The sequence below is a fragment of the Amphiprion ocellaris genome, chromosome 24, assembly GCF_022539595.1.
Source record: "Amphiprion ocellaris isolate individual 3 ecotype Okinawa chromosome 24, ASM2253959v1, whole genome shotgun sequence".
NCBI classification, from domain to species: domain Eukaryota; kingdom Metazoa; phylum Chordata; class Actinopteri; family Pomacentridae; genus Amphiprion; species Amphiprion ocellaris.
Genome location: NC_072789.1, coordinates 15,997,094 through 16,068,461, shown reverse-complemented (window position 1 = coordinate 16,068,461; position 71,368 = coordinate 15,997,094). Strand labels below are relative to the sequence as shown.

Below are 71,368 nucleotides of genomic sequence, written 5' to 3'. Positions count from 1 at the left end.
TTGCAGTGTAGATGTACTCTGTGTGTAATAGGATACATGTACTCTGTGTGTAATAGGATACATGTACTCTGTGTGTAATAGGATACATGTACTCTGTGTGTAATAGGATTCATGTACTCTGTGTGTAATAGGATACATGTACTCTGTGTGTAATAGGATTCATGTACTCTGAACAATATCTGCCACCAGAATGTCTTTCTTCAGGTTAATGATTTTCTATCTGGTCCAGGATCAGAGCCTCATATCAGGGTTTTATACTTTTATACTGGGTCTGTTCAGAGTCCAGACCAAACACTGACTGCTACTAAACAGCTCATTACTGTAAGAAATGTCTCTCATGGACTCCACATACATTTCATTCTTCAACTTTTCAACGAAACATAAACTTCTGTGAGGATTCTTCTCACAACATTTCTCCTGACAGTAATAAAAGCTGTTCTCTTGGATTTCTTTCTGCTCTATTTGACTATTTATCACTGTTTTCAGTCTGTTTCTGTCCTTTTAGACGGACTCTTGTGATCAGCTGATTTCTACACAGCAGCAGCAGCAAACTGATGCTGATTTCCATGAGACTTGATGTCAAATGGAGGCTGAAGCATGAAAACAGCTCTGAGGTCTGGACTACCAAGCAGGATCTGAGCTCATGGAGGGAACTTCAGCTTTACTGTCGTGTCCTTTTGTTTCCTCAACAAGAATTTCCTTCAGCTTGAATGATTTTGCGTCTGAATCAAAGAGAATGAAAGTTCCACTTACTCAGCTTCTTCCCTCTGCAGCTCTCTGCTGTCTGGACCAGGTCTGAGAGAAAATCCTCCTCTGTGTCTGCAGGCTGCCGTCACTCTGAGACACAAAGAGCAAAGATCAGCTGCTGCACCTTTAGATGACGTTAATATGAGACATGATGAAGCTGCAGCAGCTTCCTGGAAACAGCTGAGGACTAATACAGCTCCTCCTCTCTGACCACAGCCTCACTGTGTCCTTTATTTCTACACTCATCCTGCACACATTCACATGTTGATGAAGGAGCTGATCAGCTCATCATCTCAAGGAGTTTTTATTGGGAATAAAAGTCAATAACTTCACTCTGATGCACTGACAGATACAGACACATGAAATGAAAGAAAATACTCATTAAATCAATACTGAGTGTGTAATGTTGAATGAACTGATCCGTCATCTAGTATTTTATCTGAATAAGAATTCACAATAATATAAAATACAACTGTATTCATTAAATCCAGACATTTAAAATGGAAATAAACACATTTTTAATCAATTAAACCTTTAATTCATATTTTAAAAAAATGTTGCTCATTTTAAGGGAAGACATTAAAGGATGGTTTTCTTAGTTAAGAAAACCATCCTTTAATGTCTTCCCTTAAAATGAGCAACATTTTTTAAAAATATAGCTGCAAAGTAAAGGTTTCACACTAAAGATGAATCACTGATGAACATTTAATGGCATTAACTCAATTATAATGAGGAAACAGAAATCCATTTCTAATATCTCTATCAAATATGTTTATGTCTATAAAATATTACTGAACATGAATAAAAATGTCTGCATAGTGAAATATATGAAGTCCATCTGCATTTATACATCATATTGATGTTTAAATAACAGGAACTGCAGCCCACATTCAGTCAAGTTAGTGGAATTACGGATAAACAATGTTTCCAGGAATCTCTTACAAAATAAAAGCTGTGATTTGTTTAACGGAAAAACTACGTGATTTCAAACATATGATTTTGAAAATGTAAACATACTGTAATAAGCGTTAGTCAATCATTTAAATATTAGACACATTTATTGCTTTGCCCTCATGCTTAATCTTATTGTCAAGAAATCACTTTCTCAAACAACCGATCTGGAAAACATGCGCAGTCGGACCTGCAAAATAGTAGCACACTTCAAGATCCAAAGCCAAAGAAAAGTTGTGTGCTATTCAAGGTAATATGAGCATGAAACAAAAGAAGCTGATCCAAGAGGTGGATACCAGATGGAACAGCACCTTTGCCATGTTTCAAAGGCTTTCTGAGCAGAGAGAAGCATTAGGGGCAGCCCTGGCATCTCTAACCACTGACATAGAGCCTTTCACTGCCCATGAATATGAGGCCATCAACAAGTGGCTGACAGTTTAAAACCATTCTATCAGGCAACTGTTGAGCTCTCTGAGGAGAGGAGAGTGTCAGAGTCTAAGGAGATTCCTATCAGCAACATGCTCAGACATGTTATTTCTACTGAATGGGCCCAAATGGCTCCTTGTATTGATGCCACACTTGCCAATCACTTGAGACATAACATAAATGAAGAATTCAGTGGCCTGGAAAAGGTGAACTCCTTGTCTGTGGCACCATCCTGGATCCACGGTTCAAAGAGGTTGGCTTTAGCAATCCAAGCAATGCTCAGGCTGCTGTTGAAAGGCTGACATGGGAGTGTGCCAGCCTTATTGAAGAGTCAACAGAAGATGTTCCTCTGGAGAATTCAGCAACATCTACCAGTGAAGAGAACTACAACTTGTGGGCTTTGCTGGACAGCCATAGAGTCTCAGCAGCACAGCAGCAGTGCATCTGCCAGCACTGTAGTGGAGATCCAGAGGTATGTATATGGAGTACTGCTGAAATATCAGTTGTTTCATGCAGTCATTCATTGCCTTTCTGTCTGTCTCAGGGATTTAAAAGAGCAACATCTGGCAAGAACAGATAATCCCCTGACATACTGGGCAGCACATAAGACATAGTATCCTCCACTGTGGAAACTGGCTGTAAGTATCTGTGCATCCCAGCGTCATCCAATCCCTGTGAAAGGATATTTTCTAAAGCTGGGGAGCTGGTGAGTCAGAAGAGGAGCAGACTGAAGCCTGCCACAGTAGAAAAAATAGTATTTCTGAATGAAAACCTGTGAAGAAAAAAACTTTGTCACCTTGCATCTGTGAATAAACATTCCTGATGGATCATAAAAGTCCCCAAATGACAGATAAACCATTAGCTTTAAAGGTTTTCTTTAAAAACTCTGGAGGAAAACACTAAACAAAAAAACAAGATGTTTCTGACTTCACTCAAACACCAAGATCAGCTGCAAAGCAGGAAGGATCTCTGATCCTGCTACAGACTTTTAGTCCAGTTTTAAATAAAGCTTAAAGCTCTAAATGAACCTGAACCAACATTTAACGCTTCATATTCTGTCATTTAGATTTATTCTTTCTTTAATCTGGAATGTATTTTAGAGTTTGGGTGAGTGTGTCTGCAGATTAGTTTTTGTTCGTTTCTTTGTTTTTTCAAAATAAAAAACTAATGTTTTACTCCTTTTAACAAAGAACTTAGTTGTACTTCTAAGTGTCCAACAAGTATAATTTATTTTATTGTGTAATGATGATATAATCATTGTTTAGTATAAATGAACAAAACACATGAATGACCACACAGTCTTTTCTGAACTTTTATTGCTGACATGGGATTGAAACAGTGTCAGTGCTTCAGTCGTGCTCTTGCGAGGTTGCTATGGCTACAGTTGTCCACCAGATGTCACTGAAGCCTTGAAGCTTTGAATCTTTTTCAGCACATTGTATGGAAAGCCTCAATGCTTCATGAGGTTCACCTGCCATCACTACTGAATGTAAAAACACCAGGAGCTGAACTGAACCAGGAGCAGAACTAACTGTTGCTTTGTTCACAGTCCAGCATGGAGTGAAGACTGAGGTCTGCTTTTATGGTCTGAGGAGTGGATTGTTTGAACCACTGCCACCTGCTGCCTCCTGCCCCATCTGCACCTGCTGATTCATGTCAGGAAGGGAGGGGGAGAGTACTGCCCCTATCTGGAGCCTGTTACCCCGGACAGGGCAAAAGGAGACAAAGAATGGTAAATAAAAAGAGACAAATTAAGACATGAAGACGTGCAGAGCTGAGACAGAGAAATCAGAGACTATCTCTGGTCCTCATGGGATGAATATTACTTTAGTACATTCATATCATGTGCCATTAATGTGGTAAAAAATTAATTACCTTTTATAAAAAAATACAGATTTTTGACCTGAATGGGTTTTACAGTCTTGACCTGTTTTTTTATTTATTCATTTTTTGACAGTTAATGTGTAAATTAATACTTTTTTCCTTTGATTTTGCTGTAATTGATCAAAACAGTGAAAATCTACGAAGGAACAGTAAACTGGTTAAAATCTGACAGTTAATTATTCATTATTTACAGTATTTATTGTGTGAAACGACAATAAAACATCAAGTTAACCTTTGAGCTTTTCATGAGTGATGGGACCACAAACAGAGACGGACACATATCAGCTGTTCTGATCACTGACTGGGTTCTTTCATGGAACCGTCTCCTGGAACCTCTGACACAAAGAAACACAAAGAAACTGTTAACACCACAGATGACTCAAAATAACCCACATCTAAAATTTTCCCTCCGATATCGATGCATTTGGTCCTCATCTCTGCTCAGAAAGACGTTTTAAAAGATGCGTCTCACTCTCTGAACAAATCTACCACAATCCTCACTGGCTTTGACTAAAAGAAGAACACAGAACAGAGAAACAAAGACCAGTTCTACTGTATGTTTTAAAGAACAGAAAGAACATTTCATCACTTCTTTTACTGCATGTGGCTCTGGAAACACTGGTGAAGATACTACCACGAATATGTATAAGATGACCAAAATATGAGAAAATCACCACAAAAATGAATAAAATGATGCAAATATGATTGGTTGATGGGCTGCACAGTGGCGTAGTGGTTAGCACTTTCGCCTTGCAGCGAGAAGATCCGTGGTTCGCGTCCCGGCTTTCCCGGCATCTTTCTGCATGGAGTTTGCATGTTCTCCCTGTGCATGTGTGGGTTTTCTCCGGGTACTCCGGCTTCCTCCCACAGTCCAAAAATACGCTGAGGTTAATTGATCATTCTAAATTGCCTGTAGGTGTGAATGTGAGAGTGATTGTTTGTCTTTGTATGTAGCCCTGTGACAGTCTCTCTCTCTCTCTCTCTCTCTCTCTCTCTCTCTCTCTCTCTCTCTCTCTCTCTCTCTCTCTCTCTCTCTCTCTCTCTCTCTCTCTCTCTCTCTCTCTCTCTCTCTCTCTCTCTCTCTCTCTCTCTCTCTCTCTCTCTCTCTCTCTCTCTCTCTCTCTCTCTCTCTCTCTCTCTCTCTCTCTCTCTCTCTCTCTCTCTCTCTCTCTCTCTCTCTCTCTCTCTCTCTCTCTCTCTCTCTCTCTCTCTCTCTCTCTCTCTCTCTCTCTCTCTCTCTCTCTCTCTCTCTCTCTCTCTCTCTCTCTCTCTCTCTCTCTCTCTCTCTTCTCTCTCTCTCTCTCTCTCTCTCTCTCTCTCTCTCTCTCTCTCTCTCTCTCTCTCTCTCTCTCTCTCTCTCTCTCTCTCTCAACGTGTTTATGCATACAAACACACACTATGTCCGCATCTAACATTGTGCACGGATTATGCAAGATTATAATCACAAGTAGTTAATAAATCACAATAAAGAGCCTCAGCCTACCACCACTTGTAAGTAATCACAGTCAACATACATGTAAACCTTATTACACTCCACAAACCACACACACAAACTGCAGTGTCTAATGTCATGATTAACATATATCAGCTGTCACGGGGGTTCAGTGTGAGCTCAGGCGCAGGAAATGAACAGTCAGTGTTAGAATGTAACTCAGGTTTATTAATAATGTCCTCAGGGACAACAACAGAAGTCTAGATATACACTGAATAAAAGTAGAGCGCACAAGCTATGAATCCTGAGCGGCACCTAAGGGCCGGGCGGAACTATAACTGGAACAAAACGGTATCTCTACTCGCGGTAGGTAACACCCAGGCGAGAAAAGGACAAATCTAACAAATACTCTAAACTAAACTTAAGGCTATCTTCAGAAGGATAGCGAGAGGTAACTACAAACGAAATCTTTATCACACAGTGTTTCTAATAACTAAGATGGGACAACAAACTCACAAAGTACTCTGGGGATGCTCCGAACTCGCTCACAACGATGGCAGCCAAGGTTTGGAGCAGCAACAGGTGAGTGGGGAAAGATGCCAAAAAGGGGGGAATCGGCTCGGGTGAGTGTCTCCTCGCTCGGAGGGTCCAGGGTCCAGTGCTGGCGGCACAATCGGCAGGAACGGGTGGGTCCAGCAGCAATACGTCGTTCCTTCCTCTTCTTTCTCTTTTGTCTCCTTATTCCATTTTCATTTTACGCTCCCACACCGAGAGCTGGGTCGTGTCTGGTTTTATAGTGAGCTGGAGGAGGCTCATCCGTTTCACCCACTGAGCTGCTGATTGTGGCTGATGGGGAACACCTGTTCCCTCCTCTCTGCTGCTGGGCTGCCCTAACCGGCAGGAGGAAGGAGAGGGGAGGGCACTAACTCGGCCTGGCAGCAGCCAGCCTGACAGCAGGTGTGATTTTGGAATGTGGAAATCCTGTTAATTTGTTGTCTTCAAGACAGGACCCACATATGGGAGAAGAATACCTCACCATGAAAGGAGTGCATGCTGCAGAGTGACGAACAGATCAGTGCTCAGAACTATGCATCAGCCTTACCATGAAGCAAGACGTCAGGCATGTTACTGTCTCAGCCTTCATATTTTACATCATCAGACTTGTGTAATTTATGTCTATGAGCTTGTGCGCGTTTTGATGCTTGTTTAGCTGCAGTTATGTAGCACAAGATTTTAAAAAATTAATGGTTTTATAGTATAACCAGATCAAGGGCCCTAATTTATTTTTAATTTTCATTTTGATAGAGATAATACAAATAGACATGGTTACATTTATAAAACTTTTAACTGATGCAGTATATGATTAATGGGATTTTTGTATACTGTGAAGTAGTTACATTTTTCTCTCTTTAGGGTGCCTGCAATCTCAACCCCGTAACATATCACGCTGAATACATGGGACACAAGATTCATATGGACCAAAATGAAAAACTGGCTATGTTTGGAGTCACCCATGTTTAAGCTGTTGATGGCTTCAGCAAAAAGGTTGTTGCTCATTCTACTGTGCTGATAAAAAACAACCTTACCATCTATGAAGATGTTTTCAGGTAATAGTCTATGTATTGCTATGGACAGTAAATGGATATTCTGTCATTTTTTCAGTGTAGACATGAGTGTAGTCTCTTTCTGGTTTTAAAGGCTGCTTTACAGTAAAAGGATGCGTCTTTAGGAATTTATGGTGTGGTAGCTATTCTATTCTCTGCCTCTACCTGCTTGGTCATCATATCCACATTACTAGTGAGTCTTTATTAAAAATATCTTATGTGTAAATATCTTAGGAAAGCAACAGCAGTCAAAATATCAACATTGTGGTATTCAGTCAAAGATATTGTGATATTTGATTTTTTTCCCCCCCTATTGCCTACCCCTACGTCCCACTAGTGTTTTGTACTGGTCACTTGCAGACACTCTTCTATATTCTTAAACCCCTAAACCTCAACCCCACCTATCAGTTATGCCATTCAGATGTTGGAGTGAAAGGAGAGGCTGCAAATAACAAAAAAAACAACATATTGTTACTAAATAAATCAGACTGTCCCTTTTAAGCCATTGGAATAGTTGTACATATTGCACATACATGACTACCACATTCAATAAAAACTGTGACTAAATGATACCTGCTGAACATCATTGTTATAAACAATCTGATTTGGAATGGTAAAGTTTTAAAATTGACTTTTTCACCCATTAGGCCTGCAGTACATGCCTATGGTATCTGGGACCAGGTGCGAGTCGATCATGGCAAGGAGTTTTACTTGACGCTCTTCATCCAGAAGCTGCTGTCCTCTCATCGCCACAATCAGGAGAGAGGCCTTATTTACAGAGTTCATTCACAAAGATACGTTTTTATAGTTTGTGTGGTTGCTTCAGCAACACACTACTTGTTGTATGCCTGCCTTTATTATCATTACTATTATGGTGACTACTTCAGCAGCATACAGTTTTCTTGCATATATTTTATTATTACTATGCTTTCCAAATTTTAGAGTAAACATGATATTAAACATTAACATTTGCCAAGAAGGGTTTTTTTAAAATCCGGTTATTTTTTTTTACTTAAAAAAACTGCAGAAGGAAGCACACTGTAGTTATTCAAATGTTATATTCTAGTTATGTGATGAGCATTTTTTTTTTTTTTTTTAATCAAACTTTGGGAAAATTAAAAATGGTAAATTTACTAGCTCATCAGTCAATGCCCATAATACCCAGATAGGTAGTCAGCATGCAGATTTCCTGGTAAATGTGCATATTGACTGCTGAGTCAGTAAATTTACAGATTTACGGGAATTCTGCATAATGACCATTTTTCCTGAATGGACTGTGAAGCATTTTTTATTAACACACCAGAACAAATTGAATGATATCTAATCTTTCTTGCAAATTCAGAATCATATAGTTGAACGAATCTGGCCTGAGGTCAACAACCGTGTCAACTATCCACCAAAGACAGCCTTGCTGCAGTTGGAGGATCAAGAGGAACTCGACATGAACGATGGCCTTGTGAGATACTGTGTGTCCAACCTGACTGTCCAGTTGTGCCACATTGGTTTTTACAAGACTGGTGGAGTCATGGAATTCTCACCCCATTCCAGGTGAAATAAACCAGTGTTGCAAAGATTAGAATAATTACAGCAAGCATTTTTAAGTTTCAAGAACCGTACTAATTTCTTTATTTTGCAGGTAAAGGTGTAACAAACGACTTGGCTGGCAGTGGCTGTCCCAAAAAAATCCCACAGGAGCTGTTGCCTCATTCAGTTGAAGCAGCAGACCTTTACAGCCAACAGTTGGGATCCTCACTGACAACACATTCTACTTTTGGAATTGATCCATTTTCAAATGAACAGAACAAACTTACAGTTGAGAATCAGTTTGCAGAGAAATATTCAGACATTTCAGATTTGTTCTCGAGAGCAGTGAACGAGGACTTTGCCCCATACAAAGAAGCATTGCTCTATCTCATAACAACAACTCAACGCAATGTGTGAAAAGACATTTGCTGTATTTGAACTTAGTGGACCTTTACAGCCAAAAGCTGGGATCCTTACTGACAACATGTTCTACTTTTGTATTTTCAACTGAACAGGACAAACTTGAGAGTTGAAAATCAGTTTGCAGAGAAATATTCAAACATGTCAGAATTCTATAGAGCAGTGAATAACAACATGGCTCCATACAAAGACGCACTGGTCTCTCATAACCACAACTTTAAAGAATGTAAATTTGTAACTGGAACAATTAAGTGGTGGCAATGTATGTAAAGATAAATGTTAATCTCACTAAAACAGTGAACACTAATATGACGTAATCCAGCCCAAACATGTGAATGTATTCACATTAGTAGTACAAGAACTCTGACCCAAACATCTGAAACAATAAAACAAACAACACAACAAGCCTAGTATGAAAGTGCAAAATGTTACCCCTCTTCAAAAAGGGATCTCAGAACAGAAAACGCCTCTGACAGACCATTAACTTCAAATATGTTGCTGCCTTCAGTGTTCTCTCTACATTTTGCACAATGCCCAGAGGTCAACTGCCACTGTTCCACACAGTTATGCGAAGCAGGTCATTATTGGTTATTTATCAGCTGAAAAAAAATCCAGATTGTGCATCCCTAGTTTATATTCCTTCTTCTATCTTTAGGCAGACAAGCATGAAAATTTCATAATTTCGTCCCTGGCTCAGGATAAATCTACACACAAGGTTTCATACAAATCCACAAAGATCTTTTTGAGTTATTTTGCTGACAGACCCAGACATAGCAAAAACAGAAGTAGTGGAAGTAATGAAAATTATGTCAAAAATTTTAAAATGTGCATGCAAATCGTATGAACTATTAATACACAAAAACAACTAACTGCAAGGAAGGAGACAAAGAATGGCTGATATGATCATATCAAGCATTAAATGACTTGCAATAAAATCTAACTATTTTATTTCCCTTCCCTTAATTTGTAAATTTGAAATGATAAATCGTACCAGTGTCATTTAACAATGATTTAGGTTGAAGTTACCTATGGAAGGTTTCAGAGACGGTGGGTCGAGTGGGGGCTGAGGTAGTCCACCGTGGAGTTGAACTAGTAGTGATTGCAGGCGTGCACATAAATGAAAAACGTTGCTCTGTGCTCTTTGCAGGTCCTGAGGTGTCCTCATCCTCACCATGAACCTCATAGTGAGTTGCTGGATTGAGGTCCAATGAACTGAAAACACCAGGTGCCAGGAAACAATGCCACGTTTGCATCGTCAGTCATGTACAGACTACGAGTTGAGACCTGTCAAGAAATTCATAAGTTAAATTATGATACATTTTTATTTCCGACCCAATGAACATTTTTCAGTGACTACCGGGGAAACTTTTCCAAATACCAGCTTTCTACATGACGACATTATTGTATGTTATAGGGGGAGGATGAAATGAAAATGAATCACTTAATTCAGTTGTCTCTAATTAATTTATAATCCACAAGGTGATGTGAGGTGGTGGGAGAGCATCATACACTTCAATGGCTACGGTCAGACAAGAGCTTTTTCAGTGACATTTTAGCTCTTTACTACATATCTGTGGCTTGCTGCTGATAGCAGCAGTAACAAAAAGCATTTAAGGATTGAGAGGGAGCTCAGCTCCCCTCTGTGTGACAACTGTTGCAGTCACCACATTAACTGTCTGTTCAGTACAACAGCAAGGTAAGCTAGCTGAGTTAGCCAGTTAGCTTATTACTATCATTAGAGCTAGTAGCTGGCTATACCTTGATAAATGTTATTTTATGTTTTTGGTTTTTTTTTTACCTGAAATATGCGACATTTATTTTATGTGTTCTTTTTTCTTTCTTTTTTTTTTTTTTACCTTAAATATGCGACTGAGTTTATCAGCAGTCATGTCCTCTTCCCTAAGACACACTCGCTTGTTGCTGCGAAACAGGACGTACGGATGTACGATCCATATTGGTCGTTTGTACAGCTGCAGCACCGGACTCTGTTCGGCCCCACGCTTGCTGATGACCACTTCCGGTTTAGGTGATGTGTTTTGATGTTTAGTTCCATTTTGAGTGTTTGCTTGTGACTTCATGTCTGTTCTTAGAGCCTTGTATTCTGGATGTTTATCAGTGTTTCAATTAAAGTAAAAAATTTACCATATTTTCAAGTGTTTTTAATTCCTACCTATTCCATTGGCCTACAGTAAAATATTAATATGTTTTTATTTGCTTGCGTTTTGACTTTGCTATTTTAAAATGCATGAAGTTAGAGCGAGATGAGGGTTTTGGTAATAGTACCAGCAAGAATTTAAAACTACTGTCACCCCTGGTGTTACGGTATTAGTCCATGTATAATAATTCTTCATTAATACTTCCAGTAGCTCGGCTAACACTTCCGGTCATGCATTTGTACATTTGCTATAACGTGTTCATTTTCATTTGGATGTAAATAAAACAATAAAAAACACAATTAAAGCAAGTTGAGAAGCTAGCGGTCGTTAAATATGACTTAGTTTCCACCAGAGATCCTTCTGAGTCGACCATAATATCAGCACGAGCTTCTCAGCCTGTATCTCTCTGTTTTAGTTCTAATCCCGTGTTCCTGCTTGTTCTTTCTAAAAACTTATTTTACTTTCTGCTTCACTGAAACCCAGTCTAGAAACTACATTACCAGTGTCTAAACTAACAAGCAGCCGTTGTATTTATTCATTATTGCATGTATTTGTAGTCTAGTGTAAGATGCACATCCTACTAGTAGATCTAGAACTGCACAAGACAGAAAATACCCAAAAAGAGACAATAATAAATCAGCTCAAATGAAAGAAATGTAAAAATCCTACATTTGTGAAGAAGAAACAATATTTAACTGCAGACGTTTTACAATGTAAAACAGATTAAACAGCTTTAAACTTTGTGGTGTTTGTTTGTGTGTGTGTATATGTATAATCTGTGAGTCTTTTGGGCTGTTTGGTTGTTTTTGTTTTAACATTCTTAGCATTATTTCCTATATATATAGTATATTCTTTGAACAAGCCCTGCTTTAGCGTATTAATCACTAGGCATGTTGGTCCTGTCATTTCTGGGTCTGTTATCCAAATCTAATCTTTATTTTTGAATCTGTTTTCTAATATTTCTGATCACTTCAAGCTGTCGGATTTTGTGTTTTGTGGAGTTTTGGTGCCAGTAATAAAAATAATATTGTGCTTCCAGGGAAGGATGAGTTTCAGTGCTGCCACAGTGAACTTATAGAAACTAGACACCAATAAACAACCAAAAAAACCAACAAAACAAACCAAGCTGCTTTGTGTTTGTTGAGGTTTTGCTTTTTCACTTTGGCTTCTTTTCATCAGAGAGCCGTAGGACAAGACCCGTCCACTTGTGAAGGATCTGAAAGTTTTCTTTTCATCATCTTCAGCTCTCAAATAAAACAGGTGAGTCGTGTGAAAGTTCCTGCTCCAGTTGTTTACCTCCAACAAGACCATGCTTTTATTTTGTAGGAGCATTCTCTGATATGAGGGGTTTATTTTAAAATGTCCTCATCAGTGTAAAAACCAGGAAGTTTTGATTGTCGTAGAGGTTTTTAGAGGAGATGTCTCTATTTATCACATCATAAAGCAAAAATAGTGAGAATAGCTGGAGATCAAATCAATTCTCAGGCTGTCTTTAGGGAGAAAATGTTGCAGATATCAGGCTGTGAATGATTTCTGAACAACATTTTTGTAAAATCCTTCAGAATATAGGCAGGAATCAGAATGGACAGTCTGATGTATGGAAGTAGTGTGGAGAGAAGATATCTGTTTTTATTGGAAACCCCAGAAATGATGAGAATCAGAATGAAACTTCCCCAGCTGCTCGCTCACATCAGGACCATTATTTCTCATGTTTTCTTTAGTTTCACTTCAGAAACCTTCCAACAGACAAAGTGTTGGAACATCAAACACCTAAATGTTGATTAAAAAAGAGGATTCATTTTTACCAGTTTGAAAGAAAGGAAGCCGAACAGCCCAAAACCTCCAAAGCGACCAGCACACGACAAAATGATAAAAGTGAGACAAATTAAGACACAGAATGATAAAAATGAGACAAATTGAGACACAAAATGATAAAAATGAGACAAATGAAGACACAAAATGATTAAAAAAAATAGACAAGATGAAATAAAAAATGAGATGAATTAAGACACAAAATGATTGAAATTACACAAATTAAGACACAAAATGACAAAAATTACACAAATTGAGACACAAAATGATAGAAATGAGACAAGACAAAATCATAAAAAATTAAATTGACAAAATGACAAAATTAGACAAATTAAGACACAAAATGATAGAAATGAGACAAACTCAGGCCAAAACTACAGAAAACTGAAATGAAAATTACAGAAATGGAAAGAATTAGGACATAAAACCACACAAAGGAGAATTTATTTTTCTTCCTAAATTTCAGGTTGTTCATGTTTTGTCTAAAAGGCTCTGATTGATGAGGAGAGATTCTCTGAGCTTAGTATAATAGTTCAAAGTTGATTCAATGATCCAATCAGAGAGAGGAACCTTTTAGTCACATAGAGATGGGGATTTGTTTTTGGACTTTAAATGGATTTTTTACAACCCTGTTCCATGTTGAGTAGAATAAAGCAGATGAATAATAAACAGCTGATATAATGTATGTTTGTAATGAAGAACTCAGAGTCAGGATTTTTAGCCACAGCCCTTTATTCTTCTCCATCACACACAAGATGAAGGAACTTCTCATTTCATCACTAGAACAGGACTTAAACACTCAAATCAGGATCAAGTCTGGCTGCACAAAAACCTGATTTTCACTGGACAATAATGTGTGAAAGTCTGTCAGCAGTTTGTAGATTCACTGCTTCCTCTCTCATTTCACACTTTGTGCAGCTCAAATGCTTTTAGTTCAAGTGAGCATCAGAGGAACACCACATCCTGATTTTCACTCTCAACATTTGACTGGAAAAAGACGCAAACACCACATTTGGCTCCTGGAATAATCACAACTTCCATCTTTGAAGAGGAACAAGTTGACAAGGAATCATTTAGAAGGATTTCACAAAGAAACACATTTAATCCATGAATGTGAAAACATGTTTCTGAGGGACAGAGTCATGGAGAGACTCAACTATCTGTTCAACACTGTTTCTCTACCAGGAGGAGACTCTGGAGACTGAACTCAGCACAGAAACACTGAGGAACCAGAGAACAAGTAGAACCCACATCCAGGATAGAGAGGTTGAGTGAATGTGGTGTTGAAGGTGTGGAGGTGGATCAGAGAGTCAGAGGAGACTCTGTAGAAGGACAGAGTTCCAGCAGGAACGTCCACATAAACTGAAACTCTGTGAGAGACTGAGGAGGACCTGATGGATGTTTGACTGTTATTGTGTCTGACATAGTAACCACCATCATCAGAGCAGCTCAGACTCCAGGACTGATCATTACGTCCGAACACACAGTCATCACTATATCCTTTCCTTCTGATTCCTCTTTAACTCACTGATATATGAACATCTCCTCTCCACTCCACCTCCCAGTAACAGCGATCAGTCAGACCAGTTTCACACAGCAGCTGATGACAGTCAAACCTGTCTGGATGATCAGGATACGACTGATCCTCCTCCACATGTGTCACCTTCCTGTTGTTGTCAGACAGTTTGAGGTTTCTGTTTACTGTGTTTGTGTCGACTGTGAGTTGACAGGAATCTGATGGAGAGAACAAACAACACAGCTGCAGTTATTGATGGATCATGTGATCAGCATTAAACCTTTGATGATGACCTCAGAGATGTGACACTTTGAAGATGCTTGAATGTGCTGCTTTGTTTCCATAAATCCATTAAAACACACTTACACTTCCTCAGACCTGGTGTCAACCATCGGACTCCAGCAGGCGTCACCCTGAAAGGAGGAGGACGGTCAGAGCAGCAGCGACTCTTTCAGCAGCACACATGGACGTTACATGGCTCTCACACTGTTCCACTGATAAAGGACCAGTCCAACATGGAGACACAGACACCTGAATGCAGCATCTCTAAAGTCCTGTCCTGTGCTCGTCACGTTCCAGCTCAGTTTACACTCATTATTCAGCTTTACTCATTTATGCTTCCTCTTTTCATGGAGCTAGGCTAACAGTTTACCCTGCTTCCTGTCTTTGAGCTAAGCTAGGCTAACAGTTTACCCTGCTTCCTGTCTTTGAGCTAAGCTAGGCTAACTGTTTACCCTGCTTCCTGTCATTGAGCTAAGCTAGGCTAACAGTTTACCCCGCTTTATGTCTTGTGCTAAGCTAGGCGAATAGTTTCCCGTGCTTCCAGTCTTGTGCTAAGCTAGGCCCCTGCTTACAGTTTTTATGCTAAGCTAGGCTAACAGTTTCATCTGCTTCATGTCTTTCTGCTAAGCTAGACTAACAGTTTCCTCTGCTTCCAATCTTTCGGCTAAGCTAGTGTTAACGACCTGGTTTCGTTGGACAGCCTCGGGTAAACACGAGCTCACTTAGCTTAGTGTGGCTCGCTGTTGGTAACAAATTGTATTCAGAGTCCGAACCAACTCTACGGTGGAGAACGAGGAACTTCATTCAAGCTCTGCAGCACACTGTACACACACTCAGCTTCTCCAGAACACACTTGGATCTACTTCTCTGTTTGGACCATAACATGCGCTGTGACTGCAGCTGCACCGAACACATCACCCTTCTTCAGCTTCACTGTTCTTCTTCCTTCCTACCGCTGCAGCACTTCCTCTGACGTCTCACACATCCTGAAACCTACCGATGGAAAGGAGCAGGCTTGGACTGCAACACTAGGATGATAGTTTCCTGAGAGTGTCTGTCTGTCTGTACCTGAGAGTGTCTGTCTGTCTGTACATGAGAGTTTCCAGTCTACAGTCTGGATCCTCCACTTTAGCTCTCAGCATCTTCTCTCCTGAGTCTCCTGGATGGTTGTAGCTCAGGTCCAGCTCTCTCAGATTTGAGGTCTTGAAGCTCAGAGCTGAGGCCAGAGAAGCACAGCCTTCCTCTGTGACCAGACAGCCTGACAGCCTGCACACACAAAACAACACAAACCTGATGGACAACACTTGGATGGATGTTTCTCACTCTTTCTTTTCTTCTTTCAGCTACATTTTGCTGCACATTTCAAGCGTCTCAAGCAAATCAACAATCTCAGTAATGATTAGTGGGATTTAATCATGTAGAAAATAAACCCTGACAAAGTCCTGCACAAGTTCAGTAAAAGCTCATTTGATGAATCCCATCAGCAGAAATGATTCTACTCAGGTTAGCTGTTTATCCACTGACAGAAATCACATCAGTTTCAAAGTGTGAGTCCTGACCTGAGAGCTTCCAGTTTACAGTGTGGACTCTCCAGTCCAGCAGAAAGACTCTCCACTCCTGAATCCTGCAGGTTGTTGTTACTCAGGTCCAGCTCTGTCACACTCGAGGACTGGGAGCTGAGGACTGAGGACAGAGCTCCACAGCTTCTCTCTGACAGATTACAGTTATTAAGTCTGAAGAGACAAAGAGAAGAACAGAAGTAATACATTAAGTCCAGTATTTTTCTTTCCTGTTGAAAAGACAGCAGTGAATTTAACAACAAATACATCCCACTATGTCCAGAATACAGCAGCAGTGAGGACAGTCCTCTGCAATATTATTTAAATGTGAAAATAATCCAAAGTGTAGCACATTACAGTAATCAGATTACTTTGAAGCTGAGCAGTAAAGTATCTGATCTGATTAAGAAACAAACTGACAGTTTAGATTTACTAAATGAAGAATACAGGCCAAACAGCAAGAAATGAATCCAATAAAGGTCAGTACATCTTTCATTACTGTCACTAGAATGTTGGATTTTTTCACTACTTTCTATGTCCACCTTTATTTTTGATGACACATTTAATCCTCCTCAGCATGAAGAAACCACATTTCTGCAGAGATGTTCAACCATCTTCAGAGATTGTCTTCATCTGCTCTTTGTTGGAGGGGTTGTGTTGCTCTGCCTTTGTCTTTAAAATACCCCAATGTTGGTCTGTTGGATTCAAATCAGGACACACACTTGGACAAGTCACAGTTTGGACTTTTTCCTTCTTTACAATCTGAAAAATAGTCAACTTGATGCTGATGGCAGCGATTAAATAACTGTCAGACTCAGTTACATCTCTGATGTTGTTACAGAACAAATGTCTTCTGATCTCCAGTCCTTGTTCTTCAGGTTCCTTCACTTCTACTTGTGCTATTGAGACTCATGCTTTGGTTTTCACTGACACATGAATCCCACTGGAACCAAACTAAGGATCTCCAAACTCATGTGTTTAAACTGTTTATCTCCACTCTTGATGAAGTCTGGACTCCTCATAGCGTCAGTGAGCTGGACTCTTCATTCTCTCTCAGTCTCAGGAGACACTCTGCTGCCCAGTGATTGGCTCTCAGTCCCTACAGTCTGAAAGGAACCAACAACCTTTTAACAGCCTCACATCTGAAAAGGGTCACAGGGTCCCTATGAGGGTGTTGCTCCTCTTCAGGGAGAGCAAAGAGACCATGAACCTCACCACAGGTGGGATGGATGTTCTATCCTTCACCAACACTTCAGTTGATGGGACTCAGCCATCAGCAGCAGGAAGACTGGACTGACCTTACCCACAGACCAGAGGACATGAGGACACTGCTTATCAACAGTCATGATGACTGTCCTCACCTGCAGGGCTGCTGCTGCTTCACTCCATCATTTCTGACAGACCTGGAGTCCTGGAAGCTGCTGTTCCAGGAAGTCTTTCCAAAAATCTTCAGCCAGTATCTGAGTATGTTGTCATGTTCTTCAACCCAAAATCTCAGTTCCTCATAAACCACCTGAGGTAGGGACGTGTCCTGCTGCCCAGTGAAGACAGAGTTGGGAGTGATGGGATCAGGATCCACAACATCTGAGGAGGTGAACCCAAGAGGATCTGAACTGAGGATCTCTTTGATCTCAGTGAAGACAGAAGGCAACACTGCTTCAGTGGCTGTTTGGGCTCCAATGGTGAGAAGGAATTGGACCTGAACCTCAAATAAGAATGGAAACAACAGTCCAACCGTCCACCAGCTGAACTGCACTGAGTTCAGTCATTGAACAAACTGAACATTCTACAGTTTCATTTATCAGATGCTTTGATTCAAAGAGACGAACATCTGAGAGTAGAAACAACACAAGCAAGGATCTAGTCAGGAGAAAACAACCCGGAGAAGATCCATAGAAGAAGTTCAAGTGTGAACATGTAATGTTTGTTCTGGGGTTTCCTTTTTATCGACGTCTATCTGAAGCATTCTATTTTGTGAAACAGTGGGAACTAAAACAGAACCTGGAACCAAGACTTGGCAGGTTCTTACAGGTTCTGGTTCTGTGATGCAGGTTCCAGGTTGTTCAGTTCCTGTAGTGGAAGAGGCCTCATTAAGAGAAACTAGAGCTAAAGGTCAGTAACACAACTGATCTGAGTCATACAAATACAGAAAACCTCCCACCTCAGCTGTTCTGCTCATCATGAATAAAAAAGCATTTTAAATGGTCATCAGTTGAACAGGTTGATGAGTCCTGACCTGAGAGCTTCAAGTTTACAGTGTGGACTCTCCAGTCCAGCAGAAAGACTCTCCACTCCTGAATCCTGCAGGTTGTTGTTACTCAGGTCCAGCTCTGTCACACTGGAGGACTGGGAGCTGAGGACTGAGGACAGAGCTCCACAGCTTCTCTCTGACAGATTACAGCCACTCAGTCTGAAGAGACAAAAAGCAGATTATACTGATGAAACAGCAGCAAAATGAAAAAGGATCTTCAGTCTCCAACTACTTACACAACTTTCTTGGAGGCTTTGACCACTGGCAGCAGCCTCAGAAGAGCCTCCTCTGAAGCAGAGTATTTCTTCAGGTCAAACACATCCAGATGTTCTCCTGATGACAGTAAGATGAAGACCAGAGCTGACCACTGAGCAGGAGACAGTTTATCTGTGGACAGACGTCCTGATCTCAGGGACTGTTGGATCTCCTCCACTAGAGAAACATCCTTCAGTTCATTCAGACAGTGGAACAGATTGATGCTTCTCTCTACAGACACATTCTCACCAATCTTCTCCTTGATGTACTCCACTGTTTTCTGATTGGTCTGTGAGCTACTTCCTGTTTGTGTCAGCAGCCCTCGTAGGAGATTCTGATTGGTGGGCAGTGACAGACCCAGGAGGAAGCGCAGGAACAAGTCCAGGTGTCCGTTTGGACTCTGTAAGGCCTCGTCCACAGCTCTCTGGTAGAAAACTGTTGGATCAGGTTTGTTGGAGGTTGTTTGTTGTTGTTTTTCCAGCAGATTGATTCCAGAGTTGATGAAGGTCTGATGGACATGAAGAGCAGCCAGAAACTCCTGAACACTCAGATGGATGAAGCAGAAAACCTTGTCCTGGTACAGCCCTCTCTCCTCTTTAAAGATCTGTGTGAACACTCCTGAGTACACTGAGGCTGCTTCCACATCGATGCCACACTCTGTCAGGTCGGACTCATAGAAGATCAGGTTTCCTCTCTGCAGCTGATTAAAAGCCAGTTTTCCCAGAGACTCAATCATCCTCCTGCTGTCTGGACTCCAGTGTGGATCTGTCTCAGCTCCTCCATCATACTTGACCTTCTTGACTTTGGCCTGAACCACCAGGTGGTGGATGAACATCTCAGTCAGGGTTCTGGGCAGATCTCCTCCCTCTGTGGTTCTCAGCAGCTCCTCCAGAACTGTAGCAGTGATCCAGCAGAACACTGGGATGTGGCACATGATGTGGAGGCTTCGTGACTTCTTCATGTGGGAGATGATGCTGCTGACCTGTTTCTTATCTCTGAATCTTCTCCTGAAGTACTCCTCCTTCTGTGGGTCGGTGAACCCTCTGATCTCCGTCACCATGTCCACACAGTCAGGAGGGATCTGATTGGCTGCTGCAGGTCGTGTGGTTATCCAGAGGCGAGCAGAGGGAAGCAGCTTCCCCCTGATGAGGTTTGTCAGCAGCACATCCACTGAGGTGGACTCTCTAACATCAGTCAGGACCTCATTGTTGTGGAAGTCCAGAGGAAGGCGACACTCATCCAGACCGTCAAAGATCAACACAACCTGGAAGTCTTCAAAGCTGCAGATTCCTGCTGCTTTAGTTTCACTGAAGAATCAGAATCAGAATCAGAATCAGAATGAATCAGAATGAGTTTTATTGCCATTGTTCATGAGGTTCACAAACGAGGAATTTGACTCGGTGCAATGCTGCTACATTAAACATTTAACAAATAGTAGAGATAAAAATAAAGATAAAAATAAAGATAAAGATAAAGTAAATACTATAATAAAAGCTAACATCTACTATAATAAAAACTAACAACTAAGTACACTGTACAACAAAAAAGTGACTAAGTGAATAAAGTGACCAGTAGCAGCAGGTGGTGGGGGCCACCACGTAGTGCAAATATTGTAGTGCAAAAAACAGTGGTAATTGTTGATGAGTCGCTGCTGAACATAGGCACGTGTGTGTGACGTAGAGTCATCTAGTGTTCATCAGTCTGATGGCAGAGGGGAAGAAGCTGTTCATGTAGCGGGAGGTTCTGGTCCGGATGGACCTTAGTCTCCTGCCTGAGGGGAGGGGGGTGAACAGTCTGTGTCCAGGGTGAGAGGGGTCGGCAATGATCCGACCTGCACGCCTCCGGGTCCTCGAGACGTACAGATCCTGCATAGATGGAAGTCTGCAGCCGATCACCTTCTCAGCAGTGCGCACAATGCGCTGCAGTCTGAATCTGTCCCTGATGGTGGCTCCAGCGTACCACACAGTGATGGAGGAGGTGAGGATGGACTCGATGATGGCCGTGTAGAACTGCACCAACATCTTGGTGGGCAGCTTGAGTTTCCTCAGCTGCCGCAGGAAGAACATCCTCTGCTGGGCCTTCTTGAGGAGGGAACTGATGGTCAGCTCCCACTTGAGGTCCCGGGTGATGGTGGTGCCCAGGAAGCGGAAGGAGTCCACGGTGGAGATGGGAGAGTCAGTGAGGGTGAGGGGGGGTGGTGGGGCTGTGACTTTCCTAAAGTCCACGATCATCTCCACTGTCTTCTGGGCGTTCAGGTCCAGGTTGTTGTGGCTGCACCAGGACACCAGCCGGGCCACCTCCCTCCTGTAGAAGGACTCATCACCGTCTGAGATGAGCCCGATGAGGGTGGTGTCATCTGCGAACTTCAGCAGCTTCACAGACTGGTGGCTGGAGGTGCAGCAGTTGGTGTACAGGGAGAAGAGCAGGGGGGAAAGTACACAGCCCTGGGGGGAACCGATGCTGATGCTCACCGAGTCCGAGACAGTCTTCCCCAGCCGCACGTGTTGCCTACGGTCCGTCAGGAAGTCGATGATCCACCTGCAGAGGGAGTCGGGCACGTTGAGCTGGGACAGCTTGTCCTGGAGCAGAGCAGGGCGGATGGTGTTGAAAGCAGAGCTGAAGTCCACAAACAGGATCCTGGCGTAGGTTCCTGGGGAGTCCAGATGCTGCAGGATGGAGTGGAGGGCCAGGTTGACTGCGTCGTCCACAGACCTGTTGGCTCTGTAGGCGAACTGCAGTGGGTCCAGGAGAGGGGTGGTGATGGTCTTGAGGTGGGACAGGACCAGGCGCTCAAAGGACTTCATGACTACAGAGGTGAGCGCCACAGGTCTGTAGTCGTTGAGTCCTGTGATCCGTGGCTTCTTGGGGACGGGGACAATGGTAGAAGATTTGAAGCAGGCCGGCACGTGGCATGACGCCAGAGAGGTGTTAAAAATGTCCGTGAAGACAGGAGCCAGCTCCTCCGCGCAGTGTCTCAGAGTGGAGGGAGAAACACCATCAGGACCTGGGGCCTTGCACGGGTTCAGTCTGCTGAATTGTCTGTGCACATCCTGCTTACAGAGGGAAAAGGCATGGGGGGATGTGGGGGGGACTGCCTTTGATGAAGTGACAGTGGCAGCAGTGGAGGTGCTGGGGGGAGGGGAGGTGCTGGGCACAGCTGACGAGGTGTCAAAGCGGGCGTAGTGCTGGGACAGTTTCTGACAAAGGGCTTTGTCGTCCTGTCCTTTAGGAGCCTGAGGCCGGTAGTTGGTGATCTGCCTCAGTCCTCTCCACACAGAAGCAGAGTCATTAGCAGTGAACTGCTGCTGGAGTCTCTCTGAATACACAGTCTTAGCTCTCCTCAGCTCCCTGCTAAAACGGTATTTAGCCTCCTTGTAGCAGTCTCTGTCTCCGCTCCTGAACGCTGCTTCTTTCTCCTTCCTAATCTGTCTGAGTCTGGGTGTGAACCACGGCTTGTCATTGGCATAACTCACCCTGGTGCGCGTTGGCAGAATGCGCTCCTCACAAAAGTGGATGTATGAGGTCACAGTGTCCGTGTACTCGTCCAGATTGACTGTGGCTCCTTTAAACACGTCCCAGTCAGTTGTCTCCAAGCATGTGCGCAGCTCCTCCACAGCCTCACCAGTCCACTTCTTTGCTTTGCTCACAACAGGCTTTGTGAGCTTCAGTCTCTGTGTGTAAGTGGGGATGAGGTGGACCATCACGTGGTCTGACAGTCCCAGTGCAGCGCGGGGAATCGCGCGAAAAGCGTCCTTCACTGTAGTGTAACAGTGATCCAGCGTGTTCTCCTCTCTGGTGGGGCATTTAATAAACTGTTTATACTTGGGTAGTTCGTGGCTCAGGTTCGCCTGGTTAAAGTCGCCAAGTACAATAACCAGGGAGTCCGGAAGGGCCCCCTCCACTTGTTGAATCTGATCCGCCAGAGCGCGTTGAGCCTCACGCACGTCTGCCTGTGGCGGGATGTAAACTGCGGCCAGAACAAAGGAGGAAAACTCTCGTGGGGAGTAAAAGGGCTTGCAGTGAATGAAGAGATATTCCAGAGCAGGAGAACAGTGTTTTGAGATCACAGTCACATCCGTGCACCAGCTGTTGTTGATGTAGAAGCACACTCCTCCACCTTTGCTTTTCCCCGAGAGCGCATCGCGGTCGCCTCGCAGCAGCTGAAACCCCTCGAGTTGGAGCGCGCTGTCCGGTGTGCTCCCGTTGAACCACGTCTCCGTGAAGCACAGGACACACGAGGAGGAGAAGTCTTTGTTCTTCATCAGCAAAAGCAGCTCGTCCACCTTATTGCAGAGTGAGTTGGCGTTGGTCAGGAAGATCCCAGGTAAAGCCGTGCGCGAGCCTCTCCGCCGAAGTCGTGCAAGCACACCCGCTCTCTTCCCTCTCCTTCGTCTTCTCACTCTTTTGACTAAAAAGTGAACCAAATCGGCAGCGGAAGCTAAAAAAACTGGAAGTAGGTCCGTGGGGGTGATAGTCCTGATGTTCAGTAGCTCCTCGCGAGTGTAAGGGCAGGCGGACACACAATTTACGCACAAAAACAGACAAAACAAGGCGCAGCGAAACACCAAGGCGGCCGCTCGGGGCGCCATCTTGTTGTGATGAACAAGTTCCATCAAGCTGAACTTTCTCTCTTTCAGCACATTCAGCTCTCTGAAAGTCAATGGAAACATGAAGTGGATGTCCTGGTTGCTTTTATCTTCAGCCCAGTCCAGAGTCAACTTCTGTGTTAACACTGTTTTTCCGATGCCAGCCACTCCCTTTGTCACCACTGTTCTGATTGGTCCATCTCTTCCAGGTGAGCCTTTCAGGATGTCTTCTGCTCTGATGCTTCTTTCTGCTCTGTCTGCTTTCCTGGATGCTGCTTCAATCTGTCTGACCTCATGTTCATCATTGACCTCTGCAGTCCCTCCCTCTGTGATGTACAGCTCTGTGTAGATCTCATTCAGGAGGGTCGGCTGTCCTGCTTTAGCAGTGCCCTCAAACACTCTCTGGAACTTCTTCTTCAGACCACATTTAAGTTCACGTCCACAAACTGCAGGAAGTTCTGAATGAAAACACAAGAAAAAAGAGTGAAGTAGAAGTAACCTGGATATTAAAGCACCAAAGTAGCAATAAAGTGAAGGTGACAGTTTGTCCCCCTAAAGACTGATTGTGTGAAGATATTCTGAGACTTTAGTAAATGTTCTCTTGATCAGCAGCTTCAGTCTTTCCACAAATCCTCTTACTGCTCTGCAGACAGTCAGCCAGCTTCTCCTGCTTCATCCTCCTCAGGAACAACACTGTGATCTGCTGAAACATCTCTCTGCTGCTCCTCTGCTCTTCATCATCACCCTCCAACTCCTCCTCATCCTCCCTCTGACTCTCTGAGGAGCATTCTGGGTAATCTGGACTCACAACCTTCTGCATCTTCTTCAGCTCCTTCTTCACAAAAGTCACCATGTTGTCCTCCAGCAGCTGGAACAGAGAAATGTGTCAATGAGTCCATCAGAGTCAAATCATGGAGCCAAACATCAGATCCATGTTGGACACACTGACAGTCCACTGGTCTACAAAGAGCAGCATGGAGACGCCTGAACACAACAGATGGAGAACAACTTGTTGTCCATGAACTCACCATGAATATGGAGTCCAGGTCATGCTGCTGGACAGACTGAGCTCTGGGAACCTCTGAGTTCTGCTGCTCCACTCTGTGGATCAACATCAACAGTTAACTCTCACTTTATCACACAGAGACATATACTGGGCTCAAAGTGAAAAATAATCCTCAGCCTGAACTTTTCTGCTTTTGGGTCGGGGGGGTACAATCTAGCTAACTAGTAAGAAATGAAGATTTCTGCCTTCACAAACTCAGACTACAGATTATAGTAAGACCAAAAAGGTCAGTAGGTGGTGGTAATACTCCATCTGACTACAACATGGTGCAAATATATTGTTTAGCAACCAATCAGTAAAATACATGGAAAACAACATTGATTCACCATTTAACACCATTTGCAGGGCTCCAGACTGCGACTAAATGGTCGCATTTTTTGACTAAAATTTGAGACAGTAAATGTTTCATCTACTCGTGCATGTGCGACCAGTAAATTTGCCAATTTTTTTTCTTATTATTGAATATTTTTTGTTGCTGACAAACTTCTGCTCCATACTTCAGCCCAGTAGTTGACAGTAATGAAATTAGCTGGTTTGCCAACCGACATTAACTCCAAAAGAAGAAGAAAGGAGACCAACACCGAAGAAGAAGAAGGCGGGCCAATGTGTGTGAGAGCGGGGCGAATGACCACTGTGATTGGCTTATGTGTGAAAAGAGGCGGGTCTCTGACGAATCCACAGGTTTCACATAACTCTTGTAAACAGTGAACATTGACGAAGAGGACAATCACCACGTGTCCACTAGATGTGATTTTCCTGCACGGCAATGCACACATCTGAAAATCACACAGATGGCGGGCGGTCACTAGTGGACCACAACATGGTCACATGACAACACTGAGCAACAGCAGGTCACTACGTGGTCACATGACAGCGCTGAGCAACAACAGGTCACTACGTGGTCACGTGACCGAGCTTTCAGCTTGACAGTCCGGTAGATGAGTCGGAAAAACACAGCGGCTCGGCCGCAAACTTTCCCTTTTATTTCAAAAACGCTTCAGCGAAAAGTATTTCTGAAAGCATCTGAGGTGAGAAATAATCTGCAGCAGCTGAATCTGTCCTGGTTTTATGTCACAGACGGCTAGTTTAGATGTTTGAGGACAGTTTCACGATGCGTAGAATCTCCGCACGCTGCATCCAATTTGCATAAAGTAGAAGTCCAGTCTACTTTATGCAAATGAGCTGCAGGTAAACACACGGGATCACAGCTGGAAACACACCACAACCAGACCAGCATGCAACATGTGGTGTTTCCAGCTGTGATCCGGTGTGTAGCTGTTTATTATGTTGTGTCAACTGCTGCACAATAAAATGTGAATTGAAAACATTATAGTGTCTGCATTTATTGTTCAAGTATTTATCAGTAATACAGTGAAAATGAGAGGAAATGTGAATATTTACTTTGCAAGTCAATTTCGGTGTGCGCCCCTAAATTTTCTGCTTGTGCTCCTAAAATTTTAAGTTTGGGGCCACTGTGCTCCGAGGAAAAAAAGTTAGTCTGGAGCCCTGAATTTGCACCATTTGTTCTGAAATGCAACTATGTAAACAGTTACAATGCAAAAAAATATGTATGTATCTAGTTTCTAACAGCAAGCTATAGTTCAGTTCAAATAATAAGAACAAAACAACATTAAAGTGCTCTAAAAACTGGTAACTTAAATAATTAGAAATAAATAAGAAAATAAACAAATACAGTTTACTACTGAAAACTACAGTTCAGCTCAATTAAAAAAACATTTTCGGTCCTACAAGAATTGGTAAGATGCATCTTTATTTTTTCAATCTATTCCTTCTTTTTTATGACATTTTTTACTTCTTCCATAAGTGTGGAGGCAATGTTCACTTTTGTGTTTGCCAGATGTTGAGTTATATGGAGTCACAGGAGTGCCACAATAAAATATAAATAAATAAACAAATAAATGTGGAAATATTAAGAGAAGTAAATAAATAAATGTGGAAATATAAAGAGAAATAAATAAATAAATAAATAAGGAAATAAATGTGGAAATATAAAGACAAATAAATAAATAAAAAGGTACATTTTGTCTTTGCTTTTCCCTTTTCTTTTTTTCTTTTTATTTTTCCTTTTGTCATTGCCTTTTCCTTTTGTTACTCCTCAGTCCACCAAGTAAAAACAATGACAAAAGCCTCTGCTTTCACTTGGTGGACTGAGCTGTCAATCAAATGGCTCTGGGCGGGGCTTTCTGTCCAGGTGAGTAGTCGTACCTGATCACAGGATTCCTGCCTGACCTCAGCTCCTCGAACGGCTGAAGTCAAGTGATGTCACCGTGGTGCTTCGGCTGATTCTACCAGCAGACACTGAAAGGGCTCTGATAGTTCAGTAAGTTAATGTTTATTTTCTCATTGGTGCCGGTTTTAATGCGCTTCATATATACCTGTAGTGTCAGATATAATTTGTACCCTGCACTCCAGATGTCGATGGAGTTTATTTCTGTGTGTGTTGACCAGAGAAGAGAGTTAGCATCCAGTAAATATTAGCTTTGATGTGAATTAACGATGCTAACCGAGCTAGCTGCTCAGTCGTAGCCTGATTAAAGCTAACATAGCATTAAGCTAACGTAGCATTAAGCTAACGTAGCATTAAGCTAACGATGTTTGTGTTGTGTCATGTAAACAGCTGAAGTGTGTTGTGCTAGTGTAATGTGGTACATTTAGTTAATAAAACTGTCAATGGAGACGCTGGTTCACATTACTGTAACGTTTAGAAAACATAAATGTGATTAAAACAGTAAAGTTAAGGTTCTGTGTTGTCAATAGTCCGGAATATCTGCTGGTTCTCTGAAGTTAAACTGGAGAAAACAGTAAATCTGCTCTCTAGTTAACGTTGTTTAATGACTGATTCACATGTTGTAGTATGTATTCCTGCAGTGCAGATTAGAAAAATAAACTCCCAGAATATGACTAAAGTAATGATGAACACTACAGTTATTATATTTAAATTACAGCACAGATAAGCTGGATAATAAAATCCTCTCCTCTAGAGCTAAAGTGACTACAGGCCTTTATGTTGTTCAGCGCTTGGAAAACTACATGAAATAGGAAATCTTTCCAGGGATACTTTAAAATGAGCCTCTGCTGTTGATGCTGATACTGTGACGTCTGTCTTCATCTCAGGTGTCTCATGTTCACTGAGGATCTTCTGAGTGAAGCCACCAGAAGGAAAACCTCATCTGTATGTGAAGAAGGAGACTGAATGGACGACATCCTCAGTGAACCACTTCCTGTTTAGCTTTCACTTACAGAAGGACAGATCAACTCTCAGCAGTTTACTATTCTCTAGTCTTAGTATTCACAGGTTCCATTTATCACCTTTAACTTCATCTCTGCTGTTGTAGCAGAAATAAAACCTAAAAAGTCCATGTTATTTATAGCAGATATGTAGCATTAAAACATCAACACATTCAGGGTAAGAGCTTCATTATTACCTTTATTGCACATTTAAAAACTACATTATTTAACAATTGTGAACTGTAAAGATGTTTAAACACATGAAATAAATGGATGAAATAAATAATGTGTTGCTGACAGTGAAGTGTAAATACTGAACTGTCACAAGACAAGTTGTATTATGAAGAGAGGAGCTGAATCTGCAGCATTATTGTTATTACTGGAAGGATGAAAAGGACATCAGTGCTGCTCTTCCTCACAGTGATGAAGGAGAAAAGACTCTTCAGACAACCACAGCTGGATGTTCATGTTCACTGTAGTTCTCAGTCCATCAGACCAGATGTTCCCAATGATCCAGACCAAGACTGGAAGGAAAAGACACAACAGTGAGGAAAAGATCTACAAGGTTCTTTCAGTCCAACTGCTGGAACATTAAATGTAATAACTGTAGTGTTCATCATTACTTTGATCATATTCTGGGAGTTTATTTTTCCAGTCTATACTGCAGGAATAAGTACTACAACATGTGAACCAGTCATTAAACAATGTTCACGACTAGAGAGTAGATTTACTGTTTTCTCCAGTTTAACTTCAGAGACTCAGCAGATATTCAGGACTACTGACAGCATAGAACCTTAAACTTACTGTTTTAATCACATTTATGTTTCCTAAACGTTACATTAATGTGAACCAGCGTCTCCATTGACAGTTTTATTAACTAAATGCACCACATTACACTAACACAACACACTTCAGCTGTTTACATGAAACTCAACACAAACATCGTTAGCTTAATGCTACGTTAGCTTTAATCAGGCTATGACTGAGCAGCTAGCTCGGTTAGCATCGCTAATTCACATCAAAGCTAATATTTACTGGATGCTAACTCTCTTCTCTGGTCAACACACACAGAAATAAACTCCATCGACATCTGGAGTGCAGGGTACAAATTATATCTGACACTACAGGTATATATGAAGTGCATTAAAACCGGCACCAATGAGAAAATAAACATTAACTTACTGAACTATCAGAGTCCTTTCAGTGTCTGCTGGTAGAATCAGCTGAAGCACCACGGTGACATCACTTGACTTCAGCCGTTCGAGGAGCTGGCGTCAGGCAGGAATCCTGTGATCAGGTACGACTACTCACCTGGACAGAAAGCCCCGCCCAGAGCCATTTGATTGACAGCTCAGTCCACCAAGTGAAAGCAGAGGCTTTTGTCATTGTTTTTACTTGGTGGACTGAGGAGTAACAAAAGGAAAAGGCAATGACAAAAGGAAAAATAAAAGGAAAAAAGAAAAGGGAAAAGCAAAGACAAAATGTACCTTTTTATTTATTTATTTCCTTATTTATTTATTTCTCTTTATATTTCCACATTTATTTCCTTATTTATTTATTTGCTTCTCTTTATATTTCCACATTTATTTCCTTTTTATTTATTTATTTGTCTTTATATTTCCACATTTATTTATTTATTTATTTATTTATTTCTCTTTATATTTCTGCATTTATTTATTTCTCTTTATATTTCTGCATTTATTTATTTCTCTTTATATTTCCACATTTATTTCCTTATTTATTTATATTTTATTGTGGCACTCCTGTGACTCCATAGAGTTACTCTGGAAGCATCATCATTAAAAAACCAACAAGCACATTCAGAATGTTGTCCATGCTCTGGTTAGTGCTTCGTCATTTCCAATGAAAACACATTTATTGAGCTTTTCAGAAAGACTTTTCTTGAATGCTGCTGCTATGCCAGGTGTATTTATGGAACCAGCATGCTGATTTAACATGGACAGTTTAGGCAAAGCATTTTTATCTTCAGCACAGATTAATGAGTGGCTGAGATCTGGTGAACAAATTGTGTTCTCCAATGAACGTGTACAGCGTATTTTAAATCACAAACCCAGTCAGTCTGATGTTGGTACCTCAGTGGTGGATGTTGGTCCCGGTAAATAAGTTGTGAGTTTCAGAGCTGACAGCAGCTCTATGGGTCTGATTCCTGACCTGACAGCACTTTTTATCACTAGTTGCGTACATTAGTTTTATTGAGCACATGGTCCAGAAGCAAACACCAGCCAAAGGGCTGCTGTCTCTGTTGAACTCTGCCAACCACAGGAAGCACCATTTATTTATTTATGTTTTAAAGTTATTTTTTTGGTCTTTTGTTGGCTTTATTTGACCGGCACAGTTGAGAGGCAGACAGGAAAGCAGGGACCAGAATGGGGGAAGACATGCAGTAAAGGGCCATGAGCTGGAATCCAACCCAGGTTGTTGTGTTGAACTATCTGGACGCCTGGAAGCACCATTTATTTAAACTCCACCAAGGAACGCAGTGGAGTTACTGTGACGATCCTACGTTTGTCCTTCCGTCTATTTGTCTGTGCACAATTTTACTCAAAAAAACAGACTAATGGATTTGGATGAAACTTTCAGGGAAGGTCAGAAATGACACAAAGACCAAGTGATTAGATTCTGGCAGTGATGCAGCTTATAGTCTGGATCCATGGATTTGTTAAAGATTTCTGTATCACTGCCAGATAGCACCACAGCATCACTGTAACCATGACAACAATGGACTCACCTGCAGCTGGATCTTAATGTCTTTCTAAGACCCGCCCCCACTCTACTTCCATTGGCTCGTGATATTAGTTTGGTTGAGAGCAAAAGCTGCGTTCTTCTCATTCCATTGGTTGTTACGTGCAATTCTGCTGCTGCATCTTCACTGTTGAATAAATATATGCAGATGTGTCTGTATACAGGTGTGCATGTATGCATGTGTGTGACTTGACTTAGGGCTCCTGCGAAGGGCAGGGCATCCCATCCATGTGCATCGAGCCAACCAGATGAACCAGTTTCTTCCACTGCTGACAGTCTTGTGCCAGCAGCTCTGCATCCTCCACAGCAACTCCATGTTGTTTGAAGTCGCCCGCAACGACGTCGAGCCATCGGGTACGAGGCTTGCCTCGTGGTCCTGTCCAGCCTGCGGCCTTCAGGTCAAACTGGAGCATGGCTCTCATCGGATGGTCAGGAGGGAGGCGGAGGACATGACCGAACCAGCGGGTGCGGCGTTGCGCGGCCAAGTAAATGCTCTGGGCTGGCAGGTGCGGGCTCTAAGCACTGCGTTGGAAACCCGCTGGGGCCACCTGATGTTTTCGATGGTTCTGAGAGCCCTGCTATATATATATATATATATATATTCTTGCAGCCAGATGTTTCCGAGCCATAAAGCAGGATGGAGAGTACTGCTAAGTTGTAAATACGGAGCTTTGTTTTGCGTGAGATAGTCTGGTGACGCCAGAGTGGTTTCTAGACAGACTGCAGAGCTGATGATGCCAGGGCTCTTCTGCGAGTAATCTCTGGTTGTAGGTCCCCGTTGTTTGTCACTATGGACCCAGATACACAAAATTCTTGACAGGCTCTACGATGTCATTACCAAGCCACAGGGGAGGTGGGTCTGGTCCAGCACCGACATGCATGAACTTGGTTTTTGTCCAGCTCACTTGGAGGCCAAGCCTCTCTGCCTCTTCACTGTATATGCCCAGAGCGTCTTTCAACTGGCTGTAGGATGTACTGAGCAGGATGGTGTCGTCGGTGTACTCCAGGTCAGTCAGGTGGTAGCTGCCGAGGGACACTCCGGGGACCCGCTCACAAACCCTGGACATCAGATGGTCAATGATGCAGTTGAAAAGGTCAGGAGCAGCCACGCAGCCCTGGCGAACTCCGCTGGAGATGGGAAACCAGTTGGAGTCTCTGCCGTTAACACGGACACAGATCTGTGCATTGCTTTAAAGCAGCTTAAACAGGTCAACGATCTTAGGTGGTGCTCCGAGGGCCTGTAGGATGCTCCACATTGAGGTATGGCAGACGGTGTCAAAGGCAGCCTTCAGATCAATGAATCCGATGTACAAGTGGCGATCTGTACGGAATTCATAGTTCTTCTCTATCAGCAAGCGAACAGTGTGTGTGTATGTGTGTGTGTGTGTGTGTGCATATATATATATGGCAGTGCTTTTCGTTGGAGTACAGTGGTCCCTCACTATATCGTGGTTCACTTCTCACGGTCTCACTATATCGCTGATTTTTGGATTGGGTTGGGTTCTGCAGATGTTTCATTATATCACAGAATTTTTCAGTACAGACATTTTATTCTGTAGTTCTTACTGTGGCAAGTCGCATTAAAAAGTAACACTACACAACATGTACCTATTTCTTAGGAACATTATAATTGCCTAGGGCTTTTATTTTGACACAGACTACAGTATAAATGTGGCAGGAAGTCATCAAACACACTACACTTCACACTCACGGCCCTGACAACATGACACTTAAACTAACTAGGCTGACTAAACCACAAAAACACAATAAAACATAAATACTAAACAAACTAAACTAAACACTAACATAAACCACAATAATAACATTTAAACCCCCAACACCCCGAACTCCCATGGTGCATTGCAGCACCACGGTTCAGTCATAGCGACCAGCGTACAGCGCTGGGCTCTGATTGGCTCAGCGACCGTAGTCAGTCTCCTCTGTTTCCCCTGAGTATAGTGCATATGGCATATTATATTATATTACATTATATTATATTATATTATATTATATTATATTATATTATATTATATTATATTATATTATATTATATTATATTATATTATATTATATATGGTACAGCGGCATTCAGTATTTGGCCTGTCCGTCTCACACAGACATCTGATCGCTGCATAGTGTTGCTCTGCGGTGATGTGAGTTGTGTGGGGAGGATTTATAAAGCCTTAAAATACACATCAACAAGAAAAACATTCAGAGCTTCATACTCCGCCAAGACTGTTCATTCTCTGACCTTGCGCTGAACACGGACATGTGTTATGCATGTGTGTGCGTGAATCTTCTGACCTAAACATGTAGCGGGACATATGTGATGGGACTCAAACACCCCCACAATTTAATCAATCAATCAATTGTTCCTTGTATCAATTCCGATAAGTCGGCAACGGCAGATTTGTAGTAGGATCACATGATCGTCAGCAGGGAGCTGAGGCAGCGTTCACTTGTTGTCATGGTTACAGTGACGCCGTGCCGGCCGCTATATCTCTTTAACCAATCCGTGGATCCAGACTATAAGCCGCATCACTGCCAAAATCTAATCACTTTGTCCTTGTGTCATTTCTGACCTTCCCTGAAAATTTCATCCAAATCCATTTGCCTGTTTTTGAGTAATGTTGCACAGGACAGACAGATTCACAGAGAAACACACTGATCGTCACATAACTCCTCCGCGTTCCTTGACAGAGTTATAATAAAATAAATATTCTAGTATCAGATTTGTGCATGATTGTGTCCATTTGCATTTACTTTATTTTGTTTATTATTTTTGTGTTTATGTTGTGCTGGTAAGAGCAGTCTATGTTTGTTGTGCTGACCAGTGAATAAAACCTGCAGAAAACTGTCCTGTCCTGCTGGGGATGTTTAGTATGGAAGACAGCAAAAGACATGAGCATAAAAACGCAAAATAATTGTAACCGGCCTGACCTACAGCCCTGGAGATGGGTGAGTCGACCAATATTTAAGGGTTACAATATGGTCCCTATATCACGGATTGTCGTCTATCACGGGAGGGTCTGGAAAGTAACCCCCGCAATATACGAGGGATCACTGTATTTTGTTTCTTTGGAACTGAATGAACAGCCGTAACCTACTTCCTTGTTTGGTTCTTTTTTGTTGGATTATTCAGAAAACCTGGAATGGACAATTTGAGTTTGACAGTTCGAACTGTGTACAAAGGGGACTAATGAAAACCCGGACTGGACTTTCTAATAAATGATTTGTGTTGATTATTGTACCATTCTATTCTCTGCCTCCCTGATCTGTTGTGTGGCATGGTCAAAATATTTAGTTTAATATTGGCTAACAAGGTTTCATGATTCAACATAGGACCTTTGTAGAGTGCAACAGGGTATTTTAGTTGAACTGCTACAATACATACATACACACACATATACACATATATATATACATATACACATACACTACTCACAATAAGTTAGGGATATTGTTATTTACATGAGTGCTTTTCCTATTTGGTCTGAATTTTAATGAAATAAGTCATAGTTCCCTTTGATATTACTATTAATGAATGAGAGGAAGCACCATTTTCGTTAGTACAACATTTGTTACCCCAACAATTCAGACAATAACAAAGATAGCCCCAAATAACCAAAATTGACAAAGTCAATCGCGGGTGTTTCCACCATTTGCCGCAATGACAGCTTGACAGCGATGTCTCATGCTCCTAACTAGCCTCATGATGTTGTTCTGAGGCAATGCGTTCCACTCCTCCACAAGTGCTACATGCAATTCTGCCAGGTCACGTAGGGGTGGGGTACGAGCATCCAGTCGCTGCTTCAGCTGGTCCCAGACGTGCTCTGTGGGGTTCAGGTCAGGGGACATTGCTGGCCATACCATATGAGGCACTCCGACTTCCTGAAGTTGAGCTGTGACAATTCTGGCACCATGTGGTGGAGCATTATCATCCAAGAACAGGAAGTTGGGGGTGTGCTGGTGGAATTGGGGAATGATGATGGGTTCTATGATGTCTCTGAGGTAAGAACGTGCAGTGACTGTGCCATCTACAATCACCAAATCTGTTTTGTGCTGACTGGTGACGCCTGCCCAGACTGTTGCACCTCCTCCATCAAAGCGAACCCTGGGGACCATGTTGACCTCGGCGTATCGCTCACCTTGCCTTCTCCAGCAACGCTGGTGACCATCATTTCTGTGCAAGGTGACCCGACAATCGTCAGTGAACAGAACGGTAGACCACTGCTGCATTGTCCAGGTCACATGGTCTTGTGCCTACTGCAACCGGTCACAGCGGTGTCTTGGTGTCAGTGGAGTCACCTGCAACGGTCGTCTGGCATTCAAGCCAAAGCGGTGGAGTCGGTTGCGAATGGTTTGTCTGGAAACCCTAGTACCCCTCACTTCTCGTAAACAGGTCTGCAGCTGTGTGGCAGTTGCATAACGGTGTCTGAGTGCATAGGTCCTTAGGTACTGGTCATCATTGCGGTCCATCACTTCTGGGGCTCCACTCCTGGGCCTGTCACAAACACTGCCAGTAGTTCTGTGTCTTGCTGCAAGTCTGCTGATGACACTTTGAGACACACCAAGTTCACGAGCAACATCTGACTGGCTTCTACCGACCTGAAGGCGCGCTATGGCCAGGTGGCGCTGCACGTCCGTTAAGTGACGTCGTGTGTTCATGGCTGCTTGAATGATGAACTGGGAATGACTTACTGACAATACCAGCTTTTTATACCCCCAGAATGTTGAAATTGATGCCGCATTGAAAAGGGTTGTCTTTTTGTATTTTTTGGTATTGGCCCAATATGTAAGGCGCACTGTACACAGTGAGACCATTTTATGGAAAACACAAAATGAGGTGTGTCTAGCACCCTAATACAATTGCCTCCCTATCCCCAAAATCACTGAAGTGAAACAAACACCTTATGTATGAAATCCACTGAGGACCCCACAATATCCCTAACTTATTGTGAGTAGTGTATATATACACATAAGGGCCATAAGTTTCCATACATAGGAAAATGTACAATGTATAATTTTTATGTTTCAGATACCCTAGAAAGTGCGTTTAACACTATCTTTGGGGGCACATGAAGGCCATGGTGTATCTGGTGAAGATACGAGACATAAATCATCTCCAGGAACGTATCACCAATGCCATTACAAGCAGAACTTCAACTGTGCTGATGCAAGTTCATCAACAGTGGAAAACACATTAATATGTGTATCTGAAACAATGCTAATCATATAATTCAATTCAATTCAATTCAATTCAATTCAATTCAATTCAATTCAATTCAATTCAATTCAATTTTATTTATATAGCGCCAATTACAGTCAAATTGTCTCGAGACGCTTTACAGAACCCATATGCCTGACCCCCAGAGCAAGCCAAAAGGCGACAGTGGCAAGGAAAACACCCTTTTAACAGGGAAAAAAACCTCGAGCAGAACCCGGCTCTAATGTGGGGGGACCCATCTGCCTGCTGGCCGGGCGGGTTGAGAGGGACAGAAGAGGTAGAGAGGTAGAGATAGAGGGATGGAGGTAGAGGGGAAGAGGTAGAGGGGTAGAGATAGAGAGGTAGAGGGATAGAGATGGAGGAGTAGAGGTAGAGGGGAAGAGGTAGAGGGGTAGAGATAGAGAGGTAGAGGGGTAGAGATAGAGAGGTGGGGGGTGGGACACAAGGACCATAAAACACAGCCACACATCTGAAGCATCCAGCTCTGGGACCAGGGACACTCGGAGAAAGGACACAGAAAGAAACAAACACATATAGAGCACATTATATAAATAAAAACGGTTGTCCAACATAAAATGTTGATGTTTCCTATGTATGGAAACTTATGGCCTACCCTGTAGATGAACTCGACTGGCAACGTAGTCCTATCTTTTTTTTTTTCAAGTCAAACGCAGGAGCCACACGCCGGAATTCTGGTACGGTGTCGGAATACTTTAAGCCATGCATATAGGCTAACATACAGGCTAACATACAGGCTAACGTACAGGCTAACATACAGGCTAACGTAAAGGCTAACATACAGGCTAATATACAGGCCAACGTACAGGCTAACATACAGGATAACATGTAGGCTGACATGCAGGCTAACATATAGGCTAACATGTACCATGTACGCTAAGATACAGGCTAACATGTAGGCTAACATACAGGCTAACATACAGGCTGACATACAGGCTAACATGTAGGCTAACATACAGGCTAACATACATGCTAACATACAGGCTAACATGCAGACTAACATGCCTACTAACATACAGACTAACATACAGGCTAACATACAGGCTAACATATAGGCTAGCATACAGGCTAACAAGGCTTATATGATCACAGAACTGGAGTTTTGTCCAGTAAAACTATTTCTTGATATTTTAGTCAACTCAGAGTTCTTGCTGTGATCCACCTGGTTCTGTTTTTAATGTCTCTGTGGATGATGTTCACATTATTAGCATCACTTCTTCAAAACATTTGTTCTGTTTGATGAGGAGCCAATCTGCTATCAAACTAGCAGCTCTGAAACCTTGTTCTGAACATCTTACCCCTCTGTAGAAGGACCTGGTTCTCCTTTAAAATGAATAGGAAGACGCATAGAACGGTCACTCTTGAAGGACACACAGCTGGATGCAGGTCCAGGTCCAGGTCCAGGTCCAGGTCCAGAGGACTGTGGTCTCTGATGGATTCTGGTAAATAAAGAGGAAGATCACCAGGAAGGAAAAATCATGTAGCAGAGTTTCAGAGTGATTTAATGATGGAACATATTTGGAACAATGACAGAACATTTGACACAACAGTCAGTAGTTTGATTTCACAGCTTACTTCTCTGGAGCAGGAGGTTGATGATCTTTAAAGAAAATGGGATGATTCTTAGACCGGTCACTCTTGAAGGACACACAGCTGGATCCAGGTCCAGGTCCAGGTCCAGGTCCAGGTGGATTCCTGTGAATAATGATGCAGCAGTGATGTGATGCTGAGCTCTGACATGCACCAGAGTCCTGGACAGTTAGAGATGCTGGTCTCACCTCTGAGCTTTGCTCTGGTTCTCCTGTTCCCCACACAGAGAGCTTTTAGAGGGAGGGACTCCCTCCTCTCTGTCCTCACACTCATCCATGCTGCTCAACTCACAGCAGCTCACACACACTTTCTACCTTCACCTGCACAGGAAACAAACATCATTGATCCACTCAAATCCTCCTGGAAAAGATCAGCTGCTGCACTTCTACTATCAGTCCAGCAGATGGAGTCATGGAGCTGCAGAGACTCACCCACAAACCCAAAGTCAAAAAGACACCATGCAGTTTGGATTGTGAACAAACAAAGAAACATCAGCAGCTCATCAAACTGACTCAAGTCAATCAATAATCTCATAGAAATATTGACTGATTGCAGTCAATCAATAAGCTAATAATCATACTGATCCATGTTTAAACAGCAGTCATCCAAAGTTTGTGCTGAACTAAGAAGTGAACATGTAGAAACATCACAGAGCAGAAACAAACAGCAACATTACTGAAGTTAAAGCAGCAAACAAAGCAAACTTACACTTTATTCAAAGCGCTGAAGAAGAAAGTTTACAGTCCACTTCTGGACGCTCAGACAGGTGATCTGTTTCCTGGAACCAGTCAGGACTCCACCTATGAGGAAGCAGCAGGCAGACTTTCACAATAAGAGCACATTTTACAGGCTGATTCCCACTCGTTTCATGTGACGGATTATTTCAACATTCAACCTTTTTCCTGTTAAAGACCAACAAATGGACTGAGTCTAATTAAAACCTGACTGAAGGAGCAGCAGAGTCACAAACTGCAGGTTCTGATCAACACACTGCTTCCTCCAGCAGCCACAAACTGACCGTCCACCACTTTCACTCTGATTTCTAACCACTGATTCAGGATCTGGAATGTTGGACAAGCAGATGGAATCAGTTCTGATTATGGGGGAGTTGGAATATGAAGAAAAACTAAGGAGTCATTTAAAGTTTCATCTCTGAGCCTCAAACCTCCAGTCACAGCAGGTTTTTATGTTTGAAAACTACATTCTACATGAGACAAACTGAGACAAAACTACAACAATTAGTCAAACTGAAAGACAAAACTATTAAAATGAGACACAAATTTACAGAAATAAAGCTGAAAATGACAAAAAAATAGACATAAAACACAAACTGACAGTAAATAGAGAAATGATGACTCAAAACTACAAAACTTAGACAATTTACGACTCAAAATGACACAAAGGTGACACAAAATGGCAAAAATGAGACAGATTAAAACAGAAAAACTACAAAAATGAGACAAACTGAGGCCAAAACTACAGAAAAAAGACTGAAAATGACAGAAATTGAAAGAATTAGGCCATAAAACAACACAAAGGAGACATAGAATGGTAAAAAGCAGAATTAACCTGAGGAACAGGAAGGAAGAGACGTCACCAAACTCTATAATTAATTCCCACCAACACAGAGCTGTCTATGGCTTCCTGACAGAGATGAGCTAACAAGCTAACAAGCTAACAGTTGGTTTAGCAGCAGCCTCCATTAGCTAAATGTGGCAGTTTGTGGTCTTTAACGACGACTTAAAACAACTTTTTAGTCCCATGAAGGAGCGAACACGGAGCTGTGGAGCCACATTTCTGCTGGAACTAAACTAACAGCAGCTAGAAACAGGGGTGGGTCTACTTTTTGAGATGTTTTAGATGAATTTCTAATCATTTTATTCAGATTTATAGTCATTTTTTGTCCATTTTAACTCTTTTTGGATGAATTTCAAGTAAACTTGAACAGTTTGCATTATTTTTGCACATTTTAAGTAATTTTGGTCAAACTTTAAGAATTATTTGACATATTTAAACTAGTTTTAACAAATTTTGAGCTATTTTAAACAAAGCTTGAATAATTTGAGTAATTTTAGGCAATTTATGACTCATTTCAGATCACATTCAGACAATTCAAAGTATTTTTTCACAAGTATCCACAAACATGGAAAATTTAAGTCATTTTAGACAAATTTTGAGATATTTTAGATGAATTTCAAATCATTTTATTCACCATTTTAACTCTTTTTGGATGAATTTTAAGTAAATTTGAACAGTTTGAGTCATTTTTACACAAGTTTTAAATACTTTTGGACAAATTTTAAGCACTGTTTCACAGAGTTTAACTAGTCCTAACTACTTTTGAGCTATTTTAAACAAATCTTGAATAATTTGAGTAATTTTAGGCAATTTATGACACATTCCAGATCATGTTCAGACAATTCAAAGTATTTTTGACAAATATCCACAAACATGGACAAATTTAATTGAATTTGGACAAATTTAAGTCATTTTGAACAAATTTTGAGATATTTTAGATGAATTTCTCATCATTTTATTCAAATTTGTAGTCATTTTATTCACCATTTTAACTCTTTTTGGATGAATTGTAAGTAAATTTGAACAGTTTGAGTCATTTCTACACAAGTTTTAAGTACTTTAGGACAGACTTCAAGAATTGTTTGACATATTATAACTAGTTTTAACAAATTTTTAGCTTTTTCTTCAACAAATCTTTAATAATTTTAAGTGATTTTATGCAATTTCTGACTCATTCCAGATCACATTCAGACAATTCAAAGTATTTTTTGACAAATACCCACAAACATGGACAAATTTAAGGAATTTTGGACAAATTTTGAGATATTTCAGATGAATTTCAAGTCATTATACTCAGATTTGTTGGCATTTTATGACCATTTATCTCCTTTTGGATGGATTTTAAGTAAATTTGAACAGTTTGAGTCATTTTTGCTCAAGTTTAAAGTCATTTTGGACAAACTTTAAGAATTGTTTGACATATTTTAACTAGGTTTAACAAACTTTGCGTTATTTTAAACAAATCTTGAATAATTTTGAGTAAATTTGGAAGAATTTCAAACTAATTTCAGATCACGTTCAAACAGTTTAAAGTCATTTTGGACAAATTTTGAGTAATTTTAGGCAATTTCTGACTCATTCCAGATCACGTTCAGACAATTCAAAGTATCATTTGACAAATATCCACAAATATGGACAAATTTAAACCAGTTTGGACAAATTCTGAGATATTTTAGATGGCTTTTGAGTCATTTTATTCAGATTTGTAGTCATTTCTTGACCATTTTAACTGTTTTTGGATGAATTTTAAGTAAACTAGAACAGTTTGAGTCATTTCTGCACAAGTTTTAAGTACTTTTGGACAGACTTTAAGAATTGTTTGACATATTTTAACTAATTTTAACTAATTTTGAGCTATTTTAATAAATCTAGAATAATTTTGAGTAATTTTGGACAAATTTCAAACTAATTCCAGATCATGTTCAGACAGTTTAAAGTCATTTTAGACAAATTTTGAGTCATTTTGGAACTTTTTAATTCACTTTGGAGTAGTTTTGAGTTATTTTGGACCAACTCTGGACTCATCTGACCACAGAATCTTCTTCCACTTCCTGGCTGTCCAGTTCTTGTGTTCTTGGTCCAACGACGCCGGGCTAACCTCTGTCTCTCATTGGTCAGGAGCTTCTTGACAGCCTTGTAGGACCTTCAGCCATGATCTAAAAGTCTGGTGGAACACTGGACACCAGTTTGGTTTGACCACTGCTGCTGAAGCTCCTATCATGGTTTTCCATGTGGATCAGGATGAAGTCATTTCTTGCTGAAGAAACTCTTGGACATCCAGATGTTGGTTTGTCTTCCAGCTGTTGGTTGGTCTGTATTTCTGCAGAGTGAATCCAACTGCTGAAGGGCTGCATCTGCACTTCCTGTTCATGTGGTTACAGCTGCACCCTTCCTGACTGAGTTTCCTGTGTTCGGTTCTTTGTTTTAGTCATTTTTATCTCTGAAAAACTTTCTAATGTGCTGCTTTATAAAGACACGAAGTACGCCAACAGAAATTGTGTCTTTAAATAAAAAGCAGGACCTTCATTAGTGGATCACTGGAACCAAAATGAGCCAAAACTCAGTACTTCTTCTGTATTTTTATGGAACCAATCAGTTTTTAGTTTTTAATGTCTTTTTTAGGATGCGTTTAGTATTCTGGCTGTGACTGAACTAAAAGAAATTACACTTGAAGACCTCAGAGGGATTCTTAATGCAGTATTTCACAAATACATGGGGAGTCCCAAAACTTTTTTCCACCACTGTTTGGTCCACACGATGTTCTTGTTATACGTGTGTTGTTGAAAAATCAATCGTTCAAAGCATTTCCATCCTACAACTGTTGCACTGAAGTTCTGCTGATAAGAACAACTCATGTTTAGAACTGCCTGAAAAAAGCAAATGATATTTACTGATAAAACACATTGATTTCAGCATCAGTTTGATAACTCCTGCTGGTTGGGAACAACATGTCTGAAGATTTGATTTTAGGGAAAAAGATTTGTTTAATGTTTTAATTGTGTCACAACAACGTTGTTTTTGAGTTAAAATACGATGACTTATTCAATCAGTTTTATGGTGTATAGATATATAAAAGATAAAAACCAGTTTAAAGTGTCTTTTACTCACATTCAGACGGAGAAAAGAAGCTGCGACACGAAGACGGTAAAGACGGAACTAACTTGAGGAACAGGAAGTGGCCATGACGTCACTGTTGTCAGGGCAACGAAGCAGGAAACAGATTTCTATCTGATCTGACAACATCACTTCACAGAGGGAACTAGCTGCCAAACCTAACACACAAAAACAGGTTTAACTTGTTGGTTCAGTCTCTGTTCCAGGTTCAGGCTCCACCTTTATGTCTCTGTCCTGCTCTGAAGAGAGATCTGGAGAGGAGTGTTGTTATTCTGCAGCTAATCCTCCATTTGCTTCCTGGAGCTGGCCTTGCACTACCACAAATATGTATAAAATGACCAAAATATTCAATATAACTATCACAAATATGTATAAAATGACCAAAATATGAGATAAAACTTTCAAAAATATGTATAAAATGACCATAATATGAGATAAAACTATCAAAAATATGTATAAAATGACCATAATATGAGATAAAACTACCACATAATGAGGACATCCAGTCTGATGAGGGTCAGATTATTGATTGATTGATAATGTATCAGGGGCTGCACAGTGGCGTAGTGGTTAGCACTTTCGCCTTGCAGCTAGAAGATCCCTGGTTCGCATTCCGGCTTTCCCGGGATCTTTCTGCATGGAGTTTGCATGTTCTCCCTGTGCATGCGTGGGTTTTCTCCGGGTACTCCGGCTTCCTCCCACAGTCCAAAAATATGCTGAGGTTAATTGATTATTCTAGGTTGCCCGTAGGTGTCAATGTGAGAGTGCTTGTTTGTCTGTATATGTGGCCCTGCGACAGACTGGCGACCTGTCTAGGGTGTCCCCTGCCTTCGCCCGAGTCAGCTGGGATAGGCTCCAGCACCCCCCGCGACCCTAGTGAGGATTAAGCGGTGTATAGATAATGGATGGATGGATGATAATGTATCAGTATTGTTATTGATTATTGATCAGTTGCAGGGACAGAGATTTGTGTCTGAGTCTCTGCTGCCATCTAATGATCGATCAACAACATGACTTTTCCCAGATTGAATCCCAGAGAGTCCTGACTTGTTAGTTGGATGATGAAGAGGTCAGAGGTCACAGTATGTTGGCAGTGAATTTATCTGAAACTAGGAAACAAACCAACAAAGAAAAACTCAACTCAGACTTGGATCATCATTAGAGCACATTTCAGCACTTCATCGTGTTTTCTGACGCATAAACGTTTTCTTTACAGCATGGAGGAAAAAATACGGAACCAGGAGCTACACTGGAAATAAAACATGGACTGGTCTGGTAGAAAAACCTGAACTATTAAAACAGAGGACACACAGTTAGACACAAAGACCACAAAGAGACACAACATGACCACAAAGACACACAAAATGACCACAAAGAGACACAACATGACCACAAAGAGACACATGACCACAAAGAGAGCACTTGTTTTTTGTTCAAAGACCACTATTTTCAGAAATCTTTACATAGTGTATTTTTGTGAGCAGTTTTTGATCCCTTTGTTGTTGTTTTTCTGTAGTTTAGGATCACTGTTTATGTTTATAATGTCTGTTTGAGTTAATAAACTTGATCCATGTAAACTAGTCTGAGTCTGAATTGATGGAATATGCAGTTTGCTAACATACAATAATAATTAATACAGTTCATAATAATGATATTTGATAAATAAATCATGATATTTTTTCATGTCCAGTCAACTATGACACCATGCTGTCAACTGAGTTACCATTATGTTTATGAAAAATATATTTAATTGTTCCTTAAACTCGAAGTAAAAAACTTAGAAACTTAGTAGCTGTGAAATATGTAGTTCAGTATAATTTAACCAAGAACATTATCATAACTGCATTCTGTGAAATTAGGATTTTAATGCAATATAAAGCTGCATTTTCTTGATTAATTGGGGATTATAACAGAAAATGTAGGTAAGCAGACACATATTCTTCCAAGAACAATGATTTGTTTAAATATCTGACTTTTACTCAGAGTTGAAACTTTACAGTTTTTGTCTGTAACATAGTTGACCAAATAATGAGTTAAAATCTCAGTTTTTTACGTAAATATCTGAAATCAGTTCTGCCTGGGCTTGGCAATTATTGAAAACACAATATTTCAGGAATACTTTGTAGGGAAGTTTAGTCTCGAAGAATTAAATATAGGACTTTTAAAAGAAAGGAGAGTAATTTTCTCTTCCTTTGTGGATGTATGGATCATGACTACTCTGCAACAACGTCAATGAACCAGCCGTCAACATGAACAGCAAAAGAAGCAGCATTAGCTACACCAGACAAGCTGCAAGCCTGGAAAACTATAAATCAGAGGAAGAAAAAGAAGAGCCAGGAGACATTGCTGCTAGTAAGAAAATACTAGAAGCTGTCAATATGCTCACAGACAGGTTTGATATCCAGGAAAAACACATGGAAGAGCTGAGCAGAAAAATGGAGGAAAAGTGCAGCCTGGTAGCAGTGATGAGAGAGGAGGTTACCGAATACAAGAAGAAAACAGTGGAGCTGGAACAACAGGTGGGAAAACTGCAGAAAGAAGTGAAGACGCTGACAAATGAGAAATGCCAGGAACAAGAAAGGTACAAGAGAAGGTGGAATCTGCTGTCAAAGGGCTGAAAGAAAAGGAAAATGAAAACATGAGAGGAACGCTGATCTCTCTTCTCTCCAAAATGTCTCCAGGAGTGTCATGGTCCATAGAGGACATGGTGGACAGCGTTCATCACATCAGGAAGAAAGAGCAAAATCACAGCAGGCAGCTCATGGTTCAGTTTGGGAAGCGTGATGCAGAAATGAAATGTGGATGCTGTCAAAAGGCTGTGAGATGTGGAAAAAAGATGAAGAAGATCTAAGAAGACAGAGCAACGCTGGAGCTGATGTGGACGAAGATAAAAGAAGCCAGAGATCAGGGGAAGAGAGCAAACTTTCATAGAAGGAGTCCACATATTCCCATAGAAAATGAAAAGACATGGAAATATGTGTTCTGGTTACTGAATAGAGCCAAATGAGACTCAGAGTTTATTTCCAGGGATCAACATAACAGTTACTTTCTTCATCCAAACTCACAGCCTTAGTGAAGTGACTTATTGTTACTGAATATTATGTTCACATGTTCAAAGTTGTCTTTTATTTCCTTAAATACCAGGAGACTTAAAGACAGCACTAAGAGAAAGGCTGTATTTTTATTTTACAAAGGACTACAGGCACAATGTGTTTTTGTTACAAGAGACTCATGTCACTGATGAGGATTTAATATTTTGGAGCAAACAATGAGGAGACACAGTTTAGTTTCTCCAAGGAACTAGCAGATGTGTGGGAGGAGCCATAAGCATGAAGAACTGTCCAGGAAACGTCATGGAAACGTCTGATTTCAGCCATTTTGTGTCTCATATTGTGTCATTTTGTTCATTTTCTGTCCCAATTTGTGTCTCATTTTGATCATATTGTGTCTCATTCGGTAATTTTGCAGCTCATTGTTCATTTTCTGTCTCTTTGTTTATGCTGCACCTATTTATGGTTGTTTTTGTTAAATTTTTGACATCTTGGTATCTGAGACTTGCCACTCCTGTCTCATTTTGCATTTCTTTATTGTTTTGTTTTGCAAGCTTGTGCTTTTCTGGTGCTCATTTTACAAGTCTTTATGGACACTTTATGTTCCACTTTGTTGTTTTTTTGGCTGAATTTTGTGTTCAAGGCTTTTTTTTGTAAAATTTTGTCCATTTGTGTCTCATTTTGGTCATTTTATAGATTAGATTAAACTTTACTGTCATTGCACAGAGTACAAGTACTAAGACAGTAAATGCATTTTTAAAAGTCCATTGTGATGTCAGTGAGAAGAACTAACAACTGTTACCACATTCCATATTCTGAAGAAAAACATTGAAAGACTTGAGAAAGTCAGTTGAACACACAAACCTTGGAGATATTGGAGAGTTGTGGTCAAGATTTCAAGTGTGAAACTTGTGAAGACATTATGAAGAAAGACTGAGAGAAAAATGAAGCCTCCTCAGCCAGATAGGAAACATTCAGGTAAGACAGAAGTCCAGACAACGAGCTGCAACTCAGCCCCAAATATGAAACTACACACTGACATGTTAGATTGAAGTTTTCACAACACTGACAACCAACATTTGCTCATTTTGTGTCTCATTGTGGCTCATTTTGATCATTTTGTCTCTAAACTTGCTCCATTTTTGTCTTTAGGATTGTTTTTACTTGTCATTTTTCTGCCTTTAAAACGTTTTTTGTTCAATTTTGTGTCTCATTTAGATCATTTTGTGTCTCATTTAGATCATTTTGTGCCTCATTTTGCATCCGTTTAAGGTTTTTCTGTTCCATTTAGTGTCTTATTTTGTGCATTTCAGTATGTTTTTAGAGAAAGAAAGTTGTATAAATCAGAGTGTAAATGATATATGAACAAATATCTCTGTAAAAACCTTCACAATGTTGAATAGAATAACTCTGGACAGTTTCATGAATGTAAGAGACGATTTCTGGATCATTTTATGTCTCATTTGTGTCATTATGTGTTCAGTTTTGGTCAGTTTACATCTTTCAGTCTGTTTTTAAACATTTTGCATCTTTTCATGTTATTTTTTGTTCCATCTTGGTGGTTTTGTGCATTAATTTTGACCATTTTGTGCTTCATTTTGTACATTTTGTGTGTTTTTAAGTTTGTTTTTGTTTAAAAATGTTCATGTTTTAGTCCTTTTGGTCATTTCACGTCTGGTCATTCTGTGACTCACGCTGATCATTTCTCTTTCAGTTTTCATTTCTTTTTTGTTCTGTGTTGCTCATTTTATCTCATTTTAGTCATTTTGCATCACTTTGAGGTAGTTTTTGTTCAATTTAGCTTATTTTCCATCTTATTTGGATCATTTTGTGCATTTCAGTATGTTTTTAGGAAGACAAAGCTGTATAAATCAGAGTGTAAATGATATTTGAACAAACCTCTGTAAAACCTTTAGAATGTTGAGTAGAATAAATTTGGACAGTGGTGAATGTAAGTTAAGGTTTCTACATCAGTTTGATCATTTCAAGGCTAATTTTGGCCTTTTTTTTCTAATTCAGGTCATTTCTCATCTCCTTATGTTTTTTGTACCATCTTGGTTATTGTGTGGTTTTTTTGGATATGTTGTTTGTTTTTAAGGTTGTTTTTGTTTAAAATTGTTCAGTTTGTGGCTCATTTTGTCTCTAATTTTGGTCAGTTTATGTCTTTAGGGTTGTTCTTACTAGAAATTTTGATAATTTTGTGCATTTCAGCATGTTTTTAAAAAAAACTGTTTAAATCAGACTGTAAATGATATTGAATAGTATTAAAAAGAATAAATATGGACAGCTTGGTGAATTTAAGTGAAGATTTCTGGATCAGTTTGGTCATTTTGAGACTCATTTTGGTCATTTTGTGTCATTATGTGTTTAATTTTGGTCAGTGTGGTCTGTTTTTAAACATTTTGCCTCTTTTCATATTGTTTTTTCGTACCATTTTGGTCATTTTCTTGTCTTAATTTTAGTTATTTTGCATCTCTTTGTGTTATTTTGGTAAAGTTTTGGTCATTTTGTGTCTAATTCAGGTGATGTTGCATCTCTTTATGTTGTTTTTTGTACCATTTTGGTCATTTTTTTTTGTCTTAACTTTAGTCATTTTGCATCAGTTTAAGGTTGCTTTTTTCATTTTGTCTCATTTCCATCATTCATCTTTCTCTGCTTCTTTCTCTGCAGATTGCCAGGATTTCTTAAAGAAGTGCCTCGCGATGGTCCCTGAATGTCGACCCAAACTGATGGAGCTTCTGCATCATCCATGGCTGAGATAGAAACACCACTCAGACACAACACAAACATCACATGACAGATAAAGCCTTAATTATCGTTCATATTTTTAAAAAAAGTAGAAAACGTATCCTCATCTCTTCAAGGAGAGATGACAAAATCTCAATCAAACCACCGCGTATTGGCAGCTGTAGAGAATACAAGAGTCTCACAGACTTAAGAAAATGAGTAAAACATGCAGACTCCTTCGTACTCGACGGGAATCAAAATTAATAAAATAAATTAAAATGAACAATACAATAAAAAATAACTAGAAATTACCAATACAATAAAAATAACTAAAATACATCATAATTAACAGTACAATAAAAATGATAAAAATAAAAAAAAATTGACAGTACAATCAAAATGATTAACATAAATAAACATTGACAATGCAATAAAAATGATTAAAATTAATAAAAATTACCAGTATAGTAAAAATAAATGAAGTAATTATCAATTAAAATTGCAATAGAAATAAATTAAATAAATAAAACTTAATACAATAAAATTAATGTAATAGAAAAAATTAGCAATACAATAAAAATGAATGAAATAATGAAAACTAATAATACAATAAAAATTAATAAAATAAATAAAAATTAACAATACAATAAAAATGATTAAAATAAGTAAAAATTTACAATACAATAAATTAATAAATAAAAATTACAATACAATAAAAATTAGTACAATAAAAAACTGACAATACAATAAAAATGACTGAAATAAATAAAAATTTCCAAAACAATGAAATTCAATAAATTAATTAGAAGTTAATAATGCAATAAAAATAAACAAAAATACATAAAACCTACTAAAATAAAAACGAATAAGATTATAAAAATTATCAATACAATAAAAAAATAAAATAATTAGAAATTAACAATACAATAAAAATGATTAAAATAAGTAAAAATTTGCAATACAATGAAAAATAATGAAAATGAACAATACAATAAAATTAATAAATAAAAATTATAATACAATAAAAATTAGTACAATAAAAAACCGACAATACAATAAAAATGACTGAAATGAATAAAAATTACCAAAACAATGAAATTAAATGAATTAATTAGAAGTTAATATTGCAATGAAAATAAACAAAAATACATAAAACCTACTACAATAAAAACGAATAAGATTATAAAAATTATCTATACAATAAAATAAATAAAATAATTAGAAATTAACAATACAATAAAAATGATTAAAATAAGTAAAAATTGGCAATACAATAAAAAATAATGAAAATGAATCACGTAATAAAATTAATAAATAAAAATTATAATACAATAAAAATTAGTACAATAAAAAAAACTGACAATAAAATAAAAATGACAGAAATAAATAAAAATTACCAAAACAATGAAATTCAATAAATTAATTAGAATAATGCAATAAAAATAAACAAAAATACATAAAAACTACAATAAAAACGAATAAGATTATAAAAATTATAATTAATTATAATTAATTTAATTACAATAAAAATGAATAAAAAAATAAAACCTAGTACAATAAAATGAATAAAATAGGAAAAAAATAACAATACAATAAAAATTTATGAAATAATGAAAATTAACAATACAATAAAAATGAATAAAATCAATAAAAATTAAAAATACAATAAAAATTATTAAAATCAAAAAAATTGACAATACAATAAAAATGATTAAAAAAAATCAAAATTACCAAAAAAATTAAAATAAATGTAATTAGAAATTAATGATACAATAAAAATAACTGAAATAAATAAAACTTAATAAAATAAAAATGAATAAATTTGTATCGATACCACACAAATAAATAAAATAATTAGAAATTAACAATATGATAAAATGAATGAAATAATGAAAATTAACAATGCAATAAAAAATTATTAAAATCAATGAAAATTGGCAATACAATAAAGATGACTAAATAAAAATTAGCAATACAATAAAATTAAACTAAAAAAACATTAACAATATAATGAAAATAAATGAAATAATGAAAATTAACAATACAATAAAAATTAATGAAATAATAAAAATTAACGACACAGTAAAAATGAATAAAATAAATAAAAATTAACAATACAATAAAAATGATTAAAACCTATGAAAATTGACAATACAATAAAAATGACTAAAATAAATCAAATGACCAAAACAATAAAAAATGAATGTAATAATTGGAAATTAATAATACAATAAAAAATAAAACATAATAAAATAAAAATTTATAATTACAATACAAATAAATAAAAGAATTAGAAATTAACAATACAATAAAAATGAAAAAAATAAAAGTGATTACAATAGAAATGAATCAAATAGAAAAAACTGACAATGCAATAAAAAAGACTAAATAAAATAAAAAAATAAAATTAACAATATAAAAAAATAAATGAAACAATTAGAGATTAATAATACAATAAAATAAAACTTAATCAAATAAAATGAATAAAACAAAAAATATCAATACAATTAAAATAAAATAACTAAGAACTAACAATACAATAAAAATGAATAAAATAAATGAAACTTGAAATGAAATAGAATGAAATGGAAAAAATAATACAATGAAAATTAAAAATCAATATTAAAATCAATAAAAATTGACAATACAATAAATATGTTTAAAATAAATAAAATTACCAATACAATAAAATTAAATAAAAAAAATAAAATTAACAATATAATAAAATAAATGAAATAATGAGAAATTAATAATAGAATACAATAAAATTTATCAAATAATGAAAATGAACATTACAATAAAAATTAATAAAATGAATAAAAATTAATGAAGTAATGAAAATTAACAATACAATGAAAATGAATAAAATAAAAATTAACAAGAAAATAAAAATTGTTAAAATCAATAAAGATTGAAAATACAATAAAAAGGACTGAAATAAATCAAATTAGCAATACAAGAAAAATTAATGAAATAATGGAAAATACCGAAACAATAAAAATGAATAAAATAAATAAAAATAAACAATATAATTAAAATTATTAAAATAAATAGAAATTGACAATACAATAAAAATTAATAATGAAAATTAACAATAAAATTAAAATAAATAAAATAAAAATTACCAATACAATAAAATTAAATAAAAAAATTAATAATACAATAAAAATAAATAAAGCTTATTACAATAAAAATAAATAAAAATTAATGAAGTAATGAAAATTAACACTACAATAAAATTGTTTAAATCAATAAAAATTTAAAATATAATAAAAACGACTAAAATAAATGAAATAAATAAAATCAATAAGAATTAACAATCCAATAGAAATGATTAAAATAAAAAAAATTATCAATACAATAAAAACTTTTAAAATCAACACAAATTGACAATACAATAAACATGACTAAAATAATGAAAATTACCAATACAATAAAAATGAATAAAGTCAATAAAATTTTACAATACAATAAATATCATTAAAATAAATAAAAATTGACAATACAATAAAAATTCATGAAATAACGAAAATTATCAGTACAATAAAAATAAATGAAATCAATAAAAATTAATGAAATAATGAAAATTAACAATACAATAAAAATAAATACATTAAAATTGATAATACAATAAAAATTAACTCAATAATGTTTTTCCTCAACAACATCTCCATGACTTAAACACATTGTGGCCAGAACGTTCCACTTTTGTTAATATATCATATTAGATGAACATTTTATGAAAATCACCAGAGGTCTCACTCACAATTGGAAAACACTCTTTAAATGTTGTTTTGAGAACGTTTCTACTTTGTAGTCATAGAACATAATCTGTGTTCCTGACTACATCTTCTGAATGTTGACGCTAAAAGAATCATATTAACTTTACAGGAACATTTCTGGAAATGAAAATATTTGTAAAATGTAGTTTAAACATTAGACTAAAACATGATTAGAACCTGCAGCTAATGTTATCCAGAGTGGTGGGAACGTTCTCCTGTGGAGCTTCAGAACTTCACCTCCACTGTGTTTCATGTTTCAGAATGGGAAGCGCCTTTATAGAAGTGGCAGGAAGTGGATTCAGGCTGATCCTGGTTCTGGAGAGACCGGTTCCCTCCGGAGGGCAGTGGAGGTTTGCTGGAGGAGGCGGAGGCCAAGGTAGGCTGTTGGGAGAATCCTGTTTCTGAGGTTTTAGTTTACCTCACAGTAGAACATTCTGAACTGTTTATCACAAGTTTACAAAACCTCACGTCCTCACGAATGTTAGAAGTATACATGGTACCATCATCTTCCTCAGTCTGAGCGACTCATGTAGGCTTTGAAAAATGAAGGAACTTACGTTAAGCAGACTCACTTGTATAAAGTAAAGTTTTAAAATACACGTCGACCTGTCATCGACCCAAGTCTGCACAGAGTCTGGTGACTTCAAAATGACTACATTTAGGGACTCACATCTCTCCAAGGCTGCATTAACTCTCACAGACTTGAGGAGATCACAAAGTTTCTGTCAGAGCAACTGTCATCATTTTCCACTTAATGCTGCTCTGATGCTGTTTTCTGTCAAACCACAAGAACTCATGTTGTTTTTTCTTCCTTCTCTCCTGCAGCCTCCATCCAGCCGTCCGTGGAAAGGGGATCTCTCTTTGAATTGCCTTTCCCGAGGTTTCTTCCCATCTTCCATGGGGAGTTTTTTCTCGTCTTCATAGAGAGCTTGGGCTGGATCAAGACCTCCTCAAAAATAAAACTTCATTATAATAAATAACACATCATTATAGATTATTTCCAGATTACATTTAGAGTTACATCCTGGTTAATAAGTTGTTTACACAAAAACCAAGTTGAGCTGCACATTTTAGAGGACATTGTACGTTTATTATATAACGTATTAAAGAGCTACTTTACAGATTCAGATTAATAATTCAAAATATGACCAAAAAATAAGTTCTGGTGTATTATTAGATGCTTTTTTTCCCCTAGTGGAAATTCACAAGATGTAAAATAAATATAAATTAAAGCCAGCCTCGGCTTTACCAGCTGCAAAATTAAAGTTATCTACATGCTAATGCATTTAAAAAGTGTAACCCCGTTATATAAAATACACTTTTACAAGTTAATTAAATTAGTTAAATGCATGGTTTCAAGATTACAAGCCCAAGGTACTGATTTAGCTAAACCTTTTAAGTTGAAAACATTTATTTATGTTTATATTGTTTTTGACATAAAAATGTTTCACCGACTTAATTTTGTGAATAATTTTTTGCTTTTGTTGATTTAAAACTAAATTCAAATTGAAGTAACTTCATGAACTTGGTTTTAAAATTGAATTGTCCCTTCATTTTCTCCACCATCTGAACATCGGAGAAACGTTATTTTTCAAATTTGCCGACCACAAGAAAGTTTGGTGAACACTGAAGGAAGACCAAACTGCAGTGAACTTGTTGGGTGGAAAGTTTTCTTTTAAAAATCTTCCCGATGGCAACTTGGATAAAAGCGTGGTTGTGTGCAAATTGTGCAACAATATTCCTATTTGATTGGTGTGTGCAGTCAGAGTGGAAAGAATTAAAGCTCTCAGAGCCTTTCTGTGGTGAAGAGGCTGCAGGACACCAGCTGCTCCAGCAGGTGGGAGTAATGAGGGATAATGAGTAAAGAAAGCACGGACACAAACTTTCCTCGGCCATGTGTGTAATGACTGACTAAAACATAACCAACACAGCAACACAAATCAAACATCATAGCACAGTAAAATGGCTACGCAGAAAAACACAAAGCATTGCAGTGTAAATCTTATCAACCTTATATCAAACTCAGTCAGCAAATCCATCGATTTAGTCCATCAAATGTACAATAGTCTACCATTAAACACGGCAGCAATAAAACGGAACTACAGACCACCTTCGAGATGACAATGCAGCTTGCTAGCATAAAACAGGTTAGCTCATGTGGCTTACTTTATCGTCGCCAGTTATTTAACTTCATAACTTCACAAAACATGGTCATAGAACGTTACAAACCGTCTCCTGGGAATGTCTGTACATTCAACCAACACTCTTGTAAACAATAACTCTTAGTTTTGAGGGGTTCATACCTGAAAAGGGGAGTAATGAGTAAAGAAAGCACGGACACAAACTTTCCTCGGCCATGTGTGTAATGACTGAGGGTGCTTTCGCACCTGTTAGTCCGCTAGAGTCGTTCGTTTGGACCCAAAAGTTGTTACAATGTTGCTATTTTCAACTGGTTCGGTTCGCATTCACACCAGTGTTTTCGCCGTTGAACCTACTCCAATTAATGTTATATCTCCCCCCAGTCGTTTGGCGGCGCTGTTTACAAAACGAGGCGTTTACGATGACGTAGGTGTACGCTGATTGGCGCAGCATGTGAAGAGGGAAAAATCCCGGAAGCTACGGAAACTCCCGTAGACCAAAAAGTCTGCTGCGCCATCAAGCCGGTCCGAATGGAGACAGGTTTGTGTTCTCACCAGGAGCGAACCGAACTGGAATTCACATAGAAGCGGACCGAGACCACCTCCCGAAAGTGGTCTCGGTGCGGTTCGTTCGTCCGAACCAAAAAAATATGGTATGCTTTCACATCAGCCCAAACGAACCGTACTTGCAGGTGTTGCGGACTCCAGTCCGCTTAGCGGACTAAAAGACGTAGGTGTGAAAGCATCCTGAGAGGAGCAGCGGAGTGGACCGGAAGCTTGCTCAACAAATTGAAACTCCCCCTGCTGGAGCCCTCCGGTAACTGCTGTTACAGTAGTATCTTGGACATTAAGTAGAACTGAATGACAATTACCACCATGAGACAGATCGCGGAAAAAGGAGGGAGAAAGGAGGGAGAGACCGCGGCGGCGGAGGACGGAGCGCAGAGAGGCAAACAGAAGGAGATGGTTTATAATAAAAAGTTGACATGCCAGATTGAACTGCAGGGGGAAGAAAAGGTGACGGTGATGGAGCTCCTGAGATGTTTACGAGAACTGTGCGGGGGACTGATGGCCTGCAGGCAGCTGTCAGCGACAAAGTTCGAGGTGACGATAACCAGAGAAGCCTGACTGAGGCGGCTCCTGGACGGCTTCAAGATCGGGAGTACTGTGATAATTGCCAAAGAACTAACAAATGGTGAGCTGGTGGTATCTTTTCTGGCACTGCCAGCTTATATAATGGACGAGGAAATTATAGAAAAACTAACAGGGAGGGGAGTGACGACGGTGTCACCAATTAAAAGGAGGATGTGGCCCAGAACAAACATAGCTGATGGCACAAGGTGTGTGAAAGTTATATATATAGATTATGTTCAATCGCTGCTGATTCTGCCAAATTCATGACTGTTACCGGCCCGGAACATGTAAGAGTAATTCATGACAGGTAAGTAAAGGTATGTAGGTTGTTTATTCAGCCAGACCACATCCTCAGAGAATGTCTGGAGTTCAAGTGTCATGTGTGGAGAACAGGGACATTATGCTGAAGAATGTGAAATGAGAATGAGGGTGAGAAGATGTGAGCTGTGTCACAATCAGATGGTTCACTGTATTTGTAACAGGAGTGAAAATGATGACGGTTCTATGTCTGGGTCGGAGGATGGGGAAATGTGCATGAGTGAGCAGGAGGAAGGAGGACAGGACAGCATGGAGAGGTCTCAGCTGTGTGCAGCACTCACCAGTGGGTCGGGTTCCGGAGACTCGGGGGTTCCTGGTACCTCACATACCGGGGACGCTCAGCTGGAGAGCCCGAATCAGGGAGAGGCGGTGGGAAAACTGGCCTCTGAGGAGCTGAGGTTCACCCCGAGTGAAATGGAGATGCAGGGAGACACGTCTAGAAACAGCGTCTCTGAGACCCAGTCCGAGATCCCTCCTGCACAGAGTGAAGCAGGTGGTAACTCTGCCACAAGTTTGCCATCCTCCCACTCAGACATGGATCTGTTAGAAGTTACGCAGTTAAGGAAAAGACTAATTGAATGTGGACAGCAGAAAAAAAAGCAAAAGAACAAAGCGCAAAAAAGGAACTGGAAAATGAAGTGACAGCTCACCCTCGTTCTGTCTTTTCTCCATGCTGAGGCTCATGTCTCTGAATGCCTGTGGACTCTGAACAGAGACAAAAAGATCAGGTGTTTTTGCTGGAGGCAAAAATAAGGTGATCTGTCTAGAGGAGACCAGGCGGGATGATAAAACTGTTGATGAAATCCAAAAGGAGTTGAGAGGAGGATGTTTTGTCTCTAACGGTGCACCGGCAGCATGGAGAGTAGCAGTGCTGCTACCAGAGGAATTAATGGAAACTGTGAAAGTTATTGGTAAGGATCAGGATGGCAGGTTAATGATAACAGAATTTAATTATAATAATGAAACATACAGAGCAGTTCATGTGCTTTGCCCCAACATAGGAGGAGAAAGGAAAACATTTGTGAAAGAGCTAAACAAATGGTGTGTAAACACAAAAAACTGCTTCATAAGAGGAGATTTTAATATGTCTGTCAAAGCTGGACAGGACAAATGAAAATAAATATAAAAATGACAGTAGTAGGACTGAGCTAATTAACTTAATGGAACAAAATAACTTAATAGATATATGGAGGAGCCTAAACCCAAATAAAAGACAAAAATACAAATCCTTGAATATACATCAAAATTAATATATGAACTGATCATATTCATGAAATATGTAAACCTTATAAAATGGCGCTTACACTGAGTTTGGCCTCCCAGAGAAGGAACTGGTCTGAGACTCACTCCAGGACCTGGACTTTGTGCAGATGTATGATGAAGACCAGCAGCAGCTGGTCTCTGAGCTGACAGTGACTGAGGTCCAGCTCAGTCAGTCCTTCACAGGAGTCCAGCATCTGGACCAGACCTCCACAGACCCTCTGGTCCAGTGTGGTGTGACTGAGGTCCAGCTCAGTCAGTCCTTCACAGGAGTCCAGCATCTGGACCAGACCTCCACAGACCCTCTGGTCCAGTGTGGTGTGACAGAGGTCCAGCTCTCCACCCAGAGCTCCACACAGGGACTCGGCCCGTCTCACTGTGTCCCTCTCAGAGTGGACAGGAAGTAGCTTTGTAACTTTCTTGTCAACTTTTTTTTGTCTCTTTATTGTTCTGTTTTGTGTCGTTTGTCTCATTGTTGTAATATTTTGCCTTGTTTTGTTTTTTGCCTGACTTTTGTCTCATTTTTGTCGTTTTGTTTCCTGTTGTTGTCGTTTTGTGTATCCTTAATATCTCGCTTGTGTTTTTTGTCGTGTTTTGCTTTGTTGTTTTGTCTATCATTTTTGTGTTTTGTGTTGTTGTTTTTCACTTGTTTGTCCATTCTTTTGTCATTTTGTAACTTTTATTGTCTAATATTTTGTTTTGTTTTGTGTCATTTGTCTCATTTTTGTCGTTTTGTCTCATTTTCCAAAATTTTGTTTTATTTTTGTTGCTTTTTGCCTTTTTTTTTTTAATCTGACTTATGTGGTTTTGATTATCTAGTAAAATCGTCTGTGGTTCAGTTCCAGATGACTAAATGTTGTTACTTTGTCGACACTCTGTGATCTGGAAGTTGTAATGTGGAAATGATAAACTGAGGCTGAATGTTGCTGAAACTGAATTTATTTTCCTTAATGAATTTCAGGTTGTTCATGATGTTTAGTAAAAAGATATTTTCTTAAATGTGAACATTGAGTTGAATAAAGCAAATGAATAATAAACAGCTGATATAATGTATGTTTGTAATGAAGAACTCAGAGTCAGGATTTTTAGCCACAGCCCTTTATTCTTCTCCATCACACACAAGATGAAGGAAGTTCTCATTTCATCACTAGAACAGGACTGAAACACTCAAATCAGGATCAAGTCTGGCTGCACAAAAACCTGATTTTCTCTGGACAATAATGTGTGAAAGTCTGTCAGCAGTTTGTAGATTCACTGCTTCCTCTCTCATTTCACACTTTGTGCAGCTCAAATGCTTTTAGTTCAAGTGAGCATCAGAGGAACACCACATCCTGATTTTCACTCTCAACATTTGACTGGAAAAAGACGCAAACACCACATTTGGCTCCTGGAATAATCACAACTTCCATCTTTGAAGAGGAACAAGTTTACAAGGAATCATTTAGAAGGATTTCACAAAGAAACACATTTAATCCATGAATGTGAAAACATGTTTCTGAGGGACAGAGTCATGGAGAGACTCGACTATCTGTTCAACACTGTTTCTCTACCAGGAGGAGACTCTGGAGACTGAACTCAGCACAGAAACACTGAGGAACCAGAGAAGTAGAACCCAAATCCAGGATAGAGAGGTTGAGTGAATGTGGTGTTGAAGGTGTGGAGGTGGATCAGAGAGTCAGAGGAGACTCTGTAGAAGGACAGAGTTCCAGCAGGAACGTCCACATAAACTGAAACTCTGTGACAGACTGAGGAGGAATCAATGAATGTTTGACTCTTATTGTGATTGACAGAGTAACCATGACGATCAGAGCACCACAGACTCCAGGACTGGTCATTATGTCCAAACAGACAGTCTTTACTGTCTCCTATCCTTCTGATTCCTCTGTAACTCACTGATATATGAACCTCTCCTCTCCACTCGACCTCCCAGTAACAGCAACCAGTCAGACCACTTGTACACAGCAGCTGCCACCAGTAGTCAAATCTGTCTGGATGATCAGGATACAACTGAACCTCCTCCACATGTGTCACCTTCCTGTTGTTGTCAGACAGTTTGAGGTTTCTGCTGACTGTGTTTGTGTCGACTGTGAGTTGACAGGAATCTGATGGAGAGAACAAACACAACACAGCTGCAGTTATTGATGGATCATGTGATCAGTATTAAACCTTTGATGATGACCTCAGAGATGTGACACTTTGAAGATGCTTGAATGTGCTGCTTTGTTTCCATCAATCCATTAAAACACACTTACACTTCCTCAGACCTGGTGTCAACCATCGGACTCCAGCAGGCGTCACCCTGAAAGGAGGAGGACGGTCAGAGCAGCAGCGACTCTTTCAGCAGCACACATGGACGTTACATGGCTCTCACACTGTTCCACTGATAAAGGACCAGTCCAACATGGAGACACAGACACCTGAATGCAGCATCTCTAAAGTCCCGTCCTGTGCTCGTCACGTTCCAGCTCAGTTTACACTCATTATTCAGCTTTACTCATTTATGCTTCTTCTTTTCATGGAGCTAGGCTAACAGTTTACCCTGCTTCCTGTCTTTGAGCTACGCTATGCCAACAGTTTACCCTGCTTCCTGTCTTTGAGCTACGCTATGCTAACAGTTTACCCTGCTTCCTGTCTTTGAGCTAAGCTAGGCTAAAAGTTTACCCTCCTTCTTGTCTTGTGCTAAGCTAGTGTTACCGACCCAGTTTCATCGGCTTCTGAACCGTAGTTGGACAGCCTCAGGTAGACACGAGCTCACTTAGCTTAGCGTGGCTCGCTGTTGGTAACAAATTGTATTCAGAATCTGGACCAACTCTGCGGTGGAGAACGAGGAACTTTCTTCAAGCTCTGCAGCACACTGTACACACACTCAGCTTCTCCAGAACACACTTGGATCTACTTCTCTGTTTGGACCATAACATGCGCTGTGACTGCAGCTGCACCGTACACATCACCCTCCTTCAGCTTCACTGTTCTTCCTTCCTACCGCTGCAGCACTTCCTCTGACGTCTCACACACCCTGAAACCTACCGATGGAAAGGAGCAGGCTTGGTCTGCAACACTAGGATGATAGTTTCCTGAGAGTGTCTGTCTGTCTGTACCTGAGAGTTTCCAGTCTACAGTCTGGATCCTCCACTTTAGCCCTCAGCATCTTCTCTCCTGAGTCTCCTGGATGGTTGTAGCTCAGGTCCAGCTCTCTCAGATTTGAGGTCTTGAAGCTCAGAGCTGAGGCCAGAGAAGCACAGCCTTCCTCTGTGACCAGACAGCCTGACAGCCTGCACACACAAAACAACACAAACCTGACGGACAACACTTTGCTGGGTGTTTCTCACTCTTTCTGTACTTCTTTGTCTTCCAGCTACATTTTGCTGCACATTTCATGCGTCTCAAGCAAATCAACAATCTCAACAATAATTTAATCATGTCAAAAATAAACCCTGACAAAGTCCTGCACAAGTTCAGTAAAAGCTCATTTGATGAATCCCATCAGCAGAAATGATTCTACTCAGGTTAGCTGTTTATCCACTGATAGAAATCACATCAGTTTCAAAGTGTGAGTCCTGACCTGAGAGCTTCCAGTTTACAGTGTGGACTCTCCAGTCCAGCAGAAAGACTCTCCACTCCTGAATCCTGCAGGTTGTTGTTAGTCAGGTCCAGCTCTGTCACACTGGAGGACTGGGAGCTGAGGACTGAGGACAGAGCTCCACAGCTTCTCTCTGACAGATTACAGTTATTAAGTCTGAAGAGACAAAGACAAGAAAAGAAACAATACATGAAGTACAGTATTTTCTGTCCTGGGGCTGCACAGTGCCATAGTGGTTAGCACTTTCGCCTTGTAGCATGAAGATCCCTGGTTCGCATCCCGGCTTTCCCGGGATCTTTCTGCATGGAGTTTGCATGTTCTCCCTGTGCATGCGTGGGTTTTCTCCAGGTACTCCGGCTTCCTCCCACAGTCCAAAAAATATGCTGAGGTTAATTGATTTTTCTAAATTGCCCATATGTATGAATGTGAATGTGATTGTTAGTCTGTTTTTTGTAGCCCTGTGACAGACTGGCGGCCTGTCCAGGGTGTCCCCTGCCTTTGCCTGAGTCAGCTGGGTTGGGCTCCAGCCCTCCGTGAACCTAATGACAATTAAGCGGTGTATAGATGATGGATGGATGGATGGATTTTCTGTCCTGTTGAAAAGACAGCAGTGAATTTAACAACAAATACAGGGTTTCCTCCACATTCATTCAGCAGCGGCGACCCGCCGCTGCTGAATCCCAGCTGCCGCGCCTTTCAAATTTCTTTTTTTTTTTTGAAAAAAATGGTATGCTAAAAGTTTAAAAACCTTTGGCACACTCAAATATGTCACCACCGCATGTCTCCACCTTCAGAACAGTCTTGCACTGTGTCGGGTACTCGCAAGTACAAAGGTAAACTACAGATAATTATCTTGCTCACTATCTACTCTTTGATACGTCGGGGTAATACAACGTTAATTACTCGCGAGAGCGCGGCCTTGAAAGTGACGTCGCGTCCAGCATCCAGACACCAGGTCAGAGAGTCAGCGACTTACCGGAGAAAAGTTATTGGCCCAAGATAACTCATAATAGATTTTACAAGTTAAACAGACATCCGCAAAATATTGATGGCCAGCTAACGTTATGTAGCATATCGGTAGCTTCAGTTAATTGGGCCTGATGCCAACACAGTGAGTAAACTATTGATAGCATCAAGCTAATATCTACACTCCATGCATGAATAACTGCTGACTGCATTTTCAGATGAGCTTGTACAAATATATTTTTTTTTAAATTTTAACATTCAGCCTTTAAAAAGCCATTTTCAACGGGCCGTTCAATAAATAGGTTGTACAAGGAAAATCTACAGTCAAGTGTCATTTGTTTACGTTGCCAGGGCTCCCGGGGAGCCTGCCGCCACTGCAGAAAAAAATCCTAGAGGAAACACTGAAATCCATCCCACTATGTCCAGAATACAGCAGCGGTGAGGACAATCCTCTGCAATATTATTTAAATGTGAAAATAATCCAAGTGTAGCACATTACAGTAATCAGATTACTTTGAAGCTGAGCAGGAAAGTATTTGATCTGATTAAAAAACAAACTGACAGTTTAGATTCACTAAATGAAGAATACAGGCCAAACAGCAAGAAATGAATCCAATAAAGGTCAGTACATCTTTCATTACTGTCATTAGAATGTTGGATTTTTTCACTACTTTCTATGTCCATCTTTATTTTTGATGACACATTTAATCCTCCTCAGCATGAAGAAACCACATTTCTGCAGAGATGTTCCACCATCTTCAGAGACTATGTCTTCATCTGCTCTTTGTTGGAGGGTTTGTGTTGCTCTACCTTTGTCTTTAAAATACCCCAAAGTTGGTCTGTTGGATTCAAATCAGGACACACACTTGGACAAGTCACAGTCTGGACTTTTTCCTTCTTTACAATCTGAAAAATAGTCAACTTGATGCTGATGGCAGCGATTAAATCACTGTCAGACTCGGTTACGTCTCTGATGTTACAGAACAAACGTCTTCTGATCTCCAGTCCTTATTCTTCAGGTTCCTTCACTTCTACTTGTGCTGTTGAGACTCATGATTTGGTTTTCACTGACACATGAATCCCAGTGGAATCAAACTAAGGATCTCCAAACTCGTGTTTAAACTGTTTATCTCCACTCTTGATGAAGTCTGGACTCCTCATAGCATCAGTGAGCTGGACACTTCATTCTCTCTGTCTCAGGAGACTCTCTGCTGCCCAGTGATTGGCTCTCAGTCCCTATAGTCTGAAAGGAACCAACAACCTTTTAACAGCCTCACGTCTGAAAAGGGTCATAGGGTCCCTATGAGGGTGTTGCTACTCTTCAGGGAGAGCAGAGAGACCATGAACCTCACCACAGGTGGGATGGATGTTCTATCCTTCACCAACACTTCAGTTGATGGGACTCAGCTAATTAAACAGTTAATTTAAACACTGAACACTTCTGCTCCAAATAAGAAGGATGCACACTCATTGAAGAACCCAGGATCCCTAACCTATCACTACACACACCAGTAAGCAGTGATTCCTAGCATATCTCTGGGGGTCATCAAGTGGAAACCTCCCTTCAACATTGTTTCACCTTTTTAGTCCCACAACACCTCCAGGAGGATAGACGGTGAACTCTGGCATCCCAGATTCACCCCCCAGTGACAGCTCACACTGCTCCTACATAATCCAAACAGAACTGCCATGTTCAACTGACCCAGGCCTGTTTAGGAGATGCTCCAGGTAGTGAGCAGTGCCGATGCTACCAGTTAGCTAGTGTAAGTGTTTGATAAATTATAATAACATTCTCTTACACAGGGTTGTTTATGTATTAACAAGACATAGTAGTCCGGCAGTGTCACCTTGTGGTCTGTTCTGCTTTTATTTTGTTAAGTGCGCATTTTTTCTTCTTCTGTTGTTTTTGTGATGCCAAACTTCCTGTTTCTTTGTCTACACAATGCTGTGCTCATGCATCGTCTGAGGAACGGTAAAATCTGTCTAAAAACACTGGTTATACATCACATTTATCTGTTTGAATTGTATTAGGAAAAAGCTTATGTTGTGATTTATCTCATTATTTTGTATTCGTAGCTCTGAACAGCGACGTGTGTGTGCGTATATATCTAGCTGGAGAGCATGATAGCTGATGGCTAACACTTAAATTAGCGGCCTTGGAGAGAGGAATGAGGTATGAAAATGTAAAACGTATTATTATCAGATGAGTTGCATTTATTTGTATTGAATGTAAACATGATTAATATTTGAACATGATTCATAGGTGAATTATTTGTGATACTACAGTGAGGCATTTTGTATTCTCCTGTTTCATTCTATAGTTTTCACGGTGCTTATGATACATGGTGCTCGTCCAGAGTGAGAATAAATCGACACCCGTTTGAAACTCTCTGTGTCTTGCTGAATGATTCCAAGATGCAAGATGCATCTAAGATGCAAGAACCAATAGCTAACTGGTAATTGCTCATGCTATCTTAAAAGAAAAAACAAAAAAAGGACACACAGCTAGTGATGGTCCTCTGCTACCCGAGGCTTCGACACATGTGCAGTAGCTCATGAAGCAAATGTATCGAGCCACTGTGCCAACGCGTGGTTTGGTCACGCGACTCGTGACATTTGAATCACTTCAGTGACGTTCGAAGCACTCAACTGCTTCAAATCACCTGATTGGTTCAGTTTGTCATGTGAATCACTTGGCAGGATTGAATGTGTTCCAGGATAGGAGATCCTATTCAGTGTCGTTCATGTAAATTATTTTTCGGAGAGTAGGTTGGTTTTGTTGCTGTTGTTGCCATTAGTTGCTTTGAGAGTTAGTAGTGTTGTATCAGATTGCGTATTTCATAGAGAATCAGGATTTAGACAGATAGATTTTTCTATTTATATCTTTTATATCTATATATATATATATATATATATATATAAAGCTTCTCAGCACCTGATCACGCTGCCATGTATACCGGCCTTGTGATAAGCTAATTGTACAAACAAACAAAATATGCTGTAAGCTTGCAGTACCTGAGCACAGCTAAAGTCTGAGGTTCTAGGGGGTTGGCAACACATCGTATGTTGCCCCTATTAGAAATGTAATACGGCTTTCTTCCATACTCCACAGGTCCCTCCAGCTAAGCTTCCTTTTCTCAACACCTTCCCAGTTCAACCACTGCCCCTGTTTGAACTTGACCAACTACCTTTGCTCCCCTGAACAGTTCCTCTTGTCTACACATCTGTTCCACTACAAGCTTTCTTTTCTCCTTTGGACCTACTTTATTCCATGCTGGTTTTCCTGGGCCAAGCTTCAAGCCTCCCCGGCCAAATTGAATATTACTCATTATTACTGAATGCCTAAGAGCTGCCTCTGCCTCCTGCACTGCTCCACTGGGTTCCATTTCCTCCCCCTGGTAGGATTCGGAACCACATTGCTAACTAAAATGTCCTCATTCCCAGACAAAAAGAGCTCTGTCCTAACCTTAGTGCATTTAAACTCCTCTGTTTGACTGGATACTGGCAGCTGAAGTATCCCTTTCCCATACAAAGCTACACTGCTTAAGCACCTGGGAACACCCAACCATTTCCTAATATAAGAACTAAGTAGCTTTTCCATTCTCTCTGCAATGAATAATGGAACTTCATAAATGGATATTGGCCACATTAATCTCGGATATAAGCCAAACTGCAAGCACCACAACCTCAGTTTTCCTGTGATCCCTGATTTATCTATTCTATCCAGCCCTTCTGCAACATCCTTTTTAAATTGGACAACTTGTTCCTCATCATTGAGGTCCACATTATACCACCTTCCTAAGCTCTTGACTGACTTCTCCCTAATGGTAGGAATTTCCTCACCATCTATGGAAAACTTCTTATCACTTACTTTCTCTCTGTAAATTGAAATACTCCTCGATTTACTAGGCTCGATCCTCATATTAGCCCATTTGACATTCCTATTTATTCTATCTAACAACCTCTTTGTACATGTCACTGTTGTAGTTATCAGTGTCATATCATCCATATAAGCTCTAACTAGTGGAAGACGCATTCCATTCTGCCGTCTCTCTCCACCTACATTCCTGGCCGAAATTATTGGCACCCCTGGAATTTTTCCAGAAAATACACCATTTCTCCCAGAAATTGTTGCAATTACAAATGTTTTTGGTATACATATGTTTATTTCCTTCATGTGCATTGGAAAAACACAAAAAAGCAGAAGACAAAAGCCAAAATTGACCTAATTTTACACAAAACTCAAAAAATGGGCCGGACAAAATTTTTGGCACCCTTTTAAAACTGTGGGTAAATCATTTTATTTCAAAGATGTGATGCTTGTTTAAACTCACCTGTGGCAGTAACAGGTGCTGGCAATATAGAAAGCAGACCTGAAGGCAGTTAGAATCTATAAAAGTTGACTCAACCTTTGTGCTGTGTGCCTATGTGTGTCACACCAAGCATGGAGAAGAGAAAGAAGAGCTGAGAAGTGTCTGAGGACTTAAGGAGCAAAATTGTGGAAAAATATGAACAATCTTAAGATTACAAGACCATCTCCAGAGATCTTGAAGTTCCTTTGCCCACTGTGCATATTATAATCAAGAAGTTTATAACCCATAGAACTGTGGCTGATCTCCCTGGATGGGGACAGAAGAGAAAAATTGATGAAAGAATGCAACGCAGGATAGTCTGAATGGTGAATAAACATCTTCTGTCAACTTCCACACAGATCCAGGCTGTCCTGCAGACTCAGAGTGCAAAAGTGTCAGATCGGACCATATGTCATCATCTGAATGAGAAGAAGCGCTATGGCAGAAGACTGAGGAGGACCCCACTGCTGACAAAGAGACATAAATAAGCCAGACTGGAGTTTGCAAAAATGTACCTGAGTAAGCCTCAATCCTTCTGGGAGAACATTTTGTGGACAGATGAGACTAAGGTAGAGCTTTTTGGAAAAGCATGTCATTCTACTGTTTACAGAAAATGGAATGAAGCCTACAAAGAAAAGAACACAGTACTTACAGTCAAACATGGTGGAGGTTCAAAGATGTTTTGGGGTTGTTTTGCTGCCTCTGGCACTGGGTGCCTTGACAATGCGCAAGGAATCATGAAATCTGGAGACTATCAAAATATTTTGTTCCGCAAAGTAAGACCAAGTGTCAGAAAGCTGGGTCTGCGTCATAGGTCATGGGTGTTCCAGCAGGACAATGACCCGAAACATCCACTATATTGCCAAAAGTATTCGCTCACCTGCCTTGACTCGCATATGAACGTAAGTGACAACCCATTCCTAATCCATAGGGTTCAATATGACGTCGGTCCACCCTTTGCAGCTAGAACAGCTTCAACTCTTCTGGGAAGGCTGTCCACAAGGTTTAGGAGTGTGTTCATGGGAATTTTTGACCATTCTTCCAGAAGCGCATTTGTGAGGTCACACACTGATGTTGGACGAGAATCCCAAAGGTGTTCTATCAGGTTGAGGTCAGGACTCTGTGCAGGCCAGTCAAGTTCATCCACACCAGACTCTGTCATCCATGTCTTTATGGACCTTGCTCTGTGCACTGGTGCACAGTCATGTTGGAAGAGGAAGGGGCCAGCTCCAAACTGTTCCCACAAAGTTGGGAGCATGGAATTGTCCAAAATGTCTTGGTATGCTGAAGCATTCAGAGTTCCTTTCACTGGAACTAAGGGGCCAAGCCCAGCTCCTGAAAAACAACCCCACACCATAATCCCCCCCTCCACCAAACTTTACACTTGGCACAATGCAGTCCGACAAGTATCGTTCTCCTGGCAACCGCCAAACCCAGACTGGTCCATCAGATTGCCAGATGGAGAAGCGCGATTCGTCACTCCAGAGAAGGCGTCTCCACTGCTCTAGAGTCCAGTGGCGGCGTGCTTTACACCACTGCATCCCACGCTTTGCATTGCACTTGGTGATGTACGGCTTGGATGCAGCTGCTCGGCCATGGAAACCCATTCCATGAAGCTCTCTGCTGAAGCACTGTTCTTGAGCTAATCTGAAGGCCACATGAAGTTTGAAGGTCTGTAGCGATTGACTCTGCAGAAAGTTGGCCACCTCTTGGCACTATGCGCCGCAGCATCCGCTGACCCCGCTCCGTCAGTTTACGTGGCCTACCACTTGGTGGCTGAATTGCTGTCGTTCCCACACACTTCCACTTTCTTATAACACAGCTGACAGTTGACTGTGGACTATTTAGGAGCGAGGAAATGTCACGACTGGATTTGTTGCACAGGTGGTATCCTATCACAGTTCCACGCTGGAATTCACTGAGCTCCTGAGAGTGACCCATTCTTTCACAAATGTTTGTAAAAGCAGTCTGCATGCCTAGGTGCTTGATTTTATACACCTGTGGCCATGGAAGTGATTGGAACACCTGATTCTGATTATTTGGATGGGTGAGTGAATACTTTTGGCAATATAGTGTACCTCAAATAGCACCAAGAAATGGTTGGAGACAAAGCACTGGAGAGTTCTGAGGTGACAAGCAATGAGTCCGGATGTAAATCCCATTGAATACCTATGGAGAGATCTCAAAATTGCTGTTGCAAGAAGGCACCTTTCAAATCTGAGAGACCTGGAGCAGTTTGCAAAAAAAGAGTGGTCCAAAATTTCATTTGAGAGGTGTTAGAAGCTTGTTGATGGTTATAGGAAGCGATTGGTTTCAGTTATTTCTTCCAAAGGGTGTGCAACCAAATATTGAGTTGAGGGGGTCAATACTTTTGTCCGGCCAATTTTTTGAATTTTGTGTATAATGTCAATTTTGGCTTTTTTCTTCTGCTTTTTTGTGTTTTTTCAATGCACATCAAGGAAATAAACACATGTATACCAAAAACATTTGTAATTGCAACAATTTCTGGGAGAAATGGTGTATTTTCTGGAAAAAATTCCAGGGGTGCCAATAATTTCGACTAGGAGTGTATGACCCATTTGGAAGCCCTGGTAATTACCTCCTTAGCCACTGTGAAAGCTAATGGCGAAACTGTACATCCTGCCATAATACCAACCTTTCTCCCAAACTTTGCCAGCCTGTTGGAAAATCTCCTGTACTTGCACATAATCTGGTGTCCTGGAAATATGCTTTCACCAGATTACCAACCATCTCTGACATTTTAAAGTAGTGAAAGGAACTACAAATAAGGCAATGCGGCACTGACCAGAACACATTAGTCAGATCTAAAAACACAACATTCAAATCGCTCCTCTCCCTCTTAGCCTTAGTCTGAATCTGATGCCAAATCATGCCATTCTGCTCCAAGCACCCACAAAATTCCAGTATCCCTGCCTTCTGCACTGTAGAATCCATCAGACCATTCCTCACTAAGTAACTAGCCAAGCTCTGCGCTACAATACTGAAGAAAATCTTTCCCTCAACATTTAGGAGAGAAATCATCCGGAATTGGCTGAGGTCTATATGACTCCTTCTCCATAGGGATGAAAACACCTCCTGTCTAGGCTTGACTACTGTAATTCCTTATTATCAGGTTGTCCCAATAGCTCTCTGAAATATCTACAGCTGATCCAAAACGCTGCAGCCAGAGTACTGACGGGAGTTAGCAAGAGAGATCATATTTCTCCTATATTGGTTTCTCTTCATTGGCTTCCTGTTAAATCTAGAATATAATTCAAAATCCTTCTTCTGACATATAAAGCTCTTAACAATCAATCTCCATCATATCTTAAAGACCTGATAGTACCATATTATCCTAGCAGAACTCTTCGCTCTCAGACTGCAGGCTTACTTGTTGTTCCTAGAATCTCTAAAAGTAGAATGGGAGGCAGAGCCTTCAGTTATCAGGCACCTCTCCTGTGGAACCAGCTCCCAGTTTGGGTTCGGGAGGCGGACACCCTCTCTATTTTTAAGACCAGGCTTAAAACCTTCCTTTTCGACAAAGCTTATAGTTAGGGCTGACTGGGTGACCCTGACGGGGTGAGCTGGTGTTTTCATTTGCACAACTGACTTCCCCTCTTGACGTCCCTTTAGTTTGCCCCTAGTTATGCTGCTATAGGCCTAGGCTGCTGGGGAACCTCTCTGGATGCACTGAGCCCTTCTCTAACTACCTATGTATTTACTATATATACCATTATTGCATTACATTCACTCTGTTTCTTTCTGTGTCCTTTCTCCGAGTGTCCCTGGTCCCAGAGCTGGATGCTTCAGATGTGTGGCTGTGTTTTATGGTCCTTGTGTCCCACCCCCCCACCTCTCTATCTCTACCCCTCTATCTGTATCCCTCTATCTCTACCTCTACCCCTCTATCTCTACCTCTCTACCTCTACCCCTCTACCTCTATCCCTCTATCTCTACCTTCTACCTCTTCTGTCCCTCTCAACCCGCCCGGCCAGCAGGCAGATGGGTCCCCCCACATAAAGAGCCGGGTTCTGCTCGAGGTTTTTTTCCCTGTTAAAAGGGTGTTTTCCTTGCCACTGTCGCCTTTTGGCTTGCTCTGGGGGTCAGGCATATGGGTTCTGTAAAGCGTCTCGAGACAATTTGACTGTAATTGGCGCTATATAAATAAAATTGAATTGAATTGAATTGAAACTGTCCTACGCCATGCTCTTGGAATACTTTGTTTCTCCCAGACTATTCTCAGATGTCTCCACAGTATCCTTTAGATGCTAGGTGCACTCTTGTAGACCCTGTAGGGGACTCCATTAGGCCCTGGGGCCGATGAAGCCTTTGCAGGCCTGACCACCTGCACAACTTCTCTCCATCTCGGTAGGCTAACATCCATCTCCTGACCCACTTCCCTCAATGGTGGCATGTCAGGTGGAAGACCTATCTTCCTATTGTCCTCTGAATCTGAATACGTCAACCCCAAATACTCTTCAACCTCTGACTTTGCTGCCTTAAGCTGCCCTCCTTTTTCCTGATGAAACATGCCCGTAACAAACTTAAAAGGGTTCCTAAAAAATGCTAACCTTGCACGTTCTTTCTTCTTTCTCTTCTCCCTAAGGTGTTCTGCCCTTCTGAGTACTGCTAACCTGCTTCCCAGTTCCCCCTGCAACACATTAATTCCCTCCCTTTCTTCTTCTGATGCCTTCCTCCACTGCTTCCTTAACTACCTCCTTTCCTTTACTAGCCTGTCTATTAGACCTGCCTACCTGCACCCTCTCATTACTGCTGTTAGCAAGCAGACAAAATCTCTCTAGACCATAAGAGTAGATCAAGATGGTTTGAACTGAGGATCTCTTTGATCTGAAAGAAGACAGAAGGCAAAACTGCTTCAGTGGCTGTTTGGGCTCCGGTGGTGAGAAGGAATTGGACCTGAACCTCAGATAAGAATGTAAACAACAGTCCAACTGTCCACCAGCTGAACTGCACTGAGTTCAGTCATTGAACAAACTCAACATTCTACAATTTCATTGAGCAGACGCTTTTATCCAAAGAGACAAACATCTGAGAGTAGAAACAACACAAGCAAGGATCTCGTCAGGAGAAAACAACCTGGAGAAGATCCATAAAACAAGTTCAAGTGTGAACATGAGATGTTTGTTCTGGTGTTTCCTTTTCATCAACGTCTATCTGAAACACTATTTTGTAAAACAGTGGAAACTAAAACAAAACCTGGAACCAAGACTTCACAGGTTCTTACAGGTTCTGGTTCTGTGATGCCGGTTCCAGGTTGTGAAGTTCCTGTAGTGGAAGAGGCCTCATTAAGAGAAACTAGAGCTAAAGGTCAGTAACACAACTGATCTGAGTCATACAAATACAGAAAACCTCCCACCTCAGCTGTTCTGCTCATCATGAATAAAAACACATTTTAAATGGTCATCAGTTGAACAGGTTGATGAGTCCTGACCTGAGAGCTTCCAGTTTACAGTGTGGACTCTTCAGTCCAGCAGAAAGACTCTCCACTCCTGAATCCTGCAGGTTGTTGTTAGTCAGGTCCAGCTCTGTCACACTGGAGGACTGGGAGCAGAGGACTGAGGACAGAGCTCCACAGCTTCTCTCTGACACATTACAGCCACTCAGTCTGAAGAGACAAAAAGCAGATTATACTGGAGAAACAGCAGCAAAATGAAAAAGTATCTTCAGTCTCCAACTACTTACACAACTTTCTTGGAGGCTTTGACCACTGGCAGCAGCCTCAGAAGAGCCTCCTCTGAAGCAGAGTATTTCTTCAGGTCAAACATGTCCAGATGTTCTTCTGATGACAGTAAGATGAAGCCCAGAGCTGACCACTGAGCAGGAGACAGTTTATCTGTGGACAGACGTCCTGATCTCAGGGACTGTTGGATCTTCTCCACGAGAGAAACATCGTTCAGTTCATTCAGACAGTGGAACAGATTGATGCTTCTCTCTACAGACACATTCTCACCGATCTTCTCCTTGATGTACTCCACTGTTTTCTGATTGGTCTGTGAGCTACTTCTTGTCTGTGTCAGCAGGCCTGGTAGG

At 40.2% G+C, this 71,368-nt stretch overlaps 4 protein-coding genes, 2 long non-coding RNA genes and 1 pseudogene across 7 annotated transcripts in view; 1 reads left to right on the top strand and 6 right to left on the bottom strand.

The window, feature by feature from the left end:
* The window catches only part of LOC111577175 (NACHT, LRR and PYD domains-containing protein 12-like), a 35,366-nt pseudogene extending 34,469 nt beyond the window's left edge, over nt 1-897 (bottom strand).
* Nucleotides 898-3,436: 2,539 nt separating this feature from the next.
* On the bottom strand, nt 3,437-6,371 carry LOC129348293 (uncharacterized). Its single transcript, XR_008600805.1, has 3 exons — nt 5,957-6,371; nt 4,241-4,343; nt 3,437-3,819 (listed from the first exon to the last, which is right to left on the bottom strand). It is a non-coding gene; the product is annotated as an uncharacterized LOC129348293 (long non-coding RNA).
* Nucleotides 6,372-13,664: 7,293 nt separating this feature from the next.
* LOC118471180 (neoverrucotoxin subunit alpha-like) lies at nt 13,665-16,263 on the bottom strand. The gene is made up of 3 exons (XM_035954144.2): nt 15,823-16,263; nt 14,839-14,885; nt 13,665-14,690 (listed from the first exon to the last, which is right to left on the bottom strand). Exons 1-3 carry the CDS (start codon nt 15,894-15,896, stop codon nt 14,476-14,478), a joined length of 336 nt encoding a protein of 111 aa, XP_035810037.2. The 5' UTR covers nt 15,897-16,263; the 3' UTR covers nt 13,665-14,475.
* Nucleotides 16,264-18,733: 2,470 nt separating this feature from the next.
* Nucleotides 18,734-20,014, bottom strand: LOC129348263 (protein NLRC3-like). The gene has a single exon (XM_055008329.1). It carries the CDS (start codon nt 19,877-19,879, stop codon nt 18,797-18,799), a length of 1,083 nt encoding a protein of 360 aa, XP_054864304.1. The 5' UTR covers nt 19,880-20,014; the 3' UTR covers nt 18,734-18,796.
* Nucleotides 20,015-20,168: 154 nt separating this feature from the next.
* LOC111577009 (uncharacterized) lies at nt 20,169-41,987 on the bottom strand. 2 transcript variants are annotated; one of them, XM_055008271.1, is made up of 8 exons: nt 40,927-41,987; nt 38,027-38,118; nt 37,507-37,638; nt 37,304-37,423; nt 37,027-37,167; nt 24,434-24,506; nt 24,045-24,273; nt 20,169-23,863 (listed from the first exon to the last, which is right to left on the bottom strand). In XM_055008271.1, exons 3-8 carry the CDS (start codon nt 37,593-37,595, stop codon nt 20,502-20,504), a joined length of 4,014 nt encoding a protein of 1,337 aa, XP_054864246.1. In that variant the 5' UTR covers nt 37,596-37,638; nt 38,027-38,118; nt 40,927-41,987; the 3' UTR covers nt 20,169-20,501. The 2 variants fall into 2 exon arrangements, with proteins under 2 accessions (XP_054864246.1, XP_035810034.2); XM_035954141.2 differs by having other exon boundaries at nt 38,027-41,987.
* A 9,308-nt stretch (nt 41,988-51,295) lies between these two features.
* On the top strand, nt 51,296-52,566 carry LOC129348299 (uncharacterized). The gene is made up of 2 exons (XR_008600813.1): nt 51,296-51,945; nt 52,395-52,566. It is a non-coding gene; the product is annotated as an uncharacterized LOC129348299 (long non-coding RNA).
* A 4,935-nt stretch (nt 52,567-57,501) lies between these two features.
* Nucleotides 57,502-71,368, bottom strand: part of LOC111577008 (NACHT, LRR and PYD domains-containing protein 3-like) — a 21,725-nt gene continuing 7,858 nt past the window's right edge. Inside the window, exons 5-10 of the mRNA XM_035954142.2 lie at nt 71,021-71,368; nt 70,770-70,943; nt 59,982-60,155; nt 59,518-59,691; nt 58,672-58,718; nt 57,502-58,521 (exon numbers count right to left, since the gene is read on the bottom strand). The exon at nt 71,021-71,368 is cut by the window's right edge and continues 1,495 nt beyond it. Of these exons, the coding sequence (XP_035810035.2) occupies nt 57,995-58,521; nt 58,672-58,718; nt 59,518-59,691; nt 59,982-60,155; nt 70,770-70,943; nt 71,021-71,368 (1,444 nt within the window). The 3' untranslated portion in view covers nt 57,502-57,994. The remainder of the gene's footprint in view (nt 58,522-58,671; nt 58,719-59,517; nt 59,692-59,981; nt 60,156-70,769; nt 70,944-71,020) is intronic.

What these genes read in the sequence shown, in the direction of transcription:
- LOC118471180 (XM_035954144.2), bottom strand. Translation starts at nt 15,896, where the DNA reads ATGCTGAGAGCTAAAGTGGAGGATCCAGACTGTAGACTGGAAACTCTC. An exon ending in AGACAGACAGACACTCTCAG is followed by an intron (nt 14,886 to 15,822) that starts GTACAGACAGAC and finishes TCCTCCTTTCAG; the next exon opens with GGTGACGCCTGCTGGAGTCC. An exon ending in GACACCAGGTCTGAGGAAGT is followed by an intron (nt 14,691 to 14,838) that starts GTAAGTGTGTTT and finishes TCTCTCCATCAG; the next exon opens with ATTCCTGTCAACTCACAGTC.
- LOC129348263 (XM_055008329.1), bottom strand. Translation starts at nt 19,879, where the DNA reads ATGGTGACGGAGATCAGAGGGTTCACCGACCCACAGAAGGAGGAGTAC.
- LOC111577009 (XM_035954141.2), bottom strand. Translation starts at nt 37,595, where the DNA reads ATGGATGAGTGTGAGGACAGAGAGGAGGGAGTCCCTCCCTCTAAAAGC. An exon ending in AACCAGAGCAAAGCTCAGAG is followed by an intron (nt 37,424 to 37,506) that starts GTGAGACCAGCA and finishes CATTATTCACAG; the next exon opens with GAATCCACCTGGACCTGGAC. An exon ending in ACCTGGACTCCATATTCATG is followed by an intron (nt 24,274 to 24,433) that starts GTGAGTTCATGG and finishes TCTCTGTTCCAG; the next exon opens with CTGCTGGAGGACAACATGGT.